General features: G+C 40.0%; 3 protein-coding genes across 5 annotated transcripts; all 3 read left to right on the top strand.

The window, feature by feature from the left end:
* Nucleotides 1-13601: 13601 nt before the first annotated feature.
* On the top strand, nucleotides 13602-36468 carry LOC143875517 (serine/threonine-protein kinase SRK2A-like). Of its 3 annotated transcripts, XM_077377121.1 has the most exons (9): nucleotides 13604-14230; nucleotides 14342-14416; nucleotides 14495-14596; nucleotides 14685-14738; nucleotides 15061-15153; nucleotides 15236-15328; nucleotides 16213-16317; nucleotides 16402-16500; nucleotides 35997-36468. In XM_077377121.1, the coding sequence occupies exons 1-9, from the start codon at nucleotides 14111-14113 to the stop codon at nucleotides 36312-36314; spliced, it is 1059 nt and encodes a 352-aa protein (XP_077233236.1). In that variant the 5' UTR covers nucleotides 13604-14110; the 3' UTR covers nucleotides 36315-36468. The 3 variants fall into 3 exon arrangements, with proteins under 3 accessions (XP_077233371.1, XP_077233314.1, XP_077233236.1); XM_077377256.1 differs by lacking the exon at nucleotides 16213-16317 and having other exon boundaries at nucleotides 13602-14230; XM_077377199.1 differs by lacking the exon at nucleotides 14685-14738 and having other exon boundaries at nucleotides 13603-14230.
* Nucleotides 36469-64823: 28355 nt separating this feature from the next.
* On the top strand, nucleotides 64824-65669 carry LOC143887787 (uncharacterized). The gene has a single exon (XM_077391964.1). It carries the CDS (start codon nucleotides 64824-64826, stop codon nucleotides 65667-65669), a length of 846 nt encoding a protein of 281 aa, XP_077248079.1.
* A 2071-nt stretch (nucleotides 65670-67740) lies between these two features.
* Nucleotides 67741-68448, top strand: LOC143887799 (uncharacterized). The gene has a single exon (XM_077391990.1). It carries the CDS (start codon nucleotides 67741-67743, stop codon nucleotides 68446-68448), a length of 708 nt encoding a protein of 235 aa, XP_077248105.1.
* The last annotated feature ends 3641 nt before the right edge of the window (nucleotides 68449-72089 follow it).

Raw genomic sequence — 72089 nt, forward strand, 5'->3', positions numbered from 1 at the left:
CGAACAAGGTAAAATGCTTGTCCAACTCTTGAATATATACAAGCTCATAAATGCCTATGTTTAAGATATTAAAAATATAAATCATATGATTAACCTCATAAGGTTAATGCCCACCGACCGAGTATATAAACCGGCCGAGTAGGGTAAGGGATTTGTCCGACCCAAGATAGGAGGACTTGATGTCATTACAAAAATAATTAACCTCGTAAGGTTAATGCCCACCAACCGAGTATATAAATCGGCCGAGTAGGGTGAGACACTCGTCTGACCCAGAGACAGGAGGACCAGATGCCCAGATCTTCGGATCAACCAAATAATATGTGAAGTGCGACCGAGGTTGATCATCCCGGATACCACTAAAAATATCACTGGATAATGAGTTCCCTCCTTAAATGGAAGGGCGGGTCAGTCGACTTCGAATTGATCAATCGAAGACGACCGACGTGCAAAGCACAAAGGGAATACCCATAAATTGCGGCCTTCACAAAGGCTCAATAGAGCGTATCCCTAATCAAAATAAGGGAGAAGGAACAAGACCAAATGTCTGGCCCGCTACCCACGAAAAGGAACAGGACCAAACGTCCGGCCTACCTCTTCTTGTCATATTACTCTAGTCATTTTTAAATGAAAAAAGAGATAATCGGTTTAACAAAAGATTCAAGCCCCTGCAAAAGCAGAGAGGTAGAATTCACAAATAAAATTAACACAGGCCCCATCCTCCCCTAAGGGTAAGGAATGAGAACCTGTGTATAATATCAACAAGATATAAGGTACTCGACGGTACTGAGTCAGTAGTGCCAGCAAAGGCACCGAAGTATGTACCCCACCATTGGGGCAAATATTACAAACCAAAAATAAAGTTTTCGAACTTTAAGTGCACTAAAAAAGAACTTAAAAAATTAACAGAAGAAAAAACTTAGGGGTCTAGGCTGGTCATAGGCAGAGGTTCAGTAATGACTGTATCGGTCTTTGGAGCAGCAAAACGGTCCACGGGGAAATCCGACATGATTTCTAGAGCTTGCCTTCTTCATTCGGTAAATCCCTTGACCTCGAAGTCGAGGGCATGATGTGGACCCCGATCCGAGAGAGAGATGGGGGACGAGCCCCCAACGGCCTCTTAGGATCATCCACGTGTGTGGAGAGCTCTACCAAGGAACTCTCAAAACGGATGCCACCCTCATAGCATAGCACGAGTGGCGATATAAAAGAGATACCTTTCGATTCAGGAAAAAGTCCAGATTCGAAACGTACCTAAATAAACTCAGAGTCGCCATCCACAGTATACGGCCATGGATCCTTTAAACAAAAATATGCTCTGTATACCATGGATAACCAGAAATATATATGGGTTCGTGCCTGGTTACGAATGTGGAAGGTCTGAGAGCACCCCCGATTCGTCCGAGTGCAAGCACTTGGTCTCTTATGCCATTTATTATTAACTCCAAAGAAGTTTGGGTAAAAATCATGTGAAATGGGAACAATCCTCAGGAGTCGTCTACCTAAGCATGCATTTCCTGAGGAAAAAAAATAATAAACACATATAAAATAAAATGAAAGGTGTGTCACCTAAGCATAGCTAGGTTATGAGTGACATGCCTAATGGGTGTCTAAATTCTGATGTGCAAACACATGCAAGTTATAGCTAAAGGTATAGGATCAGTACGATAAAGTAAGAAAACACATCAAAACACACAATATAACAAAACAACAATTCCTAAGACTCTAAATTATTAGCCCGAGTCCTCGGATGGTCTGATATTCATCCAAAGAAGCCTACGTATCCCTGCCTCCATGAGAATCAAGGCAACGTGGTTCTTCGCCCCTATTCTAAGCTATGATGTCTAAGACACATAGACCTCTATCTTAGACTCGATCTAAAAGACCGGACTAGTTATTAAAGTTTCTTGTACGATTATTTAAATTCCAGTGAATTGTGGATTTTAGGACACCCTATATGCCCTAACTAAATGCATGTTAGCCCTAGGCTAATGCAAGTGGTTCCTACAACTTATGTGTAACTAGGCTGCGTTTCCTAAGGAAAACAAAGGGTGGACTAACGCATCCTATGCTAGTCATCAGTCGGCGATGTGGATCGCCAGCTGACCGGACGGAGGCGCTCTTATAACTCTAGGACAGACCCCTAACTCTAAAACAAACACACAACAAACAAACAATCAAGCAACCTAACAAAAGAAAATCCTAACTCTAAAACTCTTTATCTAGGAGAAACTCCTAACTCTAAAGGAAGATCTTTTGAAAACAGGGTTTTAAAGATTGCTTATTCAAAAAGATTTAAAATATTATTTACAAAAGTTTGGCTGGACTTGGGATATAAATCCCGAGCTGCGCTACGTACCTAGTGGGAGAGGATCAAGCCAACGTAGTTCGAAACGAACTCTCCTAATTGCTACCTCTAAAACATTCAACACTTTATATTTTTGATATTTTTTTAATGTTTTTGATGTTTTTAAAGTTTTTCCAATGTTTTTGAGTTTCAATTTCTAATGTTTTTGGGTTTTAAAGCTTTTCAAATGCTCTGAACCTTTAAATGTTTTCAATCTTAAAGGGAACACGCAAGTAACACCACAAACTAGGGCAAAGCCCTAAATCTAAAGGGGAAACCCCAAATAAGCAACTAGCGTCTCAAAGAGACAAACCACAACAAGAAAGATAGCGCCCCAAGAACAGAGAAAACAATCTAAGATCCCAAGCAGGGAAGGCTCTAATAAGACTGAGTTAGTCTTGAATCGAAGCGAAGTAATCAACAACTTTAAAGGAGAAACTCCGAATTAACGACACTAAAGATGGGAACAAATGAGTCAGAGACTCTCTAATAACACTACCGAGTCAAAGACTCACTCTAAAAGAGGAGGCCACTCTAACATGAGGCTAGGTAAGCCTCCTAAAGGGAAAACTCTCTACATGAGACAAGGCTTGTCTCCGAGACACAAATGACATAAAAAGGAATAAGAGACCCTGTGCATATTTGGCAAAGGTAAAACACCCAGCCGGGCCGGACAGCTGCCTAGCCCTAGTGTGCAACAAATGTGCAACCCAATACCCATAAGGGTAGGGGTATGCTGCCAAGCCGAGTAGGGTGTTCTCCCAAAACCAAACGACGCACAAAGAGGAGGTTCAGCAAGAGAGTGAGACTGGGCAGGTCTCCCAAACACACACAAAGATGGGCTCCAAGTGACCTTATCATTGCCCTTGCAAGGGGTAAGCAAGGCTAAGACAACTAATTGACCAAATTGGTCTCTAATTAACAGAGGAACAAATTGAGGTGCAACCTCAGAGAGGATTCTACAAATGAGGCCAAGCAGGCCTTCTAAAAGCTAATTACTTACAAAGCCAAGACAGATGACTCCCTAATAACATCAATAAAGATTAAATGAATCAAAGACTTCCCCGATAACATCACCACACAAACGAAATATTCAAAGGCTCTCTAAATGAGGCAAGGCATGCCTCCTATGGGTACACCATTTATCAAAATCAAAGCAACCTCCTTGAGGTTAAGCTAAAAGCGAGACGTGCCTCCAAAAGATGATTGCCTAACGAGACAGAGTATGTCTCCTAGTACAGGTTATAGTGTCTAAAGAAATCTAATCAGAAACCCAAAAGACTGTGCTAGTCTACCCAAAGAGAGAGGAAAAAGGATACCAGATAATCTCAAATTTTCAATCAATTATTATAAAACAAATCAATATCAGCAAAATATGATCTACAACTAAAGAGTGCACAACCTGTAGCAATCATAAAATGATAAACAACATTAATTAGTCCAGACTAGCCACTGGATAGCCTAATAAAGTAAAAATGATATCAAACACTTCTATGCCAACCACAAACACCACCCCAATATGGGGATGAAATCAGATGATGCTAAAGTAATCATCTGATATCATAATACACATGATAATATTTCTAATCCCGCCTTGAGATCAGACAGTACTCATGTCGATAATATCGAATAGAGTAGTCATCTGATCTCCTTCTTCCCTAAACAATTTTAAAATTAAAAAAACAAGTTTATAAGCCTCAAGAGAGTCTCACCCGAGCATTCCATTTATCACCATCTTCAAAATCTAACTCAAAGATTAGTATAAAAGACAAGCATTAAATATTCAACAAGTTAAATATATTAAATGATATTTCTAATTTGTACAAATTTTAGTGCTTTGCAGGGGGCATTAATTTGTAAAAATTTTATTGCATAACAGGGGGCAGCCACTTGTGCAAATTTTACTGCCTAATAGGGAATTTAACCATGGGCTGAAATGGGCATTCATAGTTCTCGTTTGGCTCGAGAAAATGTGTTGAAAAATCAAGGTTCTGTCAAAAGTATGAAAACCCGAGAACAATTAAAGAAAACACACTTAGCATAGCAAACTCACATCAGCAACATGAGCAAGAAAAATACTTTTCTCTCTTTTAGAATTTTGGAACCTCACCTTGAATCACAAAATTGACACAAAATATCTAAGATCCTTGTCATTATAAGAAAGAGCATGGGATCCAACCACCAATGCAGCCACAAGGATTTTTTTTTATTTTTTATATCAAAACAATTTTCTTCTTCCATAGACATGAACAGCCAAATAAGAATGATTCATAAAGAAAAAGAATTATTCTACAGGTTATGATTCAAACACTCATATAATCAATTTCAATCAAGCCATTGGACAGATGAGATGAGATGCGCATAGAATATGGATTGAACCATGAATAGATGAATTAATTTTTATAAGCGTATTAAGCATGGCTGAACATGTACTGCTTACAGTGCTGCAGTTTTGGAAGAAAACTAAACTTCTACAACTCTCTTAATAAAATTAGAACCACACCAAACCTCTAAGAAAACGAGCACAAAATCCTACAAATATCCACAATTCTCAGCAAGATCAAAAAAATCGTGTACTATTTAATAAACATAAGAAAAAGAAAACAGAATTTAACCCATATTATAAAGAAAGACTGCCACAGACTCTATAAATCACTATTGTATGTTATCAACTGGAGATCATCCAAGGAGAATAATCATAAATCGTGAGGAGTTACTAAAATTCTAAATCAAAATTCTTATCTTTACTCAACACATCAATTCATCAAAGCAAGATCCTTCTAACAAAAATATCTATAAATTTCAAGAAAATTTTAGATATCTCTTATCTAATAATCATGCTAACACAAATCATATAGAATTTTCATCAATCTTGAACGAAATCAAACAAAAATCTGAGAAAGATACATATCAATTACCTTCTATTTAAGCAGATTATGCTAAGAATTACCTATTCCGGGCACTTGAAGCAACAAATGAAGAAGAGGATGAAGATACGATCCGTTGATGCAACAGACGAGTCCACACGCCCAAGATCGGAGCTTGGATCGGATCTAGGGTTTGGTGAAAGCAATTTGGGGATTTCTCTTTTTAAATCTCTCTCGATCTCAGATCTGTATAAATGAAGAGTGCAGTTGGACAAATTGTGGCTGCGAAATAGATGACCGGAGGAAAGATCGAAGCCGTGCCAGAATGGATGGAAGTTTTGATCGGAGCCGTCGATCGGATGGTAGATCCGATCGGATTTGCAGAGAGACGGTTGGAGGTTGCCGGAGAAAGAAGCTACCGGAGAAGGTGAAGGAGATGGCCGGAGAAGATAGATGATCAGATCCGTGCCGGAATGGATGGAAGTTTTGATCGGAGCCGAGAAATGTAGAAGAAAAAGAAAATTCGAATGGCGGTGGGAATACGGCCTGAGCAACGAAGGTTTTGGTCGGAAATCCGAGGGCTCGGATCAAAAAATCCGATCGGAGAAGGGAAACCCAAGCTTTTCTTCTCTCTCTCTCTCTCTGCGAAATTTCCGGCTGTGAACAGTGTTCTCCCTTTTTTTCTGATTTTTTCGTATATATAAAGAGAAGGCTGCTGATAATGGCACTACTGTTATTGATAAGGCGCGCGAATTAATAATTGCACCCTTCCCGCTTTGTCGTATTAGCGAAAGGACAAAATTGGAATTTCACACTTCAAAGGTGCACCCCCTCTTCGGATAATCCACCGCCCTTACAGCTTTAAACTACGACATTGATTCAATCCGTTTGCTGATCAAACGAGCTCGGATTCCAACGAAATTTTACGGGGACCTATGGGGGACTCTAACCTAGCTTAGGGTGCAATTTGGGATCCTAGCTCCGTGATTGGATGGGGCTTCGCACAAACACAGTGAACTTGGGTCTGGTCAAAATGAGGTGTCTACACATGAAAGGCCAAATCAAAGCCGTATTCCTCGCTTTCTTTAAATTTGGCCACCGCTTGAACCTCAGTCACCGCCTGATCTTTAGTGAGCTCGTTGAGGGCCTCTTCGGACTCCATAAACTTCCTCTCCGCATCCTCCAGGTCCTTACGTAAAGAACTTATGATCTCCTCGTCGGCTTTCTCCTTCACCTCTAATTCGGACACTCGGGTTTCTAGAGAACGGTTCTTTCCCTCTAGGCCGCTAACCACGTCCTTGAGCTTTAGATTATCCGCCAAAGTGTCCATAATACTGTTGGAGGCCATAACGCTGATGTCATTCATCTAATAGAAGATATGGAGGTATAAGTTTGTGTGATACGGAGAATAGAAAGGAAAAAGAGAGGGCTCAACGAGTGCTTACTTTCTTCTGTTGATGGAAGAAGCGGCTCAAAGCCCCGGAACATAGCTTCCGTAGTTCTTCCCTATCACTCGAAAGCACACTGCTCAGGCACATCTCCACCCCAACCCTCTGGTTATGAATGGCGGAATTTTTGTCCCAAACCATCTAGGAAGGGCTGAATGGGTCGCCCTAGACCTTGGCCTCCTCCTCTGTTATCTCAACGCAGTGAAAGAGAAGTTGTTTTCACCTACTCTCGTCAACAGAAAAAACTGGGGGGAGGTCGCTAGAGGCTCCATCGATTGGCATTTCAGTGGTGGTCTCCTTGAGCTTCTTCTCAGGGTCAGGTCTCTCATCACCAGAAGGCTCTCTGGACTTTCCAAAAAGTGTCTTCAAGGGAGGGGAAATATCTGATTGACCCCCCCCCCCTATTTGGCTCTTCGAGCCCTTTCTAGTGTCGCTACTGATATAACTGGAGTTGGTTGTAGGGGAACCTTGGGCTTCTTAGTAGTTTTCTCGGGGACCTTACTTTTTTCGGGAACCCGATTTTCTTAGAAACCTCGGCACCTTCAAGAGCCTCAGCCTATCGGGAAGACATTCCTGCACAAAACAAAAGATTGATGACTTTCTTCATCATAGGTTCAATCGATCAAACGGACACAGAAACAGAAATTACCGCTCTTCGAAGCTCCTACCCCTTTGATGGAAACTTTGGAATGAACAACTTTGCGGCATAAGCCATACTCGACAAGCTTTTCTTGGTCCTTGAACTCCTGAGTATAAATTTTAAAACCCGAAGAAACAGAGTCGAATATTTTATTCCCCATTTTTCCTAGGGTCCGAATGACGCTTAACTTGGCTGCTGAGGGTTTCTTCCAGTGAAAGGGAAAGTCCCATCCGGCATGGGAAGGTGGCCGAATGAAGATAAAGTCGTTCTTCCAACCTTTGATTGACGAAGGGGTTTTGGCCCCAACCATTACGTTTCTACGATGGGTGAGCCATCCCCCGTCATCTACCAACTTAGAACACCGACGTAAGATATCGACTGATACAATTTAGAATTTTACTTTTGGCCAAGTAAGCCAATAAGTTCCTCCGGCTGTTCGGAAAAATTTGGGAGGGGGCTATCCCGTAGAACTGGAATATTTGAGGGATTACTTCTGCCAAGGGAAACCTTAAACCGCCTTTGAAAGCCTCAAGGTAAAAGGCCATCTCACCCCCGACCGAACTCTCGCAGGCTCGCTCTTTGGAATTCGGTAATCAAATAACGTATTCATCAGGAATGTGGTACTCGTTACGAATATCGGAAATACTTTTACTTGCAAGGGTACCGATTTGAGAGGTAACCACCTCAGGTCTATAAGATTCCCCAAGGTCCCCCAAGGCCTCAAAGAAGTCGGCTGACTCTTTGACCAAGGATATATGTTGTTCTCCTAGTGGTTCCTATATTATTAAACTAGGAGGGATTTGGTCGGGACGATGGGCACTAACGGTGGCCTCTAAATCAGTTTTTGCCTTTTTAGGTATCTTGGAGACCTTCCCCTTCCTAGTGGGTTTCCTCTTCTTACTAACTATTGGAGCCGGTGGCTCGCTGACACTAGCCTCATCCCTAATCTTGTCATTTGATTCGGCCTTATGAGGAGACTCAGAGTTCTCCATATGACCTATGCTGCCAGAAAGATTTTGTGAATCTGTAGCATCATACATGTTTAAGAACAAAAATGAAGAATAAAAAGAACAAAGAACTCACCAATTCTTCAAGAGATGAAAGTTTCAAATAAACCCCCAGAAACAAGAAAAAAAGTTCGTTGTTCTTTGGCACCACCCCAGAAGCGAAATCGATAGGTAAAAAGGCTTTGTGTAAAAAGTGGAAATGTAAAAAGCTTTACAGATGGGTTAAAAACCGCTGGGCGTGAAAAACCAAGGTTACCATTTAAAAAGGGACACGCGTCACGCGCCCGTATGGCGACGCTTCACACCCCCCATCATTACGCCGAAAAAATGGCGGTTACCAATATGAGTAAAAATGCCCCTTTTCCAAGGCGATAACCGCCAAAATAGGGGGCATGTTTGTAACTCGGTACCAACTCTATACTCCTGCAGATAAGGCCCTATTAAAAGAAAAGGAATAAAAGCAGCTATCCGCGAATGTGGATTGCTAGCGAACTATTCTTAGATGAGTACCGGCATACGCATACACGCGTATCTCCACTAGGTAACTGATGTAAGTAATGGGGCCAAAAGGTGATAATTCGAGTAAACTTGCGACTCAGTAAATATACATCCTAATTAATGTGAGCTGCTTGTAAAATGAAACAGAAACTACACTAGTGATAAGCCCGAGTAAAGTAGAATTTCTATTAATCTATTGAAATGTTTACCTGTGGAAGGCTTCGGGGCCAAAGAAAGGAAAACAAAAACCAAAGCTGAAAATGTCCAAAAAACTAATGAAGACCGCCCGAGCTACCGCGCCATCACCAAAAAGGAGCCTGCCCCGGATTCTATGGAGATAGGGAAGTGCAAAGAACAATGTTCTCGCCTCCTCGATAACGAGATCCGAATCCGGGGACACTTAGGAGCATCACTCGGTAGGGTCCACCTTGGAAGGAACTTCCGAGGGACCGGTTTCACCTGACAGACTCACGAGGCAGGCATGAAGGGCCATGTTCTCCTCCTCCAAAAGGGTCGCCTTCATCTCCAGGTTGCACAGCTCCTCTGCCAACCTCACGAACCGGCCGACGAATGCTATGCTCCGATCTTTGGCCCGCCTTGCCGAGCGCCGATAGTTGCGAGCGAACAACCGCATCCCCTTTAGGTCGGACATCTTACACTGGGCATCCGACTGGGCTGGAGAGGGAGGTGCAACTTTTCCCAGCCTCTTTCTGGTCTCCAGCGGCAGGGAAGAGGGAGGTGTAGCAGTCTCCTCTTTCGTTTCTTCTTGCTCCACCACCTCCTTTCCCAAGGAAGCCCTTCTAGTAATTTTCGCCATTGATTCCACTGTTGGCTTCGGCGGAGGCGTGAGGATGATTTCCGCTTCCGGCATAGTATCAACATCTATTATTTGGGCTTCAAATAGCCCAGGGATAGAGAGATCTAAGTCTTGGGCTATGGCGGTGAAAGGGAATAAGGTAAGGAAAGGAAGTAGAAAGAAGGAAGAGAAAGAGAAGAAATCACTATCAAGAAGATTTTATGAAGGGAAAACCCCTATAAATAGGAGTTGAAAGGAGGGAAAAAGGGCACTAACCGCCATGAAGTGCCTTTTGGGTTTTTCCCTCGTCTTTACCACATGGCATGCCGCCATTTATCCCAAGAAATGACGCCCATTATGAAAGAATCCATTTCCGTCACATCATTATGATTAGAAGCCATTGTTTAACATATCAAAGGTGATTCGACAGTTCCTCGTGATGGACAACGAGGAATGAGGAAATTAAATAAGTTCACATTTATGAGACTCGGCTTCACTTCGTAAAGTCAACCGAGTGACAAAGATCGGGACAGTCGTGGAGAGTGGTGATCTATCATCACCGGTACCGAATCAACTCCCTACAGAACAAAAATCTCCAAACTACTTCCTTGATCCAAATATGGCTCAAGGAAGTGGGGGGCAATATGTTGGGGGTAAAATCGGCATGAACCGTCGATAAGCGACGCGTGGCACTTCCGAGTAATTAGAGACCGACCTACGGGATAAGGAAATGAGATATTATTCAAGGTGGCAAACATGCCGTGCCGGGCCGGCACGGCCAGACCAAATGAGGCCCGGATAGGCCCACGGACCGGCCACGGCAAGGCACGGAAGGGTTCATGGGCCGTGCTGTGCCGGGCCGAAATCCTCGAGGCTAGGCACGACACGGCCCGCAGCCCGCTGCCAGCCGTGCCGGCCCATGTTTAATTTTTATTTTTTGAAAATATATGTTTTGGACGAAAATACCCCCCAAACTAGCCGTTTGAAACAACTTTTGGGGGGTATTTTAGGGTTTTTCAAAAAAAAATACATTTTATAAAGGGGGAACCGGGCTCGCGTGCTGGGCCGTGCCATGCCGTGCCGTGCTTGGGCAAACGGGCCGGGCCGCCCAACCAAGCCCGGCACGGCCCTCGGCTTCGTGCCGTGCCGGCACGCATCATTGTAGCTATCTGTGCCGTGCCGGCACGGCCCGTGGCGTGTCGTGCCTTGCCGGGCCTCGGGGGCTGGCATGGCCCGTTTGCCACCTTGAGATATTATCCTCTCCTTGTAAAAAGCAACGTCCATAGTTTGGAAACTGCCATTCGAAGAGGTAACACGCCCCAAGGCGGTGGCTTTCCATGTAAAGGAGTCCCATAATAGTAACTTGCTTGTACAGGGAAAGAAGATATCTATTGAAAATAGATATAATCTAATCTCCCGGGAAGTCAACCAATTAGGAAAGACTCCTCAAACAGTAAGATTCTAACTATTGTGGGCTCTATTTTCTATAAAAGGGATCTTCATAATGGAACTACGTTAGACTTATTCCTCAAAGAAAGGGTACGTAGGCAGCTTGACAACAACCAAGTTCAGTCACAATCCTTCTCCTTAATCTTCTTTGGTAACACTTCTAAACCTTATCTCCTTCCCTTCAATTCACCTGTGATTCCGATTTCTAGCTTAATATAACAGTATCACCCGGAGCTGGAGCTCTAGGCCTACTAACATCTTTCTTGTGAGTGTAAGTTATTCACAGGATTAACTTTATCACCGCTAGATCGGGTAGAGCGGATTTCAGCGGCATCATAAGCCTTTCGAAGTTTACGTTAAGGTGATATACTCCACCCCTTTGTATATCCTAACGACATCTGTTACACGGGTGAAAATATCCATGGGGGGGGGGGGGGGGGGGAATATCACTGCGTTTAATTTATTTATTCGTTACATAACAGCCCATGGTGTAACGAATACCATGCCTAGAAATGATAGATCAACTTGACGCTAGAAAATATATAAAAATAGTAGCTTGCCCATTGTTTGACTGAACCCCCTCCAGTGCACTCAAAAGTCAACTTCTACATAGTTTATGCATAGTGGCACATGGCTGTACATATCAAAAAAGGGGAAGTTTGGAATATTTTTGACACAAATGAACTTTCGACTGTTCTGTAAGGGCCCGTTTGGATGCCTCCCATTTTGTATTTGGATTCAGAATTGAGTTTTCAATACAAATTGAATAGATCGAGCAGCTCATGTAGAGGAAAATAGAGAGGGAAAGTAGTGAGAGGTTGAGGAGCAAAGAGGGTGAAGGAAACTCCCAGGTATGTGGTTTTCCAATTTCTTATTTCCACAGCAAACATTGAAATCTGATTTTTTTTCTCTCTCAGCTGCTGAATTAGAAATCTAAGAATTTGATCCGATCCAAATTACAGTGCAAAAAAGGGCTGCAAATGTGAGAAATCCAAATCAAAATTACAGTGCAAACGGGCCCAATTTTGAGTGATTTTATTTTCAAATGGAAAATTTCTACCTTTTTTTTATTGTATTTGAATAGAAAGAAAAATATTTCTAACAAAAATGGATTTTACTTCCCAATCGAAGCATTTGGTTGTTTTTTAGAAAGTTCGGATTGCAAGAAAAATATTTCCAACAAAAAATCTTTACTTGGGAAAATTTTTTCTTTCCACAATTTTTTTCTAATTTTTTTGGTTCAAGCGAAATAGGCTCCATTTGTGGTTGCTGCTTGGATCAACGGATCAAATCATGTCGATGTGCAAAGGTGGGGCCCAAATTTTAGCTGTGTTAGGAAATTCAAAAACCTAAAAGCCACTATCTCTTTAGCTTTTTCATTAACTTAATAAATCATTATAGATTATTTAATTAAAAGAGACTGTTTCGGCTTTAACAAAATGAAATTCTTTCCTTGCCACACCAGCTTCCCAAAGGTTCTCATGTATCTATCTATTTATTAATCAAAGGACCTTTTTGGATTGTAGGAATTTTTTTTGGAAAAGTTTGGAAAAGAAATTCTTTTCTAAAATTTCTTATTTTTCCATTGTTTGATTACACACAAAAAAGCCAAATTGAACCCTTGAGTTTTAGGTTTACTAATTGGGAACTTATATTCCTCTAAATAAGCGACAACTATCATTTTCCTCTATTTATTGGAAACAAAAAAAAATTCCTTTTTATGAAAAATTATTCGAAATATTTTTCCTCCAATCCAAAAGGCATCTCCTTTGATTGGAGCTGCTAACAAGACTCTGGCTCTTAGGCCCCCTCTTATGACACATTTTGGGGTGCTTGTGCCACATGTATGCGATCACACCCATTGATCTGATCGAAGATGAAAAATCCGGACTCAGATGACCTTGATCGGATTATCCTAGACCCTTATCTATGAAGCATTGAAGCCTCATACACAATTCTGGAAAGAAATGCTAAACCGTTGATTTTTGTAGCCTTTAATCATACTGATGGGGTATCCATTTGACATAGGTGAAAGACCATGTAGCTCACCTGATGTGGCTCAACAACATCCATGATCTTGATTTGCAAATAGATGTCCCTAGTCGGCCCACTAGGCCCTAAATTAATCCTTAGCATTGATCCCGCCTACCTAGTCCTTTTTCATAAAGTATCCATGCTCGATGCATAAAAAGGGCAGCTTTTTGCACGAGGCTCCCCCATTGCGGGGTCCGGAGAGGTCTAGATATACACAGCCTTACTCCTACTTTGCTGAGAGGCTTTTTTGTGAGTCGGATCCGAGACCACCCGGTCACAATGCAGCAACCTTACCTATGTATGGACCGAAATTTCATTTTATTTGCCCCTTTTCTCCCTGGGGCAGCCCCTTCTATTGCGTCTTTAACTATAATCTATAACAACTCTTTCAAACTACAAGAGTACAAGCCGGGTGGCCCATGGAAGAAAAAGGGGCTAATATATAATTTCCCTCTACACGAGGAATGTGTGTGTGTAAACAGGTCGTGAAAGTAAAAGGCAATTAAGAAAAGAATTTCATTTATTCTCTCTCACGTAGAGATTCTTCCTTTCCACCACTAGTATTTTTTATTCGGCTTCAGATTCAATCTAGTGTAAATCTTTCATCTTTTCTTCCTCAAGCCGCCTCATTTTCCTTCAGAAAACCGTCTCCAAGGGAAGAAAATAGGAAGGTCAAGACACATAGGTTTTTACCCCCTCAGAATACGGCGATTTTGGAGATGAAAGCGGAAGAACATGGAAATGATTTGACTTGGAAAGGCAACGGGATCCTGAAGCATTTCCTTCTAGGTTTTGTCTCTCACGTGCTCTCCACTAAAATAATCCCAAGATTTCCTTTTTCCCCCTTTTTATTCTTCTCCTCTTCACATTTTCTCTGTAAATCCACCTCGTTTTCGTGCTCAGAGACCAAGAACCTTCGAAAAGCTTTGGAGATATTGAAGAGCAAGGGTTTCGGGAATGTGAATAGGGTTAGAACGTTGGGGATCTAAGGGTTTTGATCTAGGAGAGTTGAAAAAAGAGGGTGAAAATGGAGAAATACGAGATGATGAAGGACATAGGATCTGGAAATTTCGGCGTGGCGAGGCTTATGCGGAACAAGGAAACGAGAGAGCTCATTGCGATGAAATATATCGAGAGAGGACCCAAGGTTCTATTTTTTTTCTGCTTTTATTCCTATTCTGTTCTTCCTCTGTTTTCCTTTCTCTTTCACTTTTACTCCCTATACCTCTCTCTGAATGGAGAGCAATTTTGGTTACAGATCGATGAGAACGTGGCGAGGGAGATCATAAATCACAGATCGCTTCGGCATCCGAACATAATTCGGTTCAAGGAGGTGAGATTTTAGGGTTTACAACCATTTCTAAGATTTTCTCGACGAAATTAATGGGGTGTTAGGGTTTTACTTTTGCAGGTTATTTTGACTCCAACACATCTGGCTATCGTCATGGAGTATGCCGCTGGGGGAGAACTCTTCGAGCGGATCTGTAATGCTGGAAGATTTAGCGAAGATGAGGTTTGTGAAAAAAATTCTTTTTCCCTTTTTTCTGTCTTTTTTGGTACTGAAACTACCTTGTTTCCTTCTGTTTGTTTTTATAATTTAGGCGAGATATTTCTTCCAGCAGCTTATCTCAGGCGTCAATTATTGTCATTCTATGGTAATTATAATTACACATAGCCTGTCTCATCCAACAAATCTAATACATATTTGGCGTAAAGTCATGGGTTTGCTCCCCAGTGACGAGCGTTCGAATCCCCCCTACCTTACCCGATGCCCGTGGTTTCCGGGTGATTGTGGCATCCGTAGGGAAATAGTTCTACCCCCGAAGGGGGTGGGGACACCATTCGTTACCGAAACGAAAAAATAAATAAAAATCTAATACATTTTTCCCCAAGGAAAGATAATTTCATCTTTAAAAAAATTGGGTAGAGAGAGATATTTTCTGAGATGAATTACACTTTTTGTGAAATTTTCTACAGCAAATATGCCATCGAGATTTGAAACTAGAGAACACTCTGTTAGATGGAAGACCTGCGCCTCGCTTGAAAATCTGCGATTTTGGTTACTCAAAGGTAGATAATTTTTATAAATTTGTGAAACTAAGATTGAAATTTCCACAAATGTAGAAGATATTGAATACCATTTATTTTTCAGTCGTCTCTGCTTCATTCAAGACCAAAATCGACTGTTGGAACTCCGGCATATATTGCTCCTGAAGTTCTTTCCCGACGAGAGTACGATGGCAAGGTATTTATTTATTCTTCTTAGTTTGCCTCTCTCTTGATAGCTAATGATATTGGCACTACCATGTTTTGATGACGGCAATAACTCACATTGTCATAGCTTTTTGGGATTTATAAAAACCATTGACAGCTTGTTAAATAATAAAAGACAAGATGAGTTAGGGCAATCATCAAAACAAGGTACTGCCAAGTGCCAATATCAGTTGCCCGGATTTATTTGGCTAAAGTTCTGAATGCTCACCAAATTTTATGATTCTGAGTTTTCATATGATGGTTACAACTATTAAAATGCTCACCATGGTTTTAAATTTCGAAGAAATCTCGAACCGAAATTTCGTATTTCGGTCAGCACTAAAACCGATATTTGGAATACCCGAAATGGTAAGATATTAATTTCGAAATTTCAACAAAATTTTCAACCAAAATTCTCGATTTTTTTATTTATTTAATTTTTGCCCTAAATTAAGACCGATATTACCAAAAGTTCGGCTGAAATTTGGAATGAAGTATGATATTGATAGTAATTGGTGTATGGGATTTTGGCCAAATTTTCAAAATTTTGGTGAGGACCAAAACGCATTACGAAACTGTAATTTGAAACCATGGTCCGCACGGGAAGTGATATATTCAACCCGGTTTTCTTATCTTCACGGGCCCACCCCATCTAGTGTATTTAATTTAAGAGTTTCCTTGTTACAAATGGGGTGGCCCAGGGAAGAAAAGTGGAGAAATATATAATTTCCCTATCCACACGGAGGTTCTAAGTAAATACAGTGGGGCCTACATGATTCGATGATCCTAACCGTACATTTGTTAGGCGCCTAATTAGATAAGCCATGCCCGGATAATCATCTCCATAGTAGGATCCTAAACATCCGATCTATGTAGTTGGCAGACGTATGGTCTTGTGGAGTCACTCTTTACGTAATGCTAGTTGGTGCGTACCCATTTGAAGATCAAGAAGACCCCAAGAATTTCAGAAAGACAATCGGGGTAGGCCCCACCTCTATCTTTATTCTTGTCTTTCCTCCGTTAGAAATCATTGTAACGGAACTCGCGTGACAATTTTTCTTGCAGAAAATCATGGCCGCTCAATACAAAATCCCAGACTACGTTCGCATATCTCAAGACTGCAAGCACCTCCTTGCTCGCATCTTCGTGGCAAGTCCGTCCAAGGTACAAAATTACAGTGAGGCTCACATGATTCAATGATCTAAACAATTCATTTGTTGGGCTCGAAAATAATCTTCGTACCATGATCCTAACCCTTAGATTGGAGGCTTAGGGTCATCCGATGGAGAAGATATTTAAGTAGGATCTATTCAACTCGGGGCCAAATAAATGGATGATTTGGATTATAGAACTGTATGGGTCCCACTGTATATTTTTTAAAATATTTGCGCATACATGCATATAAACCAAATACTCGTACGTACATGTAATTTTTAATAGGAAAAATTGCCAATATGGGACACCAAAATACAAGAATTGTGAACCGTGGGACATAATTTTGAAAAATTGTTAAAGAGGGTTAATAACCCCCTTTTGATAGTTTGATAACCCCATTTAGAGGGTTGATAACCCCCTTTTAGAGACTTATAACCCCATTTCATACCTCTCTAACAATTTTTCAAGAGTGTATCCCCCGTTCACAATTCTTGTATTTTGGCGTCACTCAGTGGCAATTTTTCCTTTTTTAAAATTACCGCGAGATTCCGTGGGTTAGTAACAAACAAGTGTGTCTCTGTTACCGACACACCGGCACCTGAAGGCACGCATTGTCTTGGAAAGTTCAATATTCTATTCTAAAAGGTAAATGACGGAGACTTGACACTGGGAGTAATGGTGTGGGTCCACTGCACCGAATTCTTTGAAAATGGAAACTTGGCGCTGAGATTAATGGTGTGGTCCACTGCACCGAATTCTTTGAAAATCGTATAAATGCCCTTTGTGTGATTTGTTCATGTTCATTTAGGCCTTGTTTGGATTGCTATAAAAACTTTTTTATGGAAAATTTTTTGCTAGGAAATATTTTTCTCTCCAAAATTTAGACAAAAAAAACATGGTGTGCAACTTAGGTCGGGTCGGGTTGAGCTTTTGCTAAAAGCTGAATAGGAATCAATCGACCTGATTTTAAGGTAAAAGCTCAACCTGAATTCCCAAAAATCAACCTGAGTTTTACCCCTTATGATTAAGGTATATATCAATTTTTTTCTTGTCGCAGTTTGGGACTCAAAATCAATTCTCAAAATCTAAAACGGGCATGACTGTAGGGTTCCATCAAAAGAAGCAAAGCACAGGCCTTATCATATAATTTTTTTGTAAACATGGCATGTGATGTTGGGTATATAGTATAACCCTAATTATGTTCTAATATAAGCCCAATAAGATAATGGACTGGTGTAGTGGGCCTACATTGGATAGAGTCAATTAACTAGTCAATAACCCTAGTGTATCTTTATATATAAGGGCTGGAGGCAGCAAACTAGGCATTCCAAACTAGACACCTAGGGTGTAATGCTTCAAACAACCTTGCTTGAATTAACATGTGATTGGGCTGATAAACAAACAAACATAAATTTCCTGTTTAAAATAGGATTTTTGTTTTCTCTGTTTACCTACCTCATCTCATGCTGTCCTCACTTGCCATCTCCTCAAATGTCTTTTTTTGTCCTACATTCTGTTGGATTTATTAATATAAATTAAAGTTTCAGAATCAAGATTGGGCTGAAGCTTTAAGGTGGCTTTTCATATTCCTTTTGTACTCAAGAGTCATACACAAAAGGACAAAATAGTTGGCCTTTCTTGGTGACTCTTTGTATTCCATTAATGGTGACTCTTTGGTTTTCTCATTTTAGTTGAATGCCTTGAGTGCTCTCATTAAGAGTAATTCCATAATAATGAAGAGACTCTTGCCTAGCTTCTATTAAGAGAGAAAGAGTACAACTTTTCTATTATAGAAAAGAGAGAAGGAAAATGTTCTACACCATTGTTGTGGTGTGTGAAATGAAAGCCAACCAAGGGTGTGTCCCATATTTTGGTGTGAGATTAAGATCTACACAAGAAGCCTCAAATTGTTTTGTAGAGCCTGATTTGCTTAACTAGAGAGACTCGAAGCTTTGCCTTTATAGTGTTTGGTAGGTGCACACCAACACAGTTGTTGTTCCTAGAAACGGTTCGGTCGTCAGATCCTTGCACCAGAATAGAGCCGAATAACGTCTTAAGCGAAGCGTTTGAGGACGTACATCAGCTCTATGGTTATTAAGTATTATCTATTCACTGTTTGGTATTTCCAACTTTCTCTAAGATCATATTATTGCAGTTTTCATTTTATAATTTCCCATATTTGCACCAACAATCTTAAGACATTATTCGTATAAGATGGATACTGCAAGAGCTATGGATATTGATGGTCTAAAGCTTGAGAACTTTGACGGTTCTGATTTTAATGCTTGGCGTCGAAAAGTGATTTTTGAATTGCAACTTCTGAAAATCTATTACACTGTTCAAGAGGAGAAATCCGATTTTGAAGAGGAGAATACCAAGGAAGAGGCTGATTGGGTAGAGATAATGACTTCTGTAGAAGCTATTTGCTCAATTGTCTGTCGGACCATCTTGCAGATGTTTATGGTCAAAACAAAGCAGCTTAGGCAGTTTGGGATAATCTGGAGCAGCAATACAAAGATGAAGAGAATTTGTCAAAGACTCATCTTATCGATAAGTTTATAGATATGAAATTTGAAGACGGAAAAGAAGTTTTACCCCAAGTTAAAGAACTTGAAAAATTGGTATTGAAGCTTGAACAGAAAGCGATAAAGCTCAACAATGTTTTCATTGCTGGAGCTATTGTAAAAAAGCTCCCTCCTTCCTGGTCATCTTTCTTTACGGAGATGCATAGAAGAAAGAAACAAGTTTCTCTTAATGATTTGAAGTGGTTCATTCGTATTGAAGATGAAGCCCGAACTCGTTCGCACATTGAGTTGCTTGAGAAGCAGAAGGCTACTGCCAACATGATAGAAGCAAAGTTAGAAAATAACATGGGAAGATATGATGTGAAAAAGAAGAAGTACAATCCCAAGAAGAAGTGGAACAAGAAGAACCTTAATGTGCAAAAAAATGATTTTAAGAAGAAAGGTCAATGTTTCAATTATGGAAAGTATGGCCACTTCGCTAAGGATTATAGGGCACCACCAAAGGACAAAGAACTGAAAGAGTCAGTTAATGTTGTCACGGGAAATGAAGAGATTTCAGATTTTGTGGCAGTAATATCTCATGTGGAGGGTACTTCAGATTCTACTGATTGGTGGCTAGACACTGGTGCTGCTTGTCATGTGTGCACCAACAAGTCACTATTTCCTTCTTATGTGGCTTCAAATGCGAAAGTGGATATGGCAGATCGTTCTACTAATGCGAAAGTGGATATGGCGGATCGTTCTACTACTGATGTGCTCGGTTCTGGGCTATTGTGTTGACACTCACGTCTGGAAAGACTCTTACTCTGAAGAATGTCAAGCATGTTCCGTCCATAGCTAAGAATTTGGTGTCTGGCAGTCTTCTATGTGATACTGGTATGTCTCTTGATTTCCAAGGTGGTAAGACTCTTCTTTCTTACAAGAATGTGTATTTTGAAAATGCCTACCGGTCTGATGGAATGTACAAAATCAGCACTGTATCTTCTGTTAATGAAATTAGTGGTTCTGATTATCCTTCTGAGTTGTGGCACAATAAACTTGGTCATGTTAACTATAGGAAGTTGCAAGACATGAAGACTTTGGGATTATTACCCAAATGTGGGGGTGATAAACTTGGAAAGTGTGAAGTGTGTGCTCAAGCCAAAATTATCAGAAAGCTCTTTCATAAAGTTACTAAGAGTAAAGAGTGTCTTGATTTGATTCACTCTAATACGTGTGATTTTAGAAGCTTCACTACAAGAGGAGGTATGAAGTATTTCGTCACCTTCATCGATGATCGCAGTCGATTATGTCATGTGTACTTGTTGAAGTCAAAAGATGAAGCTTTTGGGAAGTTTGTAGAATTCCGAGTCAGGGTTGAGAAGCAACAGAGTCAACCTGTAAAGAAGTTCAGAAATAACATAGGTGGTGAATACCGGTCCAATGAGGCAAAGGCGTATTTCAAGGAGCATGGTATTGTGGCAGAAACCACTACCCCTTACTCACCTCAATCAAATGGAATTGCTGAAAGGAAGAATCGCTTGCTCACTGAGATGGTGAACTCGATGCTCATCACTGCTAGACTTCCTTCATGTTATTGGGGTGAAGCTCTCTTAACTACAAATTTTATCCTGAACAGGGTTCCATATTCAAAGACAAAGATTATGCCACATGAACTTTGGTATGGTTATCCACCTAGTTTGGATATTCTTAAAGTGTGGGGGTGTCTTTCATATGTCAGAATACCAGATATCAAGAGACCAAAGATTGGACCAAAGGCTAATATGTGCGTATTTTTTGGGCTCGCTGAAGACAGTGATGCTCGAAGGTTTCTAGATCTTGGCACTAACTCGATCATTGAGGCCAGAGATGCTGAGTTATTTGAAGACATGTTCATCAAAGACAAGAATGTTACACTTATTGATCTGTCGGAAAATACTCATGCAGGAGAGTCTACTGAACCAGAGGAACTTGTCTCCCTACCAGCTTCTCAGAAGGTTATCAATTGAGATTCAACCATGTTTAAGGAAGTTGATGTGAATGATGATTCCATCATTCATGAATCTCATGAGCCTCGTTCAAAGCGAATCAAGAAAGCTAAGTCTTTTGGGGATGACTTTATGACATACAGTGTTGAAGCAGATCCACAGACATTCAAAGAAGCGATGAGTTCTAGAGATGCTCTACTCTAGAAAGAAGCTGTTAATGATGAGATGAACTCACTGATCCAGAACAATACTTGAGAGCTAGTAGATCTTCCTAAAGGTGCTAAGCTCATTGGTTGCAAGTGAGTTTTCAAGAAGAAGTTGCGTGCAGATGGTTCCATAGAGAAGTATAAAGCCAGATTGGTGGCTAAAGGCTTTACTCAGAAAGAAGGTATAGATTTCTTTGACACTTATGTACCAGTTTGTCGGATTACAACAGTTCGTGTTCTTATTGCTTTAGTAGCAATAGAATGAATGATTGTGCATCAGATGGATGTGAAAACGGCATTCCTGAATGGTGATCTGACTGAGGAACTGTACATGCAACAACCAGAGGGATTCAGTGTTGAAGGTCAACAGGACAAAGTGTGCAAGTTGATTAGATCTCTCTACGGTCTAAACCAAGCTCCAATGCTTTGGCACGAGAAGTTTGACAAAGCCCTCAGGAGTGATGGATTTTGTGTCAGTAATTCTGATAAATGCCTGTACATCAAGGTTGATGGGGATAAGGCAGTAATCATCTGTCTATATATAGATGACATGCTGATTACTGGGACAGATATACAGATTATTACTTCTGTGAAAGGTTTTATTTCATCACATTTTAGTATGAAAGATCTTGGAGCTGTCAATACTATCCTAGGGATCAGAGTTCTGAGGACAGAGTCTGGGATTGGTTTGTCTCAATCTCATTACATCGAAGGCATGCTGAAGAAATAGGGATATTTTGATCTGGCCGAGTTATCAGTTCCATATGACTACAATCAGAAGCTTCATAACAATACTAGAAGAACTGTAAAGCAATCGGAGTAAAGGTAATTGGTAGTCTAACGTATGCAATGAGTTGCACAAGGCCAGATATCGCATTTGCAATGGGATGCTCAGTCGGTTTATGAGTAATCCAGGAAAGGAACACTGGAATGCAATCGAGAGACTGATGAGGTACTTGAAGGGTACTCTCAACTATTGTCTGTTCTTCTCTGGTTATCCATCAGTTGTAGAAAGTTTTGAAGGAAGGTTATCCCCTTTCGACAAGATCGCTATGTGCAGCGGAACAAAAATCACATAGAATTTTAAAATTTTCTTTTGATCTTGCTTCTGCCCAAGATCCTAGAGTCTAGATTAGTTAATTAAGTTAATCAAACATAAATAAATATCTCTTTGAAGAAGAAATCAAGGAATCACGTTGGTTGATCTACTCCTCGAACGGTTGCGATCGTTCTAAACGCCGCGGACCCTGCAAGTTGAACCGATGGATTCTTTTTCTTTGCTTAGACTATTGTGGATGTGAATAGCTCTTATTCACCTATTTAAGGTCTGATCTAATCAGTACCTTTGTTGTAGAGAATAAAGAAATTCATTTGAAGCCTTTCTCTTTGAAACTATTTGCAATTGGAAGAGAGATAGAGAGAGAGGGAGAGAGAGATGGAAAACTATTTTTCAAATGGGGGAAGCAAGGGGGAACGAATTTTTGACTATTCCACACTTGAAATTTCAATCTGAGTTTTGGTTTAATAAATCATTGTTTCTCTGTCCCAATTCCAATCCAATTGAGAAACCGACTTGAATTGAGACTCCTCGAGTGAATGAGACTCTCCCAAACCTCTAAGGCTATATGGGGACACTAAAGATATATAGGAGAACGTGTATGGAGGCCTCCCTCCAGCCCTTGTGGCCTTATCTCATAAGAGTTGGTGTTGGAAACAAATTGCTTGCTTTGTAGATCATACAATTCAGCAATTATTTTCCAACAAGGAGTTTGAGTACAACTCAAAGTCCTTGAGCAATTGGGACTCTTTTGCCCAGCTCTCCCACTGCTTTAGGAGTGTTTCGGCCCCACAAACCTTATCCAAATGTGTAGTCCTATCCCAATTCCCAATTCTGTTTCAATTCCCCGACTTTTGCAAAACCGGTTTGGGAATAACTATCATCATTTGAATTACACATTATAATGATAATTATTAATCAAATTAATAATACATAATAATGTATAATAATTAAATAATTAATTAATAATTCAGTCGATTAATAACTCAAATCTAATGGGAGTTATTTCGGCTCCAATTTGTCTTCGAAAAATTCTCTTACTGTCTTTTGTTACTTCCTAACATATATATATATATATATATATATATATATATAATTAATATTCACATTAATCTAACGAATCATATCCGTCCGTGCAATTACATAAAATGCGAAACCCTGATCCATTTGGATGTTACCGGGTCATTCGAGTTGTGAGTGGGACCGTCGCAAGGATCCGACGGTTAATCTTGCAGAATCCTATGGTGGGCCCCACTGCTATCTCGCTATGTAGTTAAACTACACTCGAATTAGGTCAGTGGCCTCCATCGAGCGTAACCCTGAAGATGACTATCAGATCATCTTACCCCTAATCACATCATGTATGTGCAAGTCCTTTCTTCCTAACCACGTCTACTGATTGAGTCATACGGGAGGTGGACACCATTTACCCCCCTGTCCCACTCTTGGTATACCATTTTGGTCAAGCGGTGCTCAGCCTCCAAATGCATTTGTAAAATCCTTTGAAAACAATTCAATGTTTCATAAAACTTTCTGATAAACATTTTATCAAATCCACCTGGCCAAGCAATTTAATAGGCCTACCGCTCTGACAAAATTATAGATGTCAATCCCTAAATTTTAGGGCGAAGAATCCCTTGTTGAGTACACTATTGGTCTCGAGGGTTGGCTCTAGGATATAGCTCTATCCGAATGTGACTTTAAAAATAGAATCACTATAAGATAGACTAAGACCCTAGAACGGACCGACAGACCAATAAGATCCCTCAGGTTTAAGGAGTTGTGAAGGATCCTGTCTGGAAGAACAACTTTATACTTTCTTGTCCACAAGTTGTTCTTTATTTGATCCGGTTCGGTTACGCGATCCAATCGTCGCACCCACTCTTCTTGCTTAGGGTCCACTACCCAGATGACCGAGATAAGTCACCTCACATCACGTGCATGTAGGCAAGACTGGTGCTAGTTGTATACAGAAAGAGATGTCCAAAGTCCTTCCCAATTAGGAACTATTAAGGCTTGCATAGAACCGAGATGCCATATCTCCTTGCTCCCTTGAATTTGTGAATCCTTTGAGCATGGCATTTCTACTACGCTACCTAAGGACGAACATGTGTCAATAAAGTAAGCACATCACACACATTCATAAATGTAAATACCCATTCAAGTTATGAAATAAATCTTTATTGACTAGAAAATATCATTCTACTAGCTTTCCAAGGCATATACTCTAACAATCTCCCACTTGCCCTCAAAGCCAGTCATGAATATATCTTAGACCCATTCCCTCCAGATGCTTGTCAAATACCTTTTGACTTAGGGACTTGGTCAAATGATCTGCCATGTTGTCCACTGAAGCTACTTTAGTTATGGTCACATCCCCTCTATCGATAATCTCTAGTATCACATGATATTTACGAAGGACGTGCTTTGACTTCTGATGAGACCTTGGTTCCTTTGCCTGAGCGATCGCCCCACTATTATCAAAATACAGCGTAATAAGTCTTTCAACAGAGGGCACGACTCCAAGTTTGTCTATAAATTTTCGCAGCCATACTGCCTCATTTGCCGCATTACTCGCAGCGATGTATTCCGCCTCAGTTGTGGAGTCCGCCGTGGTGTCTTACTTGCAACTCCTCAATGAAACTGCTCCATTAGCTAAGGTGAAGACAAAACCTGATGAGGATTTCATGTCGTCAAGATTTGACTGAAAATCCGCATCAGTATATCTAGAAACGACTAATTTGTCTCCTCCAAATACTAAACAGTAATGTTTAGTTCTTCTGAGGTACTTAAAGATATGCTTAACTGTCGTCCAATGCTCTGGACCTGGGTTTGATTGATATTTACTAACCACACTTACAGAGAAACAAATATCTGGCCTTGTACACAACATGGCATGCATCAAGCTTCCCACTGCCGAAGCATAGGGAATTCTATTTATTTCTTCCTTCTCTTCAGATGTCTTAGGACACATCTTCTTAGAGAGCTTGATTCCATGCCTAAAAGGTGTTAACCCTTTCTTGGAATTTGCGATATGATACTTGGTCAATATCTTCTCTATGTAAGTTTCCTGTGATCGTCCAAGTGTCATATTCATACGATCTCTAAACAATTTAAGGCCAAGGATATAAGACGCTTCACCCAAATTCTTCATAGCAAAGGTACTAGATAGCCATACTTTTGTATTAGACAACATTCCAACATCATTCCCAATGAGTAGAATGTCATCTAGATACAAAACAAGAAATGTTACATAACTCCTCCCACTGACTTTTTTGTAAACACAAGCCTCATCTACGTTTTGTGTATAGCCAAACTCTTTGACTGCTTGATCAAAACGAAGATTCCAACTGCGGAATGCTTTCTTTAATCCATAAATGGATCTTTGCAACTTGCGCACTTTCTGACTTCCTTCTCTGGCAGCTTCAAAACCTTCTGGCTGGATCATATAGATATCCTCTTGAAGTTTCCTTTCAAGAAAGCGGTTTTAACATCCATTTGCCATATCTCATAGTCATAATGTGCTGAGATAGCTAATACAATCCTAATAGACTTTAGCATGGCTACTGATGAAAATGTTTCTTCATAGTCAGTTCCAGCCTTTTAACTATATCCCTTCGCCACTAACCATGCTTTGTAGGTATTTACCTTACCATCAGGGCCTTTCTTCATCTTGAAGATCCATTTGCATCAAATGGGCTTAATGCCCTCTGGTAGATCAACTAAAGTCCAGATCCCGTTAGTGTAAATGGAGTCCATTTCGGATTTCATAGCTTCCATTCATTTGTTCTCATCGATGTCTAACATCACTTCTTTGTAGTTAAGGGGATCATTATCAATTTTATCTGAAATCATATCATATTTTTCACCCAAGTAGACTAATCTATCAGGTTTTGTGATCACCCTTCTACTACGTCGGAGTGTTTGTATAGGTATAGTGGGCTCTTGCTCAGTGTTTTCTCTTTCCATTGGAGTTTCAGGTTGCTCTTCCAAGGCAATCATGTCCCTCTTGACAGTATCTTGGATGAACTCTTCTTCCAAAATACCGCATTCCTGCTTACAAAACAGTTTTGCTCGCTTGGGTTATAGAATATATAACTCTTTGTTTTCTTAGGATATCCAATGAAAATACACCTTTCGGTTCTTGTCTCTAACTTATCAACACTAATCATTTTGACATGTATGGAACACTCCCATATCCTCATATGATTTAATGAGGGTTTTCTACCTGTCCATATCTCATATGGAGTAGATGATACTGATTTAGTTAGGACATGATTTAAGTCATAGAGCGGCGTTTCTAGGGCATATCTCCATAGAAACTGAGGTGCTTTTGCAAAACTCATCATAGACCGGACCATGTCCAACAAAGCCATATTTTTACGTTCTGAAACACCATTCAATTCTGGTGTTGCAGGTGGGGTCCATTGAGAGATGATTTCATTTTCTTTTAAGTAATCCCTAAACTCATCCGAGAGATACTCTCCACCCCTATCAGAGCGAAGAGTCTTTATTCTTTTATTTAACTGATTCTCTACTTCATTCTTGAACTCTTTGAACTTTTGAAAGGTCTCAGACTTACGTCGCATAAGGTATAAATATCCGTACCTTGAATGGTCATCCGTAAAAGTCACAAAGTATATCAGCCCTCCTCTTGCCGGATGAGAAATGGGACCGCATACATCACTAATTATAATCTCCAACAAATCTTGGGATCTTCTACTCTTGCCCTTGAAGGGAATTTTGGTCATTTTACCTTGAAGACATGGTTCACAAGTTGGAAAAGGTTCAACTTGGATAGAATCCAATGGACCGTCTTTTACCAATCTTGTAATCCTATCTAGGTTAATATAGCCTAATTGAAGATGCCATAGATGTGTAGGATTGGTCGTATTTCTTGCCCTTTTGAGGTTTGGAATATTCTGAATAGGAATATCCTCAATGTTAGTTACATTTTCTAAAGCATTTACTATATATAATCTGTCAACTAATGTACCTTCTGTGATCAAGGAATTATCATGTTTGATAAAAACACTACTTTTATTAAAACTTGCAGAATAACCATCAATCATTAGTTTAGAAACTGAAATCAAATTCCTTCTAATGGAAGGTACATAAAGACAATTATTTAAACGTAAATATCCTCCTAAAAATGCTAATAGTAGATCACCCATAGCTTGGACTGCAACCGTTGCATCCGTTCCAACCTGTAGGTAGAGTTCGCCCTTAGTTAACCTTCTGCTTTTCCTGAACCCCTGCAAAAATTGCATACGTATGAGGTTGCACCAGTATCCACACACTAGGAATAAGAACGACCAATCAAATTGGTTTCTGCAACAAAGATTTGCAACATACTTTCAGAAGTGTTTCTGCTCTTTTTGGTTGCTAAGTAATCCCTGCAATTACGCTTCCAGTGACCAACTTTTCCACAGTGGAAGCATGCATCATTGGATTTAGTTAACTTATTCTTGAAAGTTTTCTTGTTCTTGACTTTGGAAATATTTTTCTTTGAACTTTGGCCTTTACCCTTTCTTTTTTCCTTGTCTTTTGGTTTGGGAGTTGAGACTGCATTAGCTTCAACTAAGAAAGATAATTTTTTATTCTTTTTCTGAAGATCCTCAGTAGATTGAAGATGATTCAACAATTCTGTCAACGTCATTGGTAGTTTGTTCATATGGTAATTCATGACAAAGTCATTGAATGATGGTGGTAGGGATGCTAACACCATGTCGACTTGCGACTCAGCATCTAACATAGCCCCCAAAACTTTGAGCTCATTTAGATAGCCCATCATCTTCAACATATGATCTCTAACTGGGGTTCATTCCACCATTTTTGTGGAAACCAGGCTCTTAATCGCAATTTGTCTGGCACTGCGATTTTATTGTCCAACCATCTCCTTAAGATTGTGCATAATATCCATGGATGAAGCCATTCCGACATGTTGTTGCAACACGTTCGACATCGACGGAAGGATATAGCACTTAGCCATTTGGTCATCTTCATGCCATTTTGTGGCTCTGTCCCTGATATCCTGATATCCTGAGGAGCACCAGGCAACTAAGATGCCTCAGTAGTCAAGACCCAATGAACTTTCATTGATGTGAGCACTAGAGTTAAGTTGCTCTTCCAGTCCACATAATTTGGACCAGTAAGTTTGTTGTCCTCAAGAATCCTAGCTAATGGATTGAAGGATGCCCTATCTAATGCAAAGGAAATGAGGCTTAAAATAAGCAACATTAACCATTTTAGATTTATCATGACATGTAACCATTAGATCTGGGTTTTTGATCTGTAATGGTATTGCCCATATCTTGTCTCATTTATGTGCCCCTCAAACACATAAGTCAAGAGAAATAAGATGATTTCTCCAATAGGCATCGGATGCTCATTAACAACTACTTTGTTAAGTACGAGTGGATTCATCTAATCCATGATATTATTAATAGGATATAATATTAAATTTTGGCCTCCAAGCATCGCAGTGTATCTATCCTTTGGCATCAACACTCTGTGCTTGGTTAAGTTAACACCCACTGCCTCGGAACCATTTTACAAAACATACTAGCTTCTGCTTTGGCATATGACTAATGTATTTTGCAAATATCCCTTATCCTTATAGGAATCTATTAGTTACTCTAGATAGAAAATCAATATCGGGTTCTGCTTTGGCATATAACCGTCTTGTTCTCTAAACTAGCCAACCAATAGATGGCTATGGAAGGCCATGGAGATTAATCATTTCGATTTAAATCTCCATTTACAACTTAATATTTTATAAAGAGGGTTTCTTTTAAGTGAAAAAATCTTATTCCATCATCCATCACACATCCAAACTACGGAAAGTAAAACAGCCACATCCATAAGCTTAATTTTGGCATCTTGGATTTATAGGGATTCTCCCACTAACTATTTTAGAATTATATAACCATTTTAGAGTTAGTTAATCCCCATAATTCTATATTACCAAAATTAAGGATGAAATTTGGGCAACTATTAACTATTCGCAATAGGAAAAATTCGCTGACCTCAAGGCGATTTTTCAAAGGTATTGGTACTGATATATTTCATCATATGAAGTATCTTAGATCAGTAGGAATCATGAAGAATGCGTACGCCTTCCATTGAATCAATAGAATCGAGGTCCGCTATCATCTATAGCCGTCTTGAAGCATCGCCATGTCCAAGTTCTCATTTGATTATTCGATTGACTACCTCAAGAGCGATTTTCTTTCTTCATTACGTCTGATGTAATAAGAAAATAAACTACCTTAGTGTCCTACACTAGCCTAAATAATATGTACATCAAAAAAAATTCTCCATGGGAAACCAGTTGTCCGCACAACTGCCCAGAGGAGTACATAAACCAATAAAATCATTAATTATTACATTGTGGACTTTTAATTGCTAAAGTCCAGCAATATCAAACCATAAAAATAAATAACAAACATCCACAAATATTATCCACATGCATCTCATGCATGGATAGAGGTCGAGTAATCCTTTTTACCCAATTTTCACTAATAGAGATCAAATCATGCTGAAAATAAATTAAATAATTTTTCATTTAGCCATAAAAACTACTGACATCTAAAGAAACTTGATATAATCAATCCTTATTATGTCAGAGGTCACCACAAAAAATTTCGCGCAAAAATGAAATCGTTTGAGCTAAGAAATGTCAAAATAGTGGTTTTTGGGAACCCTTTCAGAATGCATAATTTCTGAATATTTTAAGTGGGAGAAAATATTCGGACTACCATATTAGCTACTGATTATGCTTAGAATACACCCAAATAATGTTTGAAAATTTTAATCTTGGGCTATAAATGTTTCTCACAACTTTGGGGCCATTCCGAAATAAAACATGCAATTCTTGAAATAAAAATCAGCAAAAGGCTGCACTTTTGGCCTAACTTATAAAAATCATATCTCCCAATCCGCTCATCGGATTTTGATGATTCTTAATGCGTTGGACTCATATTCTAGTCTACTTTTTAACCATCAAGGTTGATCAGATCAAGAATCACAATGAGTAGATCGAAATTACAGATCTTTACACAATAGTCCATATGTTGATTAATTAACACTACGGACTAACAACCTCGGATAGCTGGGATAGAACATCCGGATTCACAGAGAATATACCGCATGATCTATCTTTGGTTAATTTAATCCCCTAATCTGAGCCCTAGTTGCTTTGATACCACTTGAAGGAAGGTTTTCCCCTTTCAGCAAGAACGCTATGTGCAGCGGAACAAAAATCGCATAGAATTTTAAATTTTCTTTTGATCTTACTTTTGCCTAAGATCCTAGAGTCGAGATTAGTTAATTAAATTAATCAAGCATAAATAAATACCTCTTTGAAGAAGAAATCAAGGAATCACACTGCTTGATCTACTCCTCGAACGGTTGCGATTGTTCTAAACGCCGTGAACCCTGCAAGTTGAACCGATGGATTCTTTTTCTTTGCTTAGACTATTGTGGATGTGAATAACTCTTATTCACCTATTCAAGGTCTGATCTAATCAGTACCTCTATTGTAGAGAATAAAGAAATTGATTTAAAGCCTTTCTCTTTGAAACTATTTTTAGAGAGAGAGAGAGAGAGAGAGATGGAAAACTATTTTCCAAAGGGGGGAAGCAAGGGAGAACGAATTTTTGAGTATTCCACACTTGAAATTTTGTTCTCCCCTATCTCTTTCATATAAAGTAGAGTTTTGGTTTGATAAATCCTTGTTTTTCTCTCCCAATTCCAATCCAATTGAGAAACCGACTTGAATTGACACTCCTCGAATGAATGAGACTCTCCCAAACCTCCAAGGCTATGTGGGGACACTAAAGGTACATGGGCGAACGTGTATGGAGGCCTTCCTCCAGCCCTTGTGGCCTTATCTCATAAACGTTGGTGTTGGAAACAAATTGCTTGCTTTGTAGATCCACAATTTAGCAATTCTTATCCAACAAGGAGTTTGAGTGCAACTCAAAATCCTTGAGCAATTGCGACTTTTTTCCCTAGCTCTCCAACTGATTTAGGAGTGTTGTCGGTCTCACAAACCTTATCCAAATGTGTAGTCCTATCCCAATTCCCAATTTCGTTCCAATTCCCCAACTTTTGCAAAACCGGTTTGGGAATAACTATCCTCATCTGTATTACACATTATTATGATAATTATTAATCACATTAATATTACATAATAATGTATAATAATTAAATAATTAATTAATAATTTAATCGATTAATAACTCACATCTAATAGTCGTTATTTCGGCTCAAATTTGTCTTCGAAAACTTCTCTTACTGTCTTTTATTACTTTCCTCACAAAGACACGTATATATATATATATATATATATATATATATATATATAAAATTAATATCTACATTAATCTAACGGATCATATCCGTCCGTGCAATTACATAAAATGCGAAACCCTGATCCATTTGGATGTTACCGGGTCATTCGAGTTGTGAGTGGGATCGTCGCAAGGATCCGACGGTTAATCCTGCAGAATCCTATGGTGGGCCCCACTGTTATCTCGCTATGTAGTTAAACTAAACTCGCATTAGGTCAGTGGCATCCATCGAGACGTAACCCTAAAGATGACTATCGGATCATCTTACTCCTAATCACATCATGTATGTGCAAGTCCTTTCTTCCTAACTACATCTACTGAGTTGAGTCATACGGGAGGTGGACACCATTTACCCCCTTGGCCCACTCTTGGTTTACCATTTTGGTCAAGCGGTGTTCGGCCTCCAAATGCATTTGTAAAATTCTTTGAAAATAATTCAATGTTTCATAAAACTTTCCGATAAACGTTTTATCAAATCCGCCTGGCCAGGCAATTTAATAGGCCTACTGCTCTGACAAAATTGTAGATGTCAATCCCTAAATTTTAGGGCGAAGAATCGCTTGTTGAGTATCACTATTGGTCTTGAGGGTTTGCTCTATGATATAGCTCTATCCAAATGTGACTCTAAAAATAGAATCACTATAAGATAGACTAAGACCCTAGAACGGACCGGTAGACCAATAAGATCCCTCAGGTCTAAGGACTTATGAAGGGTCCTGTCTAGAAGAACAACTTTATACTTTCTTGTCCACAAGTTGTTCTTTATTTGATACAGTTCGGTTACGCATCCAATCGTCGCACCCACTCTTTTTGCTTAGGGTCTACTACCCAGATGACCAAGATAAGCACCTCACGTCACGTGCATGTAGGCAAGACTGGTGCTAGTTGTATACAGAAAGAGATGTCCTGTGTCTTTCTCAACTAGGAACTATTAAGGCTTGCATAGAACCGAGATGTCATATCACTTTGCTCCCTTGGATTTGTGAATCCTTTGAGCATGGCATTTCTACTATGCTACCTAAGGACGAATATGTCTCAATAAAATAAGCACATCACACACATTCATAAATGTTAATGCCCATTCAAGCCATGAAATAAATCTTTATTGATTAAAAAATATCATTCTACTGGCTCTCCAGGGTATATACTCTAACAGGTTTCTCAGATGCCAGTTGGTATTCAGAGCCAGATGAGTCTAGATCAACTGAAGGCTTTGTTTTCACCTTGGGAGGTGCTATGATTTCATGAAAATCCAAGAAGCAGACCATAATAGCTAAGTCTTCTATGGAGCCAGAGTTTTTGCTTTAGAAAGTGCTGGAGATGCGGCTGAGTGGCTCAAAGATCTTCTGCTAGATCTTCCGTTGAGAAAATTGCCTTTGTCAGCAATTACTATCTTTTGTGATAATCAAGCGGCCAACATTGTTGCAGAAAACAGACTCTTCAATGGAAGAAAGAGGACTCTACATCTGAAGCACAGCTAGCTATCTGATCTGATAAGGCGAGGAATTATTGCAGTTATCGATCTTCGATCATCAGAGAATGTTGCTGATCCTATGACAAAAGATCTGAAAAGGACGTTGGTCCTGTAAACATCCTCCAGAATGAGACTTATGTCCATTTGAGGTATGACAATTTGCATTTGAATTATGGTCATTTGCATTTGCGAATGGTCATTTGTGTTTATATCTACCATTGTAATGTCATTTATGGTTCAAAGACTTGTCTACCTAATTATGTCATTCATGGTTCAAAGAATAAAACATAAGTAGACTGATTTATGATTACTTGCATTTGTTGCATAAAGGTCTAAGTGTATGTGTTGCATAAGGGTCTAATTGCATGTGTTGCAAAAAATGACTATGCATTGTTGCAGAGATAGTCTCTTTCCTGTCATGTGTGAAGGATGATTTTTAAACCTTAATGAGTCTGAGGCACTACGGGTGCGGGGTGCGTGATAGGAGCACACTAAAAGACTCACCTATGTTTGGGTAGAGGCATATCACCTCTTATGCAGTCTGAGTAGTCAGGACTCCTAGAGCCCATACAGAAATATCTGAGTTGAGGTTAGCCTTAGTGCCTTAATGAGTCCTGAGTATTGTGTATACTTCGAGGAGCTCACCTATGTGCGGGTAGAGATTTGCTATCTCTTATGTAATCTGAATGATTGCTAGAGCCAACACAAAAACCTGTCATGGTAAAGAGGTTGGCTTTTAAGTCTTAATATTGTCCAAAGTACTTCGGGTACGGGGTGTTTGACAGGAATACACTAAAGGATCCACCTATGTTAGGGTGGAGACTGTGTGTCTTCTATGGAGCTAGCATACTCCTAGAGCCCTCGTAGAACCAGGATGAGCACTGTGTGCTATTTGTTTCAGGCAAGCTCGTGAGTAGTGTGGTAGTTCAAGGCTTGGTCCACTGCGCACTCATACTCTGAATCTAGTCATGTGTGATTTCTGAAAAGTAGAAAGGTGCTGGTTCAAGGCTAAGTCCACCATGTACTTACTCTACACTTCAAATAATCTATTTGGAAATTCAAGTCTTCGGACATTTTCATTATGCACAATGTGACTAGAGCTCTCTGAGTTTATGATGATTTGAAACTTGTGGGGGATTGTTGGATTTATTAATCCATGTTGGATTTATTAATCCAAATTAAAGTTTCAGAATCAAGATCGGGCTGAGGCTTTAAGGTCGCTTTTCATATTCCTTTGTACTCTGAGAGTCATACACATACGGACAAAAGAGTTGGCCTTTCTTGGTGACTATTTGTATTACATTAATGGTGACTCTTTGGTTTTCTCATTTTAGTTGAATGCCTTGAGTGCTCTCATTAAGGGTGATTCCATAATAATGAAGAGACTCTTGGCTAGCTTCTATTAAGAGAGAAAATGTACAGCTTTTCTATGAGAGAAAAGAGAGAAGGAAAATGTTCTACACCATTGTTAGGAGTGTTCATTATTCGGTTATAACCGAATAACTGAACCGAACCGAATTGGTTTGGTTGGTTCAGTTCGGTTTCGGGTTTTTTTTTGGAAATTCTGTTATTTGATTTCGGTTTCGGTTATCTCAAAAAAAAATTCGGATAACTGAATAACCGAAATTATGATAAAAACCATTATTTAAAAAAAAAGGTGCTATATGGGCACTCCGTAAGATGATCAAAACCGTCCATTTGATTGATCACACCTTAATAGGTTGTGCTCAAAAAATCATTTCGATAGGATGATCGTAGCCCTCCGATCTAAACCGAGATTATGCTTTTTCTCTCTTTTTCTCCCACTATTCGGTTATAACCGAATAACCGAATTTTTAATCGATTCGGTTTCGGTTCGGTTTTTAGAAATTTCGGTTATGTTTCGGTTATTAAAATTTGATAACCGAAATTATTTCGGTTATCAAATTTTGGTCTATTCAGTTCGGTTATATTCGAACGAACACCCCTAACCATTGTTGTGGTGTGTGAAAGGAAAGCCAACCAAGGGTGTGTCCCATATTTTGGTGTGAGATTAAGATCTACACAAGAAGCCTCAAATTGTTTTGTAGATCCTGATTTGCTTAACTAGAGAGACTCGAAACTTTGCCTTTACAGTGTTTGGTAGGTGCACACCAACACTTAGTGGTTGTTTCTAGAGACGGTTCGGTCGTCAGATTCTTGCACCGGAATAGGGCCGAATAACGTCTTAAGCGAAGCATTTGAGGACGTACATCAGCTCTACGGTTATTGAGGATTATCTATTCACTGTTTGGTATTTCCATCTTTCTCTAAGATCATATTATTGCAGTTTTCATTTTATAATTTCTCCTTTTTGCACCAACACACTCCTACCTCTAAGCCGTGAGTGAGGTGAGCATGAGATTGTGCTGGTAAACAAAGAACACAAAATATCTGTTTAAAATAGGTTTTTGTTTTCTCTATTTCCCTAGTAGGATTTTTATTTTTTCTATTTTCCTACCCTACCTGCTCTCCTCAATTATCATCCGCTCAAATCTATCTTTTTCTCTCATGTCTTTGCCCTCTCATGAAAACTTTTTTCAGGGAATATTAGCTCACCTACAAGTCTTAAGGGGTAGGGAGAGTGAGAGGGAGGGAATTGAGAGGACATGAATGAGGAAAGTTTCAGAAAAATAAAATTCTATTTTGAATAGGGTTTTTCTTTTCCCTCTTTTAAGCCATTTCTCACCTTCTCCTTATGCACGCCATCCCAATTCTCTCTGTCTCCCACCAAACGTGCCCCTCTCCGACCACTTGATAAGCCAATATTCCTTGGAAAAGAAATTTTCATGGTTGCCAAACATGGCCTAGGAAAACATATATTTCATGATTTTTTTTTTCATAATTGCGCCCTAATTGTGAAAACAAAACTTGGTTTTGATTTTTATGGGATGGATTGCAGAGGACTACAATTAAAGAAATAAAGAGCCACCCGTGGTTCTTGAAGAACTTGCCGAGAGAGCTAACAGAAACGGCTCAAGCGATCTACTACCAAACGGATAACCCAAGCTTTTCCCTTCAAAGTGTGGACGACATAATGAAGATCCTAAGTGATGCAAGGACTCCGCCCCCATCATCTAGATCTATTGGTGGTTTTGGCTGGGGTGGAGAAGATGAGGAGGAAGATAAGGATGAAGAGGAAGAAGAGGAGGAAGAAGAAGATGAGTATGAGAAGAGAGTTAAGGAAGTGCATGCAAGTGGGGAGTTTCATATCAGTTAGGATTTTCCTTTTTCCTTTTCCGTGTTTTATATTTTTAATTTAATTTTAGATTTTGTTTAAATGTTTTAAGAATGAGTGTAAAATTATAGTTGGTGACTTCACCTTTGGATGCTCCCTCTTGAACTTGTATAAATTGTGTTTTTATATGGTGTCACCACGTACTGCTTGCTATGTTTTTTTAACAAAAATATTATGTCCCACCTTGTTCGATGATCTAAATCATTCATTTGTTAGGCCCCGACATGAATTAGTTGTGCCTCAAAGGCCATCTTCATAAGATGATCCTAACTTTGATCTCAAGAGGGGATGATAACTTACGTAAACGTCTAGAGATTGGACGGTTAGAATCATAGTATGGATATGATTTTTTACTTCATCTTTTTGTTGTGTTTTGATAGATAGAACCAAAGTCAAAGGATGAAGTATTATAAACAAAATACATTTGATCTCAACACACAAATTTCCTATTCAAGGCCACTTAAATTTACATATATTTCAATTTAAGCTCATTTTGGGCATTTTTGCAATGCAATCTTATGATTTTAATGAAGTTTTTAATTCGTATCAATTAATCTCATTAGCCAGTTTGAGTTTGAGCATGGCGATACTTCATCATTTGACTTTGGTTCAATCTATCAAAACACATAAAAAAGATAAAGTAAACATTGGTCTCATTGTACTTACATACGAGTGGAAAAAACAGGGTGGGTACACATTTTTGGAGTGACCCAAAGCATTCAATTGGAAGGCCCTTACCTAGATAGGGTGTCCACAAAAAATCAGATCTATAGGATCATCCTAACCCATCCATTACACACGAGTGGAAAAAACAGGGTGGGTACACATTTTTGGAGTGATCCAAAGCATTCAATTGGAAGACCCTTACCTAGATAGGGTGTCCACAAAAAATCAGATCTATAGGATCATCCTAACCCATCCAAAAGTAGAGGGAAAAATTAACACATATTTCTATAGGGTCATTCTAACCCATCCAAAAGTGGAGGAAAAAAATGAACACATTGTAGGGAAAAATGGACACATTCCCTCTACTTTTGGATGGGTTAGGATGACCCTATGAATCTGATTTTTGGTCCACAAGCTATCTATGGAAGGGCCTTCAAAATGAATGCTTCGGATCACCGCAAAAATGTGGACCCACTTGTGGGTTGCGATGATCCACATGCTTTGGCTCACCCACATTCATTTTTCCAAATATATGCTATGGGATTTGCAAGGGACCACTGCAGAAGGCAATTCACAGGCCAGCTGTTGCATGAGCAGCCACGTATGCTCACTTTTTAATGGATTTTGTCTTATTCTTTTAATTCGTCTTAGGTGGCTGCTCTCTTATGCAACAGCCGGCCTGCCAAATGCCTTGTACAAAGAAAGGAAAAAAAGAAAGAAAGAAAAGAGCATCCATCATTCCAACTGTAGTTTTTTCAAAAACTGTAAAAGAACTTGCCAATAAAGGGCCCTTTTGCGTGTGTTTTGCTCCTTTTGGTTTGGTCTCTGCAGAGGATGTGATATAGGGACACATGAAAATCATCGAAGTAGAAAGGAAAGACTCAAGGGTTAGTCGGGCAGGGGAAGGGGCATGAGCGGTTTTTGGAATTAAATTTCGGTCAAAATGTCAAAATAATTTTACACGGCCGCGTTAAACCTTAGCTTTTTGGTAATTGTTGTACTACGTAAAACTGCTTTTACATTGATTGGAATGAACCCTTAAAACAGCTTCCAAGGTTTCTAACACCCTTTTTTAGGAGAAAAATATTTCATGTAGAAACAAGGTTTAATGGTGGAACAGTATCGGCTTAAAACAGTTTTTAATTAAAAAGGGCATTACGAAATTTGGGAAAATTGAAAAATCAATAAAATAAGAAATCTTTTTTTATGGTTGTCAAACAAGCTCTAAGATTATTTTAATTTTGTCTTATTTGCAAACGGGGCATTAAGTTATGCCTCTTCAGAAGTCATTAAATTATAGGTTACTGATATTGGCACTACCATGTTTTAATAATGGGACCAACTCACATTCTCTTTTATTATTTAACCAGCGGTTACAATTCCCAAAAATGCTCATTAGCCATTTAAAACAGAAAAGGCAAAATGAGTTTGTTGCATTATCAAAACAGGGTAGTGCAAATATCAGCATCCTAATTATATTATTTATAAATAAATAATAAAAAACAAAACCATTGAAAAAGTTATATTATTTATAAAACCAATATTTTAACTTCAAAACCACCTAAATATAAGATTAAATGCAAATAATTTATATTGGTATCGCCTTACGATTCCAGCGTGAATTGTGCCGTTTGGGCCCTGCTAGTTCTGGATTCTGAGAACCAATTGTTAGTCCAAAAGTGATTATTGGACTCAAATTTATGTCACTGAACAAGACGATCTGCCAGATTATCAGAGCTTCTAAAAGAAGACACTATTCCTCCAGTGGGATTGGTTTGGACTGAATATATATATTAGCCCTTGCTTGGGTTTTAACCCGTTCTTTAGGCCCAATTTGAAAGAGGCTGGGCTAACCCGTGTGACCCAATGTAGTTCAGTAATAGTCTAGAAACATTGGTTGCTGAACTAGGTTCATGATAGAAACGAACAAAACAATGTAAAAGTAAAATAAAATGATTACTCTCCTGGCAGCAGAAATGTTGGAAGTTTTTTGTGAAAAAAAGGAATTTCTTGTTTGAAAGGGGTTTGATTTGTTTAATGGGACCCAGAAGATGAATGGTCTGGATCAGAAAAAGTGCACTTTTGCCCTCCACTCACATAAGGGTGCTGTGGAATGGCCGGAGAGAGAGATGGTAAGAGAGATTGAGAGAGTTGTAGAAAAAGAAGTGATGGGGTATGAAAAGTCACCCCCAATTAGCTGTCGACACGTGGCCCTTGGAGGGCCCACTAAGAAGTTGGCACCAGCCCAGGGGTAGCCAGGTAATCTACATAGGGCAGGTAAAATTAGGCCCACACATGGGCAGACACCTGTCCTGGGGTAGGTAATTCAACTACCGCAGGGCTCTTGATATAAATAGCCTTCACAAATGCCAGGGTAGGGGACGGAATTCCGAAGGAAAAAGATCATCTTTAACTTTGGCTTTCCCAATTTTGTGCCCATTACTGACTTGAGTGTCGAAGGGCCCGTCCGGAGCTACGACTCCGGGTTGGTCTTCTGACCTCGTGTACTTCTGTGCAGGACATAATTCTCAATCAATTCAGCAGTTTGGACCCACCAGACCAGCTCCTTCGTCACTGCCTCATCTGTTACCAATTTTGGGCCTAACAGATTGGGGCCATCTGTGAGACCACGAACTAAAAGTTGTTCAAATCCCCTTCATAAAATGGCAGGACGGAGGACTGCTCGGGTACCCTTTGCGCGGATAACCAGACCTGAAACGCAATGTAGGACTCGAAGCGAGCAAATCGCCTCACAGGTGGTAGCTCCCTCTGCAACGGCGGAGCAAGGCCTGGTTCACTCGGAACACCTGAATCCCGCACCTACTCCCAAACATATCCAAACTCTCTGTCAATAGATGACAACTCTTGTTGATCACTACAAAAACCTGATCCAACAAGCGCCTCCGCAACACCCCCTAGAAGCCTCCCAACCTGTGCAGGAAAGGTCGAATGCCCACAGGAGAGAGCCTATACCTCCCCGCTGAGATCATACCCACCACTCCTCAGAGCGACCCCATCACTCCCGAACAAGATATGTGCAAACGGAGCCTCATCACCGTCACCGGTCTCGATCAGCCAAGGAGGGCCACGCACCTTAGGACAAATTCCGGCATCGTTGGAGCTTAGAAAGCCACTCCGACTCGGCCGCGAGTCCAATTGTTGAGGAAAGAGACAGGCCGACGGGCCGAATGGAAAGAAGAGCTGATTCGATGTTGTGAAGGTTCGAGGAGATAGACCACCGAATTGAAGAGCTGGCAAAGGATTAGGGCCAGCCCGTCTCGAGGACGTTCTCAAGCAGACCACCTTTCACTGATAAAGTGCTGCACGCACCGGCACCCAAAGGATTCAAGATGTCGTAGGTCTCACAATATGATGGAACCACCTATCCCATGGACCATTTAGAGACATTCAGAACTATGATGCTCCTCCACGGCGCTTCAGACAGATTTCTTTGCAGGGCCTTTTCCACTACCTTGACAGGGGCCGCGAGAGACTGGTATTCGCAACTAAAGCTGAATTCAGTTGATAACTTCGAGGATTTCAGAGATGACCTGGCCCGGCACTTCATGAGCAGTCGGCGGCCCAGAAAAACTGCAGCGTCGCTAATGACATTGAGACAAGAAGACAATGAGTCTCTAAAGGCATTCGTAGGGCGGTTCAATAGAGTAGTTCTTCAAGTGGCCAACCTCGATCCTTCCGTTGCTACGAACCCCTCCTCACAGGTGCCCAATCCAGTGACTTCTGGTGATCAGTAGCCTGTCAAAATCCGCACTCTCTTGCAGACCTCATGGCCGGAGCGGAATAATACATATCCGTAGAAGAGACACTGGCTGCCTTGGACTCGAGCGGGAGGAGAGCCTCCGAAGAAAAGAACCCTACGAAGCTACGTAGGGACGACAAGGCCACGAGAAAAGAAAGAAGCCCCCAGAGGAAGGAAGAGATTTACACTCCTCTTAATACTTCTCGGAGACGCATACTAGTGTAGACACCCCATTTTGACCGAACCCCTATTTACTTTGTTTGACCAAAAACCCTACCAAATCAGAATTAGGGCCCCGAATTTTACCTTAAGCTAGGTTAGGGTCCCACCAAAGTCCCTGCAAAAGTTTGTTAAAATCCAAGCTGATCTGTCTAGCGAATGAACTAGGAAATGAATCGTAGTGTAACCTAGAAGGGGGGGGGGGTGATTTATCCTGTGGAGGGCCGAACAGGAGGCATATGGGACACGATTTCTCCGTGCGCCTATCAAAATTCGCGCATCTGCGCGCCCATAAAAACGGTAGTGCTAATATCAACGTCCTATTTTTCTATATCCGGCAAGATTGTGAGTTCCGGGTAACTTTTTATTCAAGTTTCTTTGTGTTTTCTCTGCAATTGTGAAGATTCTACTCATCAGTACTTTGTTCAAGCTCCTTTTCCTAAATCTCAAACCCTAGATTTACCATTTTTGGTTTGGAAACCCTAGATTTAAAGCTTTAAATCTTAGGTCTGCAATTTAGAGCATTTTCATCATCATTAACCTTTAATTTCTTCATTTTCATCAACCGGCCCTTGAATCTTTAGATCTGTACTCTTAAGCTTTGAAAAGCTTTAGATCCAGTTTATTCTACATATTTTGGCATATAAGTTTGAGATCCAGTTGCGATTTTCGCGAGTGGAGGCAATTTTGTTGGAATCTGTTCAGTAGAGAGACATTAACGTTCCATTGGGGAATTGAGTTTGAGAACCGAAGAAAGAACTGATAAAGTAAGATCTGGCGAGCAATTGAAAAGAGGAAGATTAAATAGATCTATCTTACAGGTATTTTATTTCTATTTTTAGTGCGTGGAATGATTGTCTGAATGTGTGTGCCTTTTATATTATTTATTGATTCGTAGAATTTGATAATGTTTGATCATTTTTGTTATGTGCTATGCTAACAATCATGATAAAAAAAGCCATTATATTTCTTATGGAACATGCTGATTTGGGTTAATTTGGAAAGCTACTTATCTTTATTTTTCATAAGAACGGTAGTAAATGAGATAATTAATTTATTGTTGAACAAAGGATCTGTATGTATTTAGGCCATCAGTTGTGAGTAATGACAATGAATTCTCCATCATAATAGGTCGTATGATTAAATGTTCATGATAGGTTGGAGTAGTGTTTGGTAATGCCCATGAAGGTTTAATCAGTTTAGAAAGGGACCAATTGTCATAATTGGAATAGATGTTTTGGTTTATATGTCTCAATTTCAGAATGGGTAGGTTCGCTCTGCTGTTTGTATCCATGCGGGAATTTCACCTAGTTTTGCATACATGAGTTATTGTTGGCTATTTGTATTATATTTTCATAATGACTGATGAAAGTTTTCCTCATCGAACAGTCTTCTCAAAGTATATCCTTTGTTTCCTTGAACTGATTTGCTCAAGCCTTACATTGTTTGTCATATTGCTTTTGTTTTCTTTGTTTTGAATGGATGGGTTTAACTTTGGTTTAGTTCAATTCATTTTATTAAAAAAAAAAGTACCAACACAATTTTTGTTGCTTGGTATACAAACTTTTATTTGGATTCTATAGTGCTATTCTTTTAGTTCATTTGATCAGTTTATGTGGTGGAAGTCTAGTATAGAAATGTGAGGTGTTATAGAAATGCACTGTTTTATATAAGTGAATATATTTGCTCATTTGATTGTGAAAATGTTAGAAAGTAATCTCATTAGGAAGTCTAGTAAGGAAATTCTTTGAGACATTCCAATAAAGGAAAGCGGATGATTTTTTTTTAGGTATTGTTTATAAAATTGGATCAGATTTTGACAAATAAAATTATTACACTTTGAAAATGGTATGGTTTTAGTTACTTCAATGGATTTATTTTTTTATGGAATTAATTTTTTTACGGATGGTGATATAGATAATTAGTTGCCTTGTGTTGTCTGATAAGAATTCTATCTCATTCTTTATATTATTCGCATTATATGTATTTCTCTTCAAAAGCTATTTGTTAGTAAAGAGGTAATGGCCGTGCTTACACAGTTTATTTTTTTATATTAAAATTGTGATGTTTTTAACATTCCTAATATGAAAGAGTCGTTTGATATATTTTTCAGTTGAAAATCATCATTGTAAAGAGAGATTTATTAAAGAAGTTAATTTATTTATTTTAGTTTAAAATGAATAATTTTTTTTGTGGGCTACAGGTACACATTAATTTGTAAAATTTTGAAATTCCTTAAGCTATTCAACTGTTGTTTCGTAGATAGCTATGAGAAATTTATGATAATTTTTTTTAGGAAAAGATTTCTATTTTGATTTGTTGAATGCAACAAGAGATTTCAAAAACAAGTTTTAACTGAATCATGTATGAGAATCCATTTTTATAACTTATATTATCATAGTTCGATTTCTCTTCTTCTCTTGGTGTCAGCTCAGTTATGTTTTGATGTGGCATGATCCCAATATTGTTTTACCCCATTAGTTGATTTGTAACAATTTTAAGAGAATTATAACCATATCTGTGTAACAGTTCACATGCTTAATGATAAGATAAGGTTCTGCCTATAGCAAAATTTGAGTAGGTTAATATTACTTTCTTGTTTCATCGAATATTTCGGTTGGAAATTATATACCATTTGTTGATCTGGAGTTTACTATTTTCATATATGTTCATAAGTAAATTATATTCATTATATAGAGATTGGGTACACCAAATTATTTCTTTCAATCATACTATTTTGCAAATCAGTTAAGAATGGATTTGTTACTGCTGTTGAGCTCCAATATTAAGGAGTTATCTGAATGGGTTAATATTGGCTGAACAATAAAAAAATTTTTTTAATAGACAAGTGAATATCAAATAACTAGGTTTCGACATGTTCAGATTGAGTCTGAAATGAATCTCTTTTAGTGTGTTATTTATTGTCACATCCAAGGTTTGTAATATACTTTTATGCTTTTGTCTATTCCTTTTATTATAATATCAGCTTAGTCATCTTGTTGATAATTGTACAATTAGAGTATCACTAAAATAAGAAACTGTTTATGTCTTTCCCATGGTTAACCTGCTTGCATTATAATAGTTTTATTTATTTATTCAGTTTATTCCCTTGTTGTGAAAATCTTGCTAGAGTAATCTGCATGCTGGGTCATTTCATGTGAAACTTGTTTATTCTCTTAGACATCTTTAGTCATTTATTTTTCCCTTTATTCATTGCAAGGGCAATGAAAGAGTCACCTAGAGCCCCCATTTAGGAGACCATTGTGGTCTCATTAGAAGGTTACACTAGGAGACTATTTGAGTCTCACATGTAGTTGTACTCCCTACAAATTGGAGACCAATTTGGTCTGTTAGTTGCCTTGGTCCTTTATTCATTGCAAGGCCAATGATAAGGTTACTTGGAGCCTCCATAGAAGACATGCTTTGTCTCATTAGTTTTAGTTGTTTCCTCTCCTTTGTTAAACTTGTTTTCACTTATTTGCACCCCCTTTATGGAGTGTTGGTCATGCTTTGACCTATTTGTACCCCTCTTTAGAGGTTATTTTTAGTGTTTCTTCCTTTTTAGAGACTATATCAGTCTTGTTAGAACCTGCTTATTTGGGATCTAGCTTTCATAGTTAGGTCACCAGTTTACCTTTTCAGGTTCTTACCTTTTGGCCTTGGGAGTTTTACCTTATGATGTTTGTACTTTGCCGAGATTTGGATTATAGAGTATGTTTTCTTATTTTGCTCCTTTTAGCTAAAAGGGTTAAAAAACATGAAAAATTTAAAACATCAGAAATATTTGAAAACATAAAAAATCTTTAATCATCTAAAGTATTGAGTGTTTTAGGAGTGTAGTTTAGGAAAGTTTGTTTCCGAACTACATTGGCTTGATTTTTTTTCACGAGGTACGTAGTGCAGCTTGGGATCTTTATCCCAAGTCTAACCAAATTTGTTTGTAAAAAAGCATTTCACACTTTGTAAATAGACTTTGTAAATCTTTCAAAAATCATTTGAACAACTTTAAAACCTTATTTTTTCAAAAGGATCTTCCTCTAGAGTTAGGAGTTTGTCCTAGATAGAAAGTTTTAGAGTTAGGAGTTTTGTCTTTGATGTGTTGTGTGTTTTGTTTGTGTTTGTGTTAGAGTTAGGAGTTTATTACGCCTCCGCCCGATCAGTTGGCAATTCACATTGCCGACTGATGACTAGGTTTAGGATGCGTTAGTGATCCCATTGTTTCCCTTAGGACACACAGCCTAGTTACACATAGGTTGTAGGAACCACCTGCATTAGCTTAGGGCTAACCTGCATTTAGTTAGGACATATAGGGTGTCATAAAATTCGCAATCCACTGGAATTCAAATAATCGCATATGAAGCTTTAACAACTAGTCCGGTCTTTTAGGTCCGGTCTACCTTAGAGGTCTAGATGTCTTAGGCATCATAGTTTAGAATAGGCGCGAAAAACTACGTTGCTTTGATTCTCGTGGAGGCGGGGATACGTAGGTAGCTTTGGATGAATACCAGACCATCCAAAGAATTGGGCGAAAATCGTTTAGAGTGTAGGGTTTGTTGTGTTGTGTCGTGTGTAGTATCATGCTATATTGCATGTTTTGTTGTATTTTCTTACTTTCCTATACAGACCTTATACCTTTAACTGTAGCATGCATGTGTTTGTTCACCAGAACTTAGACACTAGTTAGGCATGTCACTCATAACCTAGCTGCGATTAGGCGACACTTCTTTCATTTATTTTGTGCATGCTTGTTATTTTATTCCCGGGTAATGCATGTTTAGGTAGATGTCCACTCGTGAATATTTGTTCCTATTTTACATGATTTTCACTCAAAACTCTTCAAGGTTAATAGTAAATGGTATAAGAGACCAAGTGCTTGCACTCAGACGAATTGAGGGTGCTCTTCAGACCTTCTCCATTCGTAATCAGGCACGAGCCCATATATATTTCTGGTTATCCATGGTATACAGAGCATATTTGTTTTTGGGGTTCCATGGCCTATCCATGGATGGCGACTCTGAGTTTGTTTTAGGTACGTCTTGATTTGAGGATTTATCCTAGGATCAAGAGGTATCTCATTTATCGCCACTCGTGCTATGCTATGAGGGTGGCATCCGTTTCGAGAGTTCTTTGGTAGAGCTCTCATTCACACGTGGATGATCCAGAGGCCGTTGGGGGCTCGTCCCTCACCTCTCTTCAGGATCGGGGTCCACGGGCTGGTGACTCTGTTTGGGAGTTCTTGAAACATTACCTAACTCTAATAAAAATGCCATTTTTATTATTTTTGGAAAAATTTGGGTGAAAATCATTTTAAATGGGAACTTTATCGTTAGAATCCGGGGGCACCAGATAGGTGCGTAAATAAAACAAGGGCTCACACACTCACTCTCATCCCTTGCATATATTATCCTATTTTGTGGTTACTTTCTGCTATGGTTTGTTGTGGATATACTATCAGATGACTTATTCGAAATACAATGAGTAGGAGCCGTGAGGGCTATACCCGCCTTCTAGTGCCACCGCACCAGTAGTATACTCAGCACCTGGATAGTTTGTGTGTAAAACGGACATAGTTCGTACACTGGACTGTATGTCACAGTGTACAAGTAACTATGAGCCCGTCCAGGTGGACCTCGCAATGTTACCCCTTCTATATATTGCATTGTCCTTTTGTTTGCATATAGGAACGAACATGTGTTGCTTACACATGTGGAGCCTAGAGTTAGGAGCCTTGTCCTATCTATAGATTAGGGTAGCTCACTTTATGTGACTACAGACGCAGTCCTAGTACACTCATCAGTCTGTCTGAGTCAAGACCTCCTTGACTCCACTAGATTAGACTAGGGATGGTGCCCCTGGTTAGGGTGTATATATGTATATATACCTATCTATATTGATTATTAATTTAAGGCCTCCATATTTAATGAGGTTTCCTTATCTAATTCAAATCAATTATATCAATCCATTTTTCAGATTTAGACCTACCATGTGGCTCTTTCCTTGCCACTCTTGTGGCTATGGTCTATCTTTTGATCCATTGATGGTAAATTCGATCCTTATATTTGATTAGACTCGGACCTACTCATCTTGTGAGGCTTCCTTGTCTAAGTTTATCCTTGATATCAGTTCATCTTTCAGATTTGGACCTGGTTAGTGGATTCTATTTTGACACTCTTATGGCCATGGTCTATATCTTGTTTCATTGATGATAAATTCAATCTTTGTATTTCTTGATTATTAGACCAGGACCTACTTCTTAGTAGGAACTTCTTGTCTAAGTTGACCAAATATATCCATCCATCATGCAGATTTTAGATCTGGTCCTTGACCCTACTTTGTGATTTTATGACTATGATTTATCATCTGAGCCGCTGATTACCAATTTGATCCATGATCGTTTACCATTTATCTTATTTACTCTTGGATCATGTCGAAATCATCGATGGCAAAAGTCTGATGTTACCTGTATCCTTTTAGTGCATGATTTATTGTCAATACCATTCCTTTTGTGACCTTATATTTAAGGTTGACCTTTACTCTTATCTTATCCTATTTACCTTCCTTGATTATCAGGTGATTTATTCATGTCTAATGAAGTGTTGAAAGAGTGGATTTCTGATCGTAGAAGTGGTCGCCTTAGCTTCTCTGGTCATAATATTTTCCATTTCTACAATCTTGCTACCCATGAGATTGACTGGAACCTACTTAAGGCAGTCGCCACTTTTTGGCAACCTGATGTCCATGTGTTTCGATTTGGCATGCAAGAGGTTTGCCCAATTTTTGATGAATGGTGTTATTTGATGGATCAAGATCACTCTGGCCCCTTGGTCAAAATTGATACCAAGTTAGGTTATAATCATGTCTTTGAGCAACTTATTCCCCCTCAAGTTGTTCCAGTTAAATCCGTCTTAGGGGATAAGGGTGTGTCTATTAAGCAATTGGTCAAATTTTTTGCTCAGCCCGGTAAGCTTACCAGAGAATTCCAAACCAGCCATAGTCATGCCCTGGTTTTATGTGTCTACTCTAAATGGTTACTTTCCCAAGATATCCATTATGCTTCCCCTAAACTTTTGGACTTTGTATATCAGATTTCCAAAGGGAGTAATCCAATCCCCGCCATGCTTGCAGAAACCCTAAATGGATTGGATGACATTGTCAATGGAGTCCGTACCACTTTTGCTGGATCCCCAGTCCTTCTATACGGTTGGCTCTATTTAAAACTCCAAATTTATGTACCTTTGCAACATAAAGACTTTACCTTGTCCAAGTTTGACCAATAGGAACACAAAGCTTTCTCCTACACTAAGGATGAATGGATTGAGTGGTTGGCTTCTCGTCAAGCTGACCAAATTACTTGGTGGTTACCTATTTATCATCAGCTTGTAACCCAGACCCAAGCTAATAGAATTGTTCAATTTCTTGGTCCAGAGAAAACCTCATTCTATATCCCGGACCGTATCTTCCGTTAGTTCGGAGGACTCCAAACCGAATGTCAGCATGGGGGTTTTCGAACTCAGTTTTATCTCCTGGCGCCTGACCGTCCTCTTGTAAAATCCAATCGTCATATTGCAGAAGAAATCTGTAGAGATTGGGATCATAAAGTAATACGATCATCATGGGGCATGCGAGGCAAGACTTATTGTGGAGTGTCTGAAGGGTATTATCAATGGTTCATTGAAGACATCGAAAATCACAAGCCTAAGAGTGCCAGACTGGAGGAAAAAGATGATTGAGAATCTTCATCTAGCTTATGTCTTAAGCATCTTGTTGTTCAGAATTTTATTGTTATGACCATGTTATCCTTTATGTTACTAGCTTATCTTTGTAATCAAACCAAAATGTTATCAATGAAAAGTGTGTTTCTATTTCTTATATTTCTATTTGGATCAGAATATCAATTATCAATGTTTTTAATCTAGTGTTTATACTTCCATCTCAGGATTCTGACATTAAGCAGTCATAGCTCCCAGAAAAATTGCAATTTTAAAAACTAACCTGGTCCCGTCAGTCTTCTGATTCCAGGCTGAGTAGACAATCTTCGTCGCCTATTTCATTTACTTCCCCAGCGTCACCTTTGTCTCATTTTCTGGAAATACTTTCACCCATCCAACCCACCCTAGTCTCAATGGCGGATTCCACTGATCCTATGATAGCCATACAGAAGATGCTAGAAAACCTTACTCGTGACATGGCGAGTATGAAGGAAGAAATGACCCACATGAAGACTCAAATTGGCGACAAGGTTTCCACTTCTAGAGGACCGATACCCCTACCTCCTCGTGTTGCATCTCCGGAATTGAATAAACCTACTATTTCACCATTAGAGTTTGACTTGGATGACAAACAATACGCCGAGGAGTATTGTATCCCTAGGATCAACAAGGAAAGAGAGATGTATGAAAAGTTTGAGAGAGAAATGTCTAAGAAGTTCGGAAAATTAGGTCAAGAGATGGAACACATGAAAGTCCAGGGACCGAAGAAATTTGACGTCTCCGAGTTGATGATGTCCTCTACAGTCGTTTTACCGCCAAACTTCAAAGTCCCAGATTATGATAAGTACGATGGGACCGGATGTCCTCGGAACCATATGAGATGGTTTATCATCCTTTCAAGCAATATGGCCTGAATCGTGAACAGATGGCCCAGCTATTTCCTATTTATCTGGTAGGGATAGCAAAGAAATGGTTCCTAAGGCTGAAACCAGATGAGGTCAGGACCATGGAGGACATCTCTGACAAGCTTATAGAGCAATTTTCGATGGAGGAAGGGATATAGGTTACGAAGAGAGACCTCAAATAGTTGAAACAAGTCCTCATGAGACCTTGGTCCCTACCTCATTTATCAGGCACTGGAGGCGCAAATATGCCCAATTAAATCAGAGGTTATCGGAAAATGATCAGATAAAGTTGGTGGTCAAGAGTCTGTCTACTCAAAATTTCCATTTCATGGTGCCACAACATTATCCTAATTTTGACCATTTAATTCAAACGGGAACGCAAACTGAGGATGCTATAGGCAAAGGAATGAAGGCTAGACCATCACCATCTGATGTCAGAGAAGGCAATAGGCCGAATGTTATACAGAAAGAAGTGAATAGTGTGAATTATGTCATACCAGTGGCGAGAACAGTAACTGAGGTGTCAAGACCGGCAGAGAAACATGCCCTAAACAATTTGAACTGCTTCCTTATCCCTATCCTGTTATTTTAAAGAAATTGATTAGGATAAGAAGATAAACCTTCCTGATATTAGGCAAGTACCAGATCCATTGCCTAAGTATTGGAGATTAGACCAATACTACGAATATCACCGGAATTCGGGTCATCTGACAGAAAGATGCCTAGCTCTGAAGTATGCCATTCAGAAAATGATAGATAATAAGGATTTGGAAGTTGAACGACCAAATACTACTCAAAAACCCCTCCCAAATCATCGTGGTGTTCCTCCACCCGTTATCAATGCTATTTTTTTCAATGAACCTCTTCTTGACCTGTCAACCCTCATTTATGCCATAACATCCGATAAACACTATGTACTGAGGTTGGATGATGAGCAGATCGGAGAATTGACAAAGGAGAAGCCTTATGTCCTTTCCCTAACTGATGGTGACTTGGTAGAATCTTCTTCTCAACCTTATGTTCTTTGTTGTGAAGACGTTGAGGAAGAGCAAATGAACAAAGCACCATATGTTTTGAAAATAGAGGATGATGATTTGTTGTTCCTCGATGACCAGTGTGATGAGCTTCAACACGTCACAAGGGGTGGTCGTGTGTTCAAGCTTCCAGAATTGAGTGCAGAGAATCCAAAAGAGATAGCAAGGGCTGCAGGGAATCAGAGGCAGAATAAGCCTGTTACAGAGGAGGAAGATGAGAGCTTATTAAAGCAGTTAAAGAAAACTCAGGCGAATATTTCTGTATGGGGTCTGCTCATGTCTTCATCAAAGCATAGAAAGTTGGTTTTTCGAGAACTGAACGCAACTCAAGTCTCTGTCGATACCACTCTGGATGAGTTGGTGAGCTTAGTTGCCATGACAAAGGCGTCAAGGGACCTATCTTTTACAGATGATGACCTGCCTCCTAAGGGTCGAGACCATACTAAACCTCTCAAGCTCACAGTCATTTGCAATAAAAAGAAGGTTCTAGAGGTATTAGTAGACAATGGGCCCTCTCTGAATGTTTGTCCATTGAGTACTGCAACTACCCTTGGATTTGGGCCAGAGAATTTTGTTCCTTCTGAGCAAGGTATTTTAGCATACGATGGAACCCGTCGCGACGTTATTGGGACTTTGGTCACTGAAATCCAAATAGGAGGAGAAGAGTTTGAAATAGAGTTCCAAGCCTTGATATTAAGGCATCTTTTCTGTTACTACTAGGTCGTCCGTGGTTGCACAGAGTTCGGGTTATACCATCCACGCTGCATTAGAAGTTGAAGTTTATTCGAAGTAGTAGGGTGGTCACTGTGAAAGGCAACCCTGATTTAGAGATAGGCCAGATTTCCCAGGAGTTGATTGTTGCCAAAGCAGGGGATATGAGCTTAACTGGTTTTTCGCTAGAGGTGACTGCTATTACCATGGAGGAAGCGATGAATGAAGAGATCTTCTTCCTAAGCGGTACTAATTCCAAAGTTTTCAAGATGATTTGCCAACAAGGGTATATACCAGGTGCCGGGTTAGGCAAATATATCAGGGTATGACTGAGTCCCTAGTGTTCAAGACTTTCAATGGCCTATTTGGGCTAGGATACAAACCCACGAAGAAGGAGATCATAGAGATGAAGCGTTATATGCTAAAGTGGGCCGAGTGTCGTCGCCGTGGCTTAGACTTACCTATGGGACCTTTGGATTTGACAATGAATGGCCGTTTTCGCAAGGAGGGAGCAGATGTTCCATTCTGCAGTTTCACTGAGGCCTGGGTTGATGAGTCGACTGGGCAAAGGTTGCCAGGGTTTGAAATTTTCTTCGACCTCGAGCTAGCAGATAATGAGCCAGTAGGTGTGAAGATCACAGAGACAGAGTCAGAGACAGATTGGGCTAACTGCATGGTGCCAGAATTTCTGAACTCACTTTTTGAGGAAGGGTCACAGACTGTGGCCATTATTGACATGAGCACAATGATATTAGACCCCACATATCTGATCACCCCGGCAGAAGGACATTTCACTAACTGGACCTCTCAGGTCCTCCCTCAGGTTACCTTTCAGTTTAGTCATACTTCTCGAAAAGAGTCAGTCGTTCGTAAGTATATGTCAGTACCAGAGTTTGAGTCTGAGTCTTTTTCTTCTGATGATTCTTTTGATGCAGGTACTGTAGAGGTCAAGTCAATCCTTGGAGTTGGTGATGTGTCTCCTGCTAGTGAGGTCGAGTCTGAAGACATTTCTCCTGATGTACTTGATGTTTCACATGTACATATTTCTGAGTGTGTTGACACCAATGTCAACATGTCTATTTCTGAGTTTGTAAATACTATTCCGGAGTCTGTAAAGCCTGAAGTGGGCTATTCATCATCTGATGTATTCAATTCAACTGTCAATGAAATAAAAGACTCTTTATTGTACTTTTCTGTTTCTATTTCTTCTACTGAATCTGCTTTAAAATCTGATAATAATAATAACAATCAAGACTCCCCCTTTGACGAGGATGCCGACGAAACTCCCTTTAGAATCAAACATATGATTCAACAGGAGGAGGGTCGCCGAGCAAAACCACTCGAAGAGGAAGTTGAGACCGTGAATATAGGTGATGAAACCTTGATTCGGGAAATAAGGATTGGCAAAACTTTATCTCCTAAAGAGCGTGAAGAATTAATCGCCTTACTTAAAGAGTTCAAGGAGGTTTTTGCTTGGTCTTATGATGACATGCCGGGATTGAGTGAGGATAATGTCCAGCACAAATTACCTTTAATCCCTGGCATTAAGCCAAAGAAGCAGAAACTCCGAAAACTCAAAATTGAATGGGAGTTGAAAGTTTATGAAGAAGTAAAGAAACTTCTAGAAGTGAAATTCATCTAAGTGGTCGAATACCCTGAATGGCTCGCTAACATAGTACCAGTGCCCAAAAAGGATAGGAAGGTTCGAATGTGTGTTGATTTTCGGGACCTGAACAAGGCAAGTCCGAAAGATGATTTTCCATTGCCGAACATTGACCTCCTGGTGGATAATACGGCTGGACATGCACTTTTATCCTTCATGGATGGATTTTCTGGGTACAATCATATTAAGATGGCACCCGAGGACATGATAAAGATAGCATTTATTACTTAGTGGGGTACATATTGCTATAGATGAATGCCGTTTGGTTTGAAGAATGCTGGTGCTACTTATCATAGGGCTGCAACTATTCTTCTTCATGATATGATTCACAAAGAGGTTGAAGTCTAAGTAGATGATATGATTGTAAAGGCGAAGACACGAACAGAACACACAATTGCCTTGAGAAAACTCTTTGAGAGAATCAGAAAATATCAGCTTCGCTTGAATCCAAACAAGTTTGTATTCGGAGTTACATCAGGTAAACTCCTAGGATTTATGGCCAGTGAAAGAGGAATTGAGGTTGATCCTCAAAAGATCAAGGTAATCCAGGAAATGGAACCGCCTAAGACAGAAAAGCAGATCAGTGGTTTCATTGGGAAAGTTCAATACTTGAGGAGGTTCATATCGCAGCTGACAATGACATGTGAACCAATTTTCAAGCTTTTGAAGAAGAACTCTCCAAAGAAGTGGAATGATGAATGTCAGGAAGTGTTTGAAAAAGTTAAACAATGTTGATCTTTGCCTCCTCTCCTATCACCCATTATTTCAGGCCAGGCCTTGTTGTTGTTTTTGTCGATCACAGACACGGCTATGGGTTGTATGCTTGCTCAGAAAGATCCATAGTCTAAGCGGAAAAAGCCTATTTATTACATCAGTAAGAAGATGCTAGAATATGAGATCAAGTACTCCATTTTGGAAAAGACTTGTTTAGCATTGGTTTGGGCGACCCAAAGGCTTAGACATTATCTATTATTGATCAAGGTTCTTTTACTTTCACGGATGGATCCGTTGGAGTACTTGTTTGAGAAACCTGCCCTTACTGGAAGAACTGCAAGGTGGTTGTTATTGTTATCTGAGTTTGACATCACTTATGTCACTCAGAAGTCCATCAAAAGATGGGTTATAGCTGAGCAGTTAGCTGATTCTCCTACAGAGGAGAATGTTTTTCTGAAAGGTGAGTTTCCTGATGAAGAGATCATGAATATTGAAGAAGAAACTCCAAGTATCAAGTGGTTGATGTATTTTGATGGAGCAGTCAATAATTAGGGTCAAGGAGTAGGTGCAATTTTGATATCTCCAAAGAGAAGATTATATCCCTATATCCATCAAGCTGCAGTTTGAGTGCACGAATAACATGGTAGAATATGAAGCCTGTATAGCAGGACTTGAGGCAGCTTTAGCTAATCAAGTTCATGACATAGATGTGTTTGGGGACTCAATGCTCATTATTTGTCAATTCAATAGGCAATGGAAAACTCGAGAGGATAGATTGAACCATTATAATACATATTTGAAATCTCTGGTTAAAAATTTTAGGAGTATCACTTTTACTCACTTGTCAAGAACCAGGAACCACTTTGCTGATGCTTTGGCTACTTTGGCTTCGATGCTAGACATCTCTGCAACTATGGAGGTTCAGCCTTTAGCTGTCAGATTACAGTGGGCTCCTGCACGTGTGAATGTGATAAAAATATTGGCAAGATGTCCGGATGGGAATACATGGTATACGGATATCAAGAACTTCATTTTTGGCAAGGGGCTCCCTCCTGAAGCTTCAAGCAAAGAGAGAAAAACTCTTTAGAGGCTAGCTACCAACTTCATCGTTTGTGGTGAACACAAAGCTGCAGATCTTATTGAGAAGACTCATGAAGGAGTTTGTGGACCGCATATGAATGGTAAAATGTTATCTAGAAAGATTTGAGACTTGGATTTTATTGCCCACAATGGAAGCAGACTGCTTTGCCTTTGTGAAGAAATGCCATAAGTGCCAAGTTTATGCGAATCTCATTCATATTCCTCCTTCAGAGTTGCATTCTTTGACTTCGCTATGGCCATTTTCAGTATGGGGAATAGACATCATTGAAAAGATTTATCCAAGATCCTCGAGTGGCCAAGAGTGCATTTTGCTAGCTATTGACTATTTTACAAAGTGGATTGAAGCTGCTTCGTATGCTTCCATAACTTCAAACACAGTTGCGAAGTTTATCCGTACTAATATCATTTGCAGATATGGAGTACCTCATGAGTTGATTTCTGATAATGGATCACATTTTAAGAAAGAGATAGTACACCTGTGTGAAGAATTTAAGATAAAGCATCATAAGTCATCTCCTTACAAACCTCAGACAAATGCGGCTGTAGAGGCAGCAAATAAGAATATTAAAGTCATTATCAGTAAGATGACTGAGACTTATAAAGACTGGTCGAACAAACTTTCTTATACCTTATGGGCTTATAGGACATCGATCAGGTCTTCAACAGGTGTAACTCCGTATTCTTTAGTGTACGGAATGGAAGCAGTCCACCCTGTTGAGCTGAGAATCCCATCATTGAGAGTGATGGTGGAAGCTGACTTGCCAGAGTCTGAATGGGCAAAAGCCAGATACCATGAGCTGTAGATGATAGATGAAAAGAGGCTGAGAGCCTTATTTCACATCTAGGGATATCAAAGGAGAATCGAAAGAGCCTTTAACAAGAAAGTCAAGGTCCGAGACTTGAAGCCTGGAGATCTCGTTTTAAAGTCCTACAGGACACCGGTATTTGATCCCAGAGGAAAATTCAGGCCAAACTGGTATGGTCCTTATATTGTTGATGAAGTCCTGCCCGGAAAAGCCGTAAGACTCCTCGACGAAAATGGAGAAAAATTAAGAGAACCGACAAACTTGGATCAACTCAAGAAGAATTACGCTTAAGTACACCAGGAGGCCATCCTTGGACGATTTGAGCTTCAAGCTAACATCCCAAATGTTTTAAAACCGTTTGCAAACCCTTTGGGCCAATATAAAAAAAAAGCTTGTTTTCTTTGATAAACCCAAACTAGGGGCATCTTTTTTAGTAAAAAGAAAAAAAAAGCGAGCGAACTACGCAGACCTGATTCCCATTTCTTCAGGGATACGTAGGTAATCTAGAGGGTCCGGATTCTATATAAATAAATTCAAACAAACCAAGATTTACCCTACTTGAACCTAAGCCTACCTAAAAGTCCTTCTGGTGTATTTTAGGCCCAGGTTTGTAGAGAAATAAAAAAAATGATGAAGTCTTAGACCTGCTAGACTGAAAACCTGCAAGGGTGGTCTAGGCAAGAGTTAGGGTCATTCACCCGCTAAGCTGAAAACCTGAAAGGGCGGCTTAGGCAAAAATCAGGGTACAGAGCCTGCTGGATGGAAAATTTGTAAGGGCAGACAGTCCAGGCAAAATATAAGGCATACGGTCCGCCAAATCGAAAACCTAGAAAGGCAATTTGGTCATGGCAGTGGCTTCATGCAGAGAAGACAGAGCTTCAAAGAGCCAGCAAGACTTTCATTTTTCTTTGGCATCACCCCAATGTTTGAGTAAGCGCCAGCAAGGCTTCCTTTGGTGCTCTTTGAGTTAAGGAGGTTGAAACTAAGCAATCTAAAGGGATAATAACCATGACTAAAATACCGAAAAGGGGAATGAATCACCTTTAAACACGGTATTCAAAAGACTCCGAGAATGGTTGACTTTTACCATCTTTAAAGCACTTATCAGTCTAAGAAGCAGATTCGGACTCTCTTAATGTTAAAGTCAGGTGTTTGTCAGAGTCCTCGTTTGTTACTTGTTACTTGTCAAAGTTTTTCCTTTGTCGAGTCGAGTTCCAAGTTTCGAGGTCTTGTTAGTCAAAGTTCTCCCAAAGCAAGGGTGATGAGTAAAACAAACCTTAGAGAAGTAGAGAATTTGTGGCTCCTGTGAACAAATGCAAAGCAGAGCAGAGTTCAGATAGTGGCAGGCTCTTAAACCCATTTGAAGTATCAGCGGTTGGCAGAGATGAAGAGAATTTCTGATTAGAACTAGTTTCTTGTACTTGAGAAAAGTTTTGTAAACCCAAGTGTTCTTGAGAAAAGTTTTGTAAACCCAAGTGTTCTTAAGAAAAGCTTTGTAAACCCAAGTGTTCATATATGAAAGCTTTTTGTTCAACCCTTTTTTGTTTTGCTCTCCAATGAATTTTGTCATAGAAGTAATCATACTAGGGGCATCTTTTATGACTTGTCTCATAAAAGATGTCGATCAAGCAATGATAATTGAGATGGCTATTCTCATTAAATAGAGATATAGAAGTTTGAACACACTCTTTTGGCTCAAGCTCTTCAGTCAAATTGTCTCTTTTGAGAGTCAAGTTTTCAGAAAATCTTTTCCCCAGCAGAGTCTAGAATTTACTCTCGCAATTTTCAAACCCCAGCAGAATGCTTTTCACTTGTTTTAAAAGGGTCAACACCTGAAATTTTCTTCAATTTTCTTGAGTTTTATCTTCAGCAAAGATCATGCATTTTTAGTCACTTGTCAACAAATGATTTATCCATCTAATGAAATCAATCAAGGTCAGTAAACTCTTTAATCATTTCAGCATGTTTTCTTTAATAAGGTAAGAAATTGCTAATGGCTCCATGATTTGGAGTTTGGCATTTTCTCTCTTCTTTTTGTAAATTTTTGCCAATGGCTCCGTGATTTGGAATTTGGCGTTTTCTTTCATCATTTGGTAAATTTCTGCCAATGGCTCCGTGATTTGGAGTTTGGCATTTTTTTTCATCATTTTGTAAATTTCTGCCAATGGCTTCGTGATTTGGAGTTTGGCATTTTCTTTCACCATTTGAAAGATTTTAAAAATGTTTTCGCCAATTGCTCTATGATTTGGAGTTTGGCGGTTTCTCTCATCATTTGAAAAGTTTTAAGAAGAAATTGGTAGTCGCTCCATGTGTTTGGAGTTTGATTATTTCTTCATCCATTTGAAAGATTTTAAAAGAGGTTTTAAGAGGAGATTATTAGTCGCTCCGTATGTTTGGGGTCTGATTATTTCTTCATCCATTTGAAAGATTTTAAAAGAGGTTTTAAGAGAAAATTATTAGTCGCTCCATGTGTCTGGAGTCTGGTTATGTCTTCGTTCATTTGAAAGGTTTTTAAAAGAAGGGAATTTTCGGTGAAATAGCTCCGCAAATTTGGATTCCGGGCATTTCTCAACTCATTTGAAAAGGATTTTTTCTTAAAGGAATTTCTGGTGAAACAGCTTCGCATGTTTGGAGTCTGGGCTTTTCTTTAATCATGAAGAGTTTTTTACAAGTAAAAAACTACCAGTGAAGAAACTCCGAGTTTTGGAGTCTGGTCTTTTCCTCTTCGCCTGTGACAATTAACAGTGAAATGCCAAGTAGTGGCCTGTTTAATCGTCACTCTGCAATGTACCGCTACCTAATAAGTTAGGAGTCAGGTATATCTGTGTGGATTTATATGGAACCCTTTTCACAGGACCATATCAATCTTGGATGACCCGATACCTTCAAAGAGAGGAGCCAGGATTATTTGGATGGCTAAACAGATGGATTTTCAGCAATGGTCTGTATAGTTATCACCCTTTTATTTTGAGGCAGTTTTGACAATTAACCAAGCAATTTTTGGTTTGATTATCGAGACTTGCTCATCCATATAAATGAAATCTATTTGGACAATTGATCGAGCGATTTTTGGTCTGATTTGTCTGTAGAAACCCCTATTCATTGATACAAGTGATTGTTTGGGATATGATTTTTTTCTGATGAGCTCAATGAGTGATTGGATTGTGTTTGTTTTTATAAAAATCATGTTTGACTAAAAAAAATGTGAGTTTAATGTCTGTTTGTTTTTGTTAAAGTCCTTGATTGACCAATATGGTTTGTCGAGTTCTGCTATTAGAGAGAGGCTATCACATTTTAGATATCATTGCTGGCGAGAATAGAGAGAGACTATCTCATTTTAAATGTCGAGAGTCGGTGAGAGGCCATCTCCCGATGTTTGCAGATTTTGAGTCTTATTACAGAGTCGTTTTGTTATTTTTACCCTTGCGAATACCATTTTAGAGTCAAAACCCAAAAATTTGTTCGCTTTGTTATTGGGTCGGCCAAAATGTGTTGTCTGTTCAGCTTTGACATTCGTGTGACAAGCATGCTTTGCCAAAGAGGGGCATCTGTAGACACCCCATTTTGACCGAACCCCTATTTACTTTATTTGACCAAAAACCCTACCAAATTAGTGAATTAGGACCCCGAATTTCACCCTAAGCTAGGTTAGGGTCCCATCAAAGTCCCTGCAAAATTTTGTTAAAATCCGAGCTAATCTGTCTAGCGAATGAACCAGGAAATGAATCGTAGTGTAAACTAGAAGCGGGGTGATTTATCTTCTAGAGTGCCAAACAGGAGGCATATGGGACACGATTTCTCCGTGCGCCTATCAAAATTCGCACATCCGCGCGCCCATAAAAACGGTAGTGCTAATATCAACATCCTATTTTTCTATAAAAGAGTTGTTAAACTCATTTTAAAGGGTATCTAGCTTTTTCCCTAATTTGTAGAGAAATTTAGCGTTTTGAGAGAGAAAAAGGGGATTTTGCTCAAACCCTAGCTTTGTTCATCTTCGTCCTCTCAAATCACCTCACCGGAGCTCCGGCCGAGTTCCGGCTAGGAATTCTCATTTGATCAGCTGTGCTAGTTTCTTCTCCTTTTGCTGATATTTGTAGAAACCTTGATATCATCACCTTTTTCATCTTTCACACCTTTGAAACCCTAAGTTCTCTTCCTTCTCCGATCAATTTCCGGCAAGATTGTGAGTTCCGGCTAATTTTTTATTCAAGTTTCTTTGTGTTTTCTCTGCAATTGTGAAGATTCTACTTATCACTACTTTGCTCAAGCTCCTTTTCCTAAATCTCAAACCCTAGATTTACCATTTTTGGTTTGGAAACCCTAGATTTAAAGCTTTAAATCTTAGGTCTGCAATTTAGAGCAATTTCATCATCATTAATCTTTAATTTCATCATTTTCCATCAACCGGCCCTTGAATCTTTAGATCTGTACTCTTAAGCTTTGAAAATCTTTAGATCCAGTTTATTTTAGATATTTTGGCATATAAGTTTGAGATCCAGTTGCGATTTTTGCGAGTGGAGGCAATTTCGTTGGAATCTGTTGAGTAGAGGGACATTAACGTTCCATAGGGGAATTGCGTTCGAGAAGCGAAGAAAGAACTGATAAAGTAAGATCTGGCGAGCAATTGAAAAGAGGAAGATTAAATAGATCTATCTTATAAGTATTTTATTTCTATTTTTAGTGCGTGGAATGATTGTCTGAATGTGTGTGCCTTTTATATTATTTATTGATTCGTACATTTTGATAATGTTTGATCATTTTTGTTATGTGCTGTGCTTATAATCATGATAAAAAACAGCCATTATATTTCTTATGGAACATGTTGTTTTGTGTTAATTTGGAAAGCTACTTATCTTTATTTTTCCCAAGAATGGTAGTAAATGAGATAATTAATTTGTTGTTGAATAAAGGATCAGTATGTATTTAGGCCATCAGTTGTGAGCAATGACAATGAATTCTCCATCCTAATAGATCGTATGGTTAAATGTTTATGATAGGTTGGAGTAGTGTTTCGTAATGCCCATGAAGGTTTAATCAGTTTAGAAAGGGGCCAATTGTCATAATTGGAATAGATGTTTTGGTTTCTATGTCTCAATTTCAGAATGGGTAGGTTCGCTCTGCTGTTTGTATCCATGTGGGAATTTCACCTAATTTTGCATACATGAGTTATTGTTAGCTATTTGTATTCTATTTTCATAATTACTGATGAAAGTTTTCCTCATCGAATAGTCTTCTAAAAGTATATCCTCTGTTTCCTTGAACTAATTTGCTCAAGCCTTACACTGTTTGTCATATTGCATTTGTTTTCTTTGTTTTGAATGGATGGGTTTAACTTTGATTTAGTACAATTCATTTTATTAAAAAAAAAAAAGTACCAGCACAATTATAGTTGCTTAGTATACAAACTTTTATTTGGATTCTATAGTGCTATTCTTTTAGTTCAATTGATCAGTTTATGTGGTGGAAAAGAAAAGAAAAACAGGTGAGGTGTTATAGAAATGCATTGTTTTATATAAGTGAATATATTTGCTCATTTGATTGTGAAAAAAGTTAGAAAGTAATCTCATTAGGAAATGTGGTAAGGAAATTCTTTGAGACATTCCAATAAAGGAAAGCAGATGATTTTTATAAGGTATTGTTTATAAAATTGGATCAGATTTTGACAAATAAAATTATTACACTTTGAAAATGGTATGGTTTTAGTTACTTCAATGGATTTAATTTTGTATGGAATTAGTTTTTTTAGAGATGGCGATATAGATAATTAGTTGCCTTGTGTTGTCTATAAGAATTCTATCTCATTCTTTACATTATGCGCATTATATGTATTTCTCTTCAAAAGCTATTTGTTAGTAAAGAGGTAATGGCCGTGCTTACACAGTTTAATTTTTTAATTAAAATTGTCATATTTTTTACGTTCCTAATATGAAAGAGTCTTTTGATATATTTCCCAGTTGAAAATCATCATGGTAAAGAGAGATTTATTAAAGAAATAATTTCTTTTTAGTTTTAAATGAATATTTTTTTTGGGCTACAGGTATACATTAATTTGTAAAATTTTGAAATTCCTTAAGCTATTCAACTGTTGTTTCGTAGATACCTATGAGAAATTTATGATAAATTTTTGTAGGAAAAGATTTCTATTTTGATTTGTTGAATGGAACAAGAGATTTCAGAAACAAGTTTTAACTGAATCATGTATGAGAATCCATTTTTATAACTTATATTATCATAGTTCGATTTCTCTTCTTCTCTTGGTGTCAGCTCAGTTATGTTTTGATGTGGCATGATCTCAATATTGTTTTACCCCATTAGTTGATTTGTAACAATTTTAAGAGAATTATAACCATATCTGTGTAACAGTTCACATGCTTAATGATAAGATAAGGTTCTGCCTGTAGCAAAATTTTAGTAGGTTAATATTACTTTTTTGTTTCATCGAATATTTTGGTTGGAAATTATATACCATTTGTTGATCTGGAGTTTACTATTTTCATATATGTTCATAAGCACATTATATTCATTATAAAGAGATTGGGTACACCAAATTATTTCTTTCAATCAAATACTATTTGCAAGTCAGTTAAGAATGGATTTGTTAGTGCTGTTGAGCTCCAATATTAAGGAGTTATCCGAAAGGGTTAATATTGGCTGAACAATAAGTTTTTTTATTGAATAGACAAGTGAATCTCAAATAAGTAGGTTTCGACATGTTCAGATTGAGTCTGAAATGAATCTCTTTTAGTGTGTTATTTGTTGTCACATCCAAGGTTTGTAATATACTGTTATGCTTTTGTCGATTCCTTTTATTATAATATCAGCTTAGTCATCTTGTTGATAATTGTACAATTAGAGTATCACTAAAATAAGAAACTGTTTATGTCTTTCCCATGGTTAACCTGCTTGCATTATAATAGTTATTTATTTATTTATTCAGTTTATTCCATTGTTGTGAAAATCTTGCTAGAGTAATCTGCATGCTGGGTCATTTCATGTGAGACTTGTTTATTCTCTTAGACCTCTTTAGTCATTTATTTTTCCCTTTGTTCATTGCAAGGGCAATGAAAGAGTCATCTAGAGCCTCCATTTAGGAGACCATTGTGGTCTCATTAGAAAGTTACACTAGGAGACTATTTGAGTTTCACATGTAGTTGTACTCCCTACAAGTTGGAGACCAATTTGGTCCGTTAGTTACCTTGGTCCTTTATTCATTGCAAGGACAATGATAAGGTTACTTGGAGCCTCCATAGAAGACTTGCTTTGTCTCATTAGTTTTAGATGTTTCCTCTCCATTGTTAAACATGTTTTCACTTATTTCCACCCCCTTTATGGAGTGTTGGTCATGCTTTGACTTATTTGTACTCCTCTTTAGAGTTGATTGTTTAGGAGTCTATCATATAGACTATTAGTTCACCCCTTTAGTTTATGAGTTTATCCTATAGTCTGCCTTGTAATTTTAGAGTTTACTTTTATAGAATATGAGGTTATTTTTAGTGTTTCTTCCTTTTTAGAGACTATATTAGTCTTGTTAGTACCTGCTTATTTGGGATCTAGCTTTCATAGTTAGGTCACCAGTTTACCTTTTCAGTTTCTTACCTTTTGGCCTTGGGAGTTTTACCTTATGGTGTTTGTACTCTGCCGCGATATAGATTATAGAGTATGTTTTCTTATTTTGCTCATTTTGGCTAAAAGTGTTAAAAAACATGAAAAATTTAAAAGATCAGAAGTATTTGAAAACATCAAAAATCTTAAATCATCTAAAGTATTGAGTGTTTTAGGAGTGTAGTTTAGGAAAGTTTGTTTCGGAACTACGTTGGCTTGATCCTCTTTCACGAGGTACATAGTGCAGCTTGTGATCTTTATCCCAAGTCCAGCCAAACGTTTTTGTAAAAAAGCATTCCCACTTTGTAAATAGACTTTGTAAATCTTCCAAAAATCATTCTAACAACTTTAAAACCTTATTTTTTTCAAAAGGATCTTCCTCTAGAGTTAGGAGTTTGTCCTAGATAGAGAGTTTTAGAGTTAGGATTTTTGTATTTGATGTGTTGTGTGTTTTGTTTGTGTTTGTGTTAGAGTTAGGAGTTTATTACGCCTACGTCCGATCAGTTGGCAATTCACGTTGCCGACTAATGACTAGGTCTAGGATGCATTAGTGATCCCATTGTTTCCCTTAGGACACAAAGCCTAGTTACACATAGGTTGTAGGAACCACCTGCATTAGCTTAGGGCTAACCTGCATTTAGTTAGGGCATATAGGGTGTCCTAAAATCCGCAATCCACTGGAATTCAAATAATCGCATAAGAAGCTTTAATAACTAGTCCGGTCTTTTAGGTCGGGTCTAGCTTAGAGGTCTAGATGTCTTAGGCATCATAGTTTAGAATAGGCGCCAAGAACTACGTTGCTTTGATTCTCGTGGAGGCGGGGATACGTAGGCAGCTTTGGATGAATACAAGACCATCCAAAGAATTGAGCAAAAATTGTTTAGAGTGTAAGGTTTGTTGTGTTGCATCGTGTGTGGTATCATGTTATATTGCATATTTTGTTGTGTTTTCTTACATTCCTGTATAGACCTTATACCTTTAACTGTAGCATGCATGTGTTTGACCACCACCACGTAGACACCAGTTAGGCATGTCACTCATAACCTAGTTGTGATTAGGCGACACTTCTTCCATTTATTTTGTGCATGCTTATTATTTTATCCCCGGATCACGCATGTTTAGGTAGACGTCCACTCGGGGATATTTGTTCCTATTTTACATGATTTTCAGCCAAAACTCTTTAAGGTTAATAATAAATGGCATAAGATACCAAGTGCTTGCACTCGGACGAATTGGGGGTGCTCTTCGGACTTTCTCCATTCGTATTCAGGTACGAGCCCATATATATTTCTGGTTATCCATGGTATACAGAGCATATTTGTTTTTGGGGTTCCATAGCCAATCCATGGATGGCGACTCTGAGTTTGTTTTAGGTACGTCTTGGTTTGAGGATTTATCCTAGGATCAAGAGGTATCTCATTTATCGCCACTCGTGCTATGCTATGAGGGTGGCATCCGTTTCGAGAGTTCTTTGGTAGATCTCTCCTTCACACGTGGATGATCCAGAGGCAATTGGGAGCTCCTCCCCCACCTCTCTCCCGGATCGGGGTCCATAACTGACCGCAATCAGGGAGGAGGACTTCGTGAAATGGCCAACCAAAATGCTCTCGAAGGGAAATAAGAGACACAAGTCCAAGTACTGTAGATTTCACAGGGGTCATGGCCACGACACCGATGAATGCCGACATCTGAAGGATGAAATCGAGCTACTAATCAACAGAGGATATCTCAAAAAGTATGTGAAAAATAGTGATGATAGATGGGAGCGTAGAGAGAAAAGCCCGGGGAAGAGGAGCCCTCGTTGGTTTCGACTGTCACCCGCGCGACACAAATCTCCTGCCCTGACGAGCCCTCGTCCAGAAGCGAGCCGGCCTCAGCTTAATGGTATCATCAATACAATCACAGGAGAGCCCGCAGCAGGAGGAAATTCGTCATCGGCCCGCAAAGCATATGCCCGCCAAATCAATGTTGTCCACACCAGCAACAAGAAAATGAAAATAGAAAATAAGATCTCGTTCTCAGATGCGGACCTCGATAACCTGATATTCCCTCACGATGACACTTTGGTCATAACCATGCTCGTTGCTAACTGGGAGTTAAAGAAAATCCTGGTCGACAACGGAAGTTCAGCCGACATCCTCTATTATCACACTTTTGAAAAGATGATGATAGGAGATGACCGTTTGAGGCCGCCCAACTCAGACCTGTTCGGATTCTCGGGAGAACTCGTTAAAGTCGTGGGACAGATTGAGCTCCCTGTCCTTGTTGGAGAACCACCCCGTCAAGCTTTCACAATGATCAACTTCCTGGTAGTGAGGGCCACTTCCGCTTATAACGTTATCTTAGGAAGACCAGGGCAGAACCTCCTCCGTGCTGTTGGGTCAGTAAACCATCAGAAAATGAAGTTTATAACACCAAATGGCGTAGGAGAAGTCAAGGGAGATTAGCCGCAGTCTAGGGAGTGTTATCCCATGGCCCTTAGAGGCAAAAACACATCGAAAATGCTCCTAATCGAGCTACTCGACCTGAGGGATGAAACTCAAATTATTGTGAATGAACCAGTCAGAGACCTAATTTCTATTCCTCTGTGGGCAGACCACTATGAGAAGACAGTTCAAATCAGCTCTCCTTGGATGAATACACTCGGAGGGAGCTCATCCAGTTTTTGAGGGATAATGAGGATGTCTTCGTGTGGGCCCCCTCGGACATGCCTGGAATAGATCCCAAGGTCAGCACACATAAACTCAGTGTCGATCCCACCTCTAAGCCGGTAAAGCAGAAAAGAAGACATTTCGCCCCAGAGAGGCGACGAGCAATCAGAAAAGAGGTGGAGAGGCTCTTGAGGGTAGACTTCATCCGGGAGATTCAATACCCTGACTGGCTGGCAAATGTGGTGATGGTAAAGAAATCCAACGGAAAATGGAGAACATGCATAGACTTCACCGATTTGAACAAGGCCTGCCCAAAAGACAGCTAGTCACTGCCGAAAATTGATCAACTGAGAGCTACCTCGGGCCATGAGCTATTGAGCTTTATGGACGCCTTCTCAGGATACAATCAAATCCAGATGTATGAATCGGATATCCCGAAAACATCCTTCATAAAGGATCAAGGAACCTACTACTACAGCGTAATGCCCTTCGGTCTCAAAAATGCCAGAGCGACATATCAAAGGCTTGTAAATAAGCTCTTCAGGAATCAGATCAGATGGAATATGGAAGTTTATGTCGATGGCATGTTGGTCAAAAGCAAGAAGAGGCCAGATCACATATCCGATCTGAAGGAGACGTTCTAGGTTATGAGAGATCACAATATGAAGCTCAACCCAAGCAAGTGCACTTTCGGAGTTGCCGTCGGGAAGTTACTAGGCTTCATGGTAAGCCAAAGAGGAGTAGAAGCAAACCCTGATAAAATCAAGGCCTTAGTGGAATTAAACCCGCCAACCACCATTAGAGAAGTACAACGGCTTAAGGCAATGGTGGCCTCGCTGGGGCGTTTCGTCTCAAAATCCGCTGAAAGATGCCTCCCCTTCTTCAATGCCATCAAGGGAATCAAAACCAGCCCTTGGACATCAGAATGTCAAGCTGCATTTGAAGAACTGAAACAGTACTTAGCCTCCCCACCTTTGTTGACCAAACCAGAGCCAAGACAAGAGCTAGTACTATACCTGTCGGTGAGTCAGATGGCATTAGCAGTAGTGTTAATTCGAGAAGAGCACAACCAACAGAAGCCCATCTACTATGTCAGCAAGGTCCTACACGAGGCCAAAATCAGATACAACCTAGTGGAAAAGATAGCATATGCTCTCATCATGGCGGCCGAAAAGTTGAGGACGTATTTTCAAGCACACACAATAAAAGTCTTGACGGATCAACCGCTCAGACAGATCCTCCACAGGCCAGACACATCAGGGCGACTGGTGAAGTGGGTTGTAGAACTCAACGAATTCAATGTCAAATACCTACCGAGATCGGCGATAAAAGCTCAGATACTGGTAGACTTTGTTGCGGGGTGCACTGTTCCCTCTTGAAATATGTCGTCAGATATAACTCCACCTCCAAATGCAGAGGAGATAACTACACCTGGGCGGCAGATCCAAGCTGGGATGGTTCAGCCCACAGGTGCGGAGCCTGCCGCTGCAACTGAAGAGCAGAATCAGCTGCCCGAGGAACCACTCTGGGAACTGTATGTGGTCGGGTCTTCAAACAAACTAAGCAGTGGAGCTGGCCTGATTCTTACCGGGCCCAAAAACTTCATCATGGATTACGGGTAAGATTTGGATTTCGTGCATCCACCAACAAAGCAGAATACAAAGCTCTCATCGCCGGGATGAATCTAGCGGTCCAGACTCGTGCCCAAAAGCAGAGGGCGTACTGTTATTCCCAACTGGTCGTCGACCAAGTCCAAGGAATGTATGAGGCCCGCGGCGAACGAATGATTAAATAGCTAGCAAAAGTTCACTGCCTAGCCAGCAAATTCAGAAGCTTTGAAGTTGTTAAGATCCCAAGAACGGAAAACATGAAATCGAACGTGCTTTCGAAATTAGCTGCCTCTGGTTATACCGCTCTCGGGAGCATACGCATGGAGTTCCTAAAGGAGTCGAGCATTGAAAATGAGATTGTTGAAATAATGCAGGTGGAGCACGAGCCGTGTTGGATAGATGAAATCATCAATTACCTGCGTGACGGAAAACTCCCTCAAGAAATGAAAGAAGCATGCAAAGTAGTACAAAGAGCAGCAAGGTTTTCCCTTGATGGTGAGAACCTATACAAAAGGTCGTACACGCTCCCCTACTTGAAATGCCTCCGGCCAGGTGATGCATCATACGCCCTGCAAGAAACGCACGAAGGAATTTGCGGCGAACACTTGGGGGGCAAGGCCCTGGCCATCAAGGTGCTTCTTAGAGGCCTGTATTGGCCCAACTTAAGGCTAGACGCGCTGAACCTTGTTAGAAAGTGCGAGAAATGTCAGAAATTTTCTCCCACTATTCACCAACCGGTTGTACCCATGACTGCGATCATAAGTCCGCTCCCCTTTGCTGTATGGGGGATGGACATTTTGGGACCTATCCCACCAGCCTCCGGAGGACGAGAATTCGCCGTTGTCTCAATAGACTACTTCACCAAGTGGGTGGAGGCTGAACCTCTAGCCAGAATCACGGAGCAGAACATACAGACCTTCTTCTCAAAGTCGGTGATTTGCAGGTTTGGTATACCCGCATCCTGATAACAGACAATGATAAACAGTTCGACAGCCAGAGCTTCCGAAGATTGTGTTCAGATCTGAAGATCGAACATAGATTTACATCTGTAGCTCATCCCCAAACTAACGAACATACCAAGGTCACAAACAGGAGCCTACTCCAGAGGATCAAGAAGAGGTTGGATGAGAAAGCGGGATGATGGGCGGAAGAGTTATACCATGTCTTGTGGGCATACCGAACCACACCACGCACCGCGACAGGAGAGTCACCCTTCAACTTAGCTTTTGGAACGGAGGCAGTAATCCCAGTGGACATCGGCGTCTCATCTCCCCGAGTCTCTAACTTCAGTGAGCAGTTCAACGGGAATGGGCTCTGGGAGAGCTTAGATCTGCTAGAAGAAATCTGAGAAGAATCCAGCGCAAGGACGACGGCCTATAAGCAGAAAGTGTCCAGCTACCACGACGCTAAAATATTCCCAAGAGAGTATTGCTTGGACGATCTAGTCCTATGGAAGGCGGCAGTGCCTCAACCAAGAAGGGTAGACTCTCCCCGACCTGGGAGGGGCCGTACCGGGTAAAGGATGTCATACGCCCTGGAAGCTACAAACTAGAGACGTTAGGTGAGCACCAGCTCCCCCACGCTTGGAACTCCAAAAACCTGAGGAAATACTACCAATAGATTGCCATCTTCAAAGTCCCAAACGACATTGTAATCCCTGAAAACTCTCACAGTTAATGAAAAAGGCCACATCTTTTGCAAGCTCTACACATTTTTAACCTCGGGTTAAAGATTAATTGGTTCACTCCGGTTCATCACCCATAGACAGGAAGTACACTGCTGGTCGGGGACAAACCAGCGTAGAAAACCAACTTTGAATAAAAATCCAAGTTTTTAAGCTTGGGTTAAAGATTAATTGGTTCACTCCAGTTCATCACCCATAGACTGGAAGTACACTTCTGGCCGGGGACAAACCAGGGTAGAAAACCAACTTTGAATAAAAATCCAAGTTTTTAAGCTCGGGTTAAGGATTAATTGGTTCACTCCGGCTCATCACCCGTAGACCGGAGTACACTTCTGGTCGGTGACAAACCAGGGTAGAAAACCAACTTTGACTAAAAATCCAAGTTTTTAAGCTCGGGTTGAAGATTAATTGGTTCACTCCGGTTCATCACCCATAGACCGGAAGTACACTTCTGGTCGGCGACAAACCAGGGTAGAAAACCAACCTTGAATAAAAATCCAAGTTTTTAAGCTAGGGTTAAAGATTAACTGGCTCACTCTGGTTCATCACCCATAGACCAGAAGTACACTTTTGGTCGGGGACAAACCAGGGTAGAAAACCAACTTCGAATAAAATTCAAAGTTTTTCGACTTGGATTATAAACCGCTCGGTTTGCTCTGGTCGGGAACGAACCGGGATAGGAACCGCCATTCTAGGTCAAGATCCAAGCCCATAAGTTGGGATATAAAAGTTGATTTCAATGGACTAAAGAACCAGGAAATTAAGCACAGTTTATTCCGAACAGAGATGAGCAGGAGCACAAGCAATGATTTTGACATTCAGAAAGTATAACCATTCACTATTCATAAAAGCCCAAGCGGGCAGATGTACAAAAAATAAGCCTCCAGGGGCCTTACTAACAAAAAGAATGTCCCAAACTGCCGAACCAAACAAAAAGAAAAGGGGAACTAGAAGATCAGGAATCCTGGCGACTGTCGTCCCCCTGAGGGTCATTTGCCTCTGGTGCGTCCGCGACTGGAAGGGCGCTCTGCTCGCCCACTTCCTCCGCCTCTAGCTCAGGCTGGGAAATGCCGTCCAGAACGATCTTTGGGTGAGCGTCCTTGACTCGCTCAAGGCAATCTGTGAAACCCAGCCTATAGGAGTCGATGGACAGATTGACGAGCTCCGCCTCCTTTTCCTGCACTGGCCTCCTTCTCCCGCTTACGGGATCTCACCCTCTGCTTGTTGAGGGCGTCAAGGGCCTTCTCCCCTTGGGCGGTCATGTCACTATTTAGCCTTCTGATCTCCTTGTCCCTATCCGCAATGGACCTTCTCAGCTCTGCGACTTCCTGTTTCAGCTTGCCGATTTCTATCTCGGATTGGGTAATCGCTTTGGAGAACCCCCGGCTCTTCTCGCAAATGTCATTATAGTAGCATCCGATCTGCAAATAAAAGGGAACAAGATTAATAACAGGCTAGAAAATGAACGAATAGGAGCCAAGTTAAAATTCTAAGTACCTGGTAGATCGAGGTGAACATAGCCTCCTCGGCCGTGCCTGGGGGCTCGTTCATAACCTTGAGCTTGTCCTCCATCAGCAAGCCCTTTGTAACAATATCTCTGGCCACCCAGCTGTCTCCCAGGCCGGTATCGTTCTTCTGAACACCCCAGTTGGGGTGGAAAACGTTGTCCCCGTGCCGTGCAGGGGAGGCCACAAGGGCGGAAATCATGTCCTGACCAGATCCACTCCCCCGGCCATAAGTGCCCACGATCTTCACCGTGGGTTTAACTCCCTTGGGCCGTGCGTCCTGGGCAGCTACAGGAGTGGAGGCTTTCGGGGTCTTCCTTTTCTGGCCCCTGCCAAGAGCACCCTGCCTCACCTTCTCCAGTGCGAACTGCTTCTGCATCTCTAAAATCCACCAAGAACACAACTAGCATCAGTCACTAAACTAAAAAGAGAAAGCGAAGGGATGCGAAGGCTAGCCTAAAACCACCTACGTGCTTGGGTCTCAGTACTAATGCCAAGGCCAACCAGAATCTTCTCCCTAGAAAACTCCGCACAATGGATCAGGCCCCCTCATTGCAGCTCCTCGCAGATTTGGGCAAACGTCGACTTGTCCTCACCCTCGAAGAGTGGCTTGCGGCTTAACGCAAGCATGTCCGGAGTGGACCATTTTAGAGGAATCGGCCAGACCCCAGTAGGTTTGCTGTCCTCGACATACAGGAACCTGTTTTTCTACTAGTGTATGAAAGTTGGGATGCCCGTGATCATCTTCACCTCAGGCCGTTGGCTGATATAAATCCATCCTCCATCCTGGTGCCTCTTCAGATGTCCGCAAATATGGAACAGCGGTATGGATAAATTCCTTTCGAGACGACATCGAACCAGGTACATAAAGCTGATCAGCGTTCTCCATGAGTTTGCCACCACCTGAGCAGGGGCCAAGCCATAATATCGGAGAACCCCAACAAAGAATGGGTGTAGCGGGAACCTAAGTCCGGCTCTAAGGGCCTCCTCATATGTGCATACATCAGAACTGTCGTTACTAGCCCTATCTCCCTCGATTGCCGCTCTCAATCTAAACCGCCGAGGGATACAATACCTATCCCTGACCTCCCCTAGTTGGGACTCGTCAAGGAAGTTCTCCTCGTACAGAGCCTGGATATTATACTGCGGGTTGGCATCTATCCGGGCCTCAGCTATGACCTCAGCAGCCCGTCCCGGGATGAAGGATGTGGATGCCTCGGCGATATAACTCCCCTCACTCGCCTCTGCTTGGTCTGGGCTATCTACTCGGACTGGGGTGGTGTTTAAATCAAAAATCACATCGTCCCCAATATCTACAAACTCGTCAAGGTCACCTATATCTTTCCTATGGCCGGCCATGTAAGAGCCGGGAATCCTAATCGGGTTGGATTTGGTCATTTCCGACGAACTAGAACCT

The sequence above is a fragment of the Tasmannia lanceolata genome, unplaced genomic scaffold (assembly GCF_043159265.1).
Source record: "Tasmannia lanceolata isolate RefF3 unplaced genomic scaffold, GAP_Taslan_0.1 ptg000002l, whole genome shotgun sequence".
In the NCBI taxonomy this organism is placed as follows: Eukaryota; Viridiplantae; Streptophyta; class Magnoliopsida; order Canellales; family Winteraceae; genus Tasmannia; species Tasmannia lanceolata.

Excerpts from the sequence above, each read along its gene's own strand:
- LOC143875517 (XM_077377121.1), top strand. The coding sequence starts at position 14,111 with ATGGAGAAATACGAGATGATGAAGGACATAGGATCTGGAAATTTCGGC. Across the intron at positions 14,597-14,684 it reads GAAGATTTAGCGAAGATGAG|GCGAGATATTTCTTCCAGCA; the intron begins GTTTGTGAAAAA and ends TTTATAATTTAG. Across the intron at positions 15,329-16,212 it reads GACGAGAGTACGATGGCAAG|TTGGCAGACGTATGGTCTTG; the intron begins GTATTTATTTAT and ends CGATCTATGTAG.
- LOC143887787 (XM_077391964.1), top strand. The coding sequence starts at position 64,824 with ATGCTCTCGAAGGGAAATAAGAGACACAAGTCCAAGTACTGTAGATTT.
- LOC143887799 (XM_077391990.1), top strand. The coding sequence starts at position 67,741 with ATGAAATCGAACGTGCTTTCGAAATTAGCTGCCTCTGGTTATACCGCT.